At 38.6% G+C, this 72,089-nt stretch overlaps 2 protein-coding genes across 2 annotated transcripts; both read right to left on the reverse strand.

The window, feature by feature from the left end:
- Positions 1-15,810: 15,810 nt before the first annotated feature.
- LOC149799387 (uncharacterized) lies at positions 15,811-17,957 on the reverse strand. Its single transcript, XM_089958725.1, has 3 exons — positions 17,827-17,957; positions 17,044-17,178; positions 15,811-16,442 (listed from the first exon to the last, which is right to left on the reverse strand). The coding sequence occupies exons 1-3, from the start codon at positions 17,885-17,887 to the stop codon at positions 16,258-16,260; spliced, it is 381 nt and encodes a 126-aa protein (XP_089814851.1). The 5' UTR covers positions 17,888-17,957; the 3' UTR covers positions 15,811-16,257.
- An 8,672-nt stretch (positions 17,958-26,629) lies between these two features.
- On the reverse strand, positions 26,630-59,763 carry LOC149799388 (uncharacterized). The gene is made up of 5 exons (XM_089958726.1): positions 59,651-59,763; positions 48,007-48,361; positions 40,467-40,536; positions 35,485-35,790; positions 26,630-29,674 (listed from the first exon to the last, which is right to left on the reverse strand). The coding sequence occupies exons 2-5, from the start codon at positions 48,208-48,210 to the stop codon at positions 28,971-28,973; spliced, it is 1,284 nt and encodes a 427-aa protein (XP_089814852.1). The 5' UTR covers positions 48,211-48,361; positions 59,651-59,763; the 3' UTR covers positions 26,630-28,970.
- Between the last annotated feature and the right edge of the window lie 12,326 nt (positions 59,764-72,089).

Genomic DNA, 72,089 nt, shown 5'->3' on the forward strand with positions numbered 1-72,089 from the left:
GACAAATTGTAATGCTTAAACTCAAAAGGATTTTCGTTGTGGACTCCGTTGAAGGCTGTATTCTTGACGATACCAACAATCAAACGCTTGGGTAACTGTCCTTGGAACAGATGATCTTCGATCATGGATCGCTGTCCAGCAGGAATGGTGAACGTTTTCACTTCTACGCGTCGTATGGGATACTTGGCAGTTGTTCTGCTTAACGTTTGACTGATATCGTTTCCCACTTTAGGTAACACTTCTACGCGACGCACGTAGAGCTTGGCTTCTTGGATAACAGTTTTGTATTCATTGGCATGGGTCATCAAATGGAAAGCGGCACTGCTACGATTCAGTCTCAGGCGGATATCCACTCCGTTCAGCAAATACTTTTCTTGTAACCACATGTCCAAATGCAAACGATCCATCAGTTCTAAACTTCGCCCTTGCAGAATTTTAGTTCTACGTGTGTTAAACCCCACATTGTGAGGATTGTCATCTTCTGTCAGGACTGTGTCGCTAAACGTGTTCTCACCTGCCGTGTCAGGTTTCCATACCACGCAAGCATCCAGATGAGTGTTCTTGGCTTCTTTTCCGTACGTCAAGAGATTTTCCAAGTAGGCACGATATGGGTAAGTATCCATGCTGCTGCTGACCAGTTTGTTATTCAAGTACAAGTCCACTTCGCTGAACAAGGAATGCATGAAATTGTTGACGGGCGCTACCCTATCATTGGCTCCAGGATTGGTGTTGTCAGTTTTGATCACTTTGACTTTCAAATACAGGTAACTGCTATTCAGATCGATGTAATCTTCGGGCTGTCCTTTGATTTCAAACTCGATGGGAGCGGAATCGGTCAATGAGGAGACCGGGTGAAATTCCACCCACTGGGATTCTTGCATCGTCATCATGGTGGGGGGCATGGCAAACATATCCAGTTCCGTCTTGGAACAAGCACAAGACTCTCGGTGCATCATTTTTTTGTTCTTCCTCAATAATCGAAAACGTCTAAGTCTCGAACGGTTCTTCTTTTCTTGGCCTTTCTCGCTTGAAGTCTGGTGAAAGGGTGTTTTCTTCGTCGTCTCTTTCTGCCTTGTCCTTGCTGAATGCCTGACTCGGTAGCGTGCAGAGCATTTATAGGTGTGTCTCGTCGGCCCAAAATGTCTTTGCCCGTTTGCAGCAAGACATTTTTGCCTGCCCTCATGAAGGCTTCTTTAGGGTTTTGTTTGTCGATGATGACATTTTGGAGAAATTCTTTGCCTTGCGTCAGTGCCGCATCTTTCAAGGCGTGCAATCCGCGTGTCACCATCGGTTTCAAGACTGGGGCCACCGAACGAAAGGCCGATTTTAACATGTCTCCTAAGCCGTGTCCTCGCTGTCGAGCCACCCCTCGGTACACTGGATACATGACTTACGAGTCGTGAGAGAACCGTTTTCGAAAATGGAGTTTCACCGTGACTTTTCCTTTGGTGAATGGAATATTTTGTCCCAAATCTCCTTTTATAGTAATGTTGACTGTGTCCAAATACGGCTTGCTGACAGGCAAATAGTGAGGATGGACAAATTCGCGGTGGACGTGGTAAGTGTTTCCACCTTCCTCGTCAGCGTTTGCGGCAGAATCCACTTTGAAAGGAATGACACGCAGTAACGGTACGGAGGTGTGTCCCACCACGTTGTACTCCACCACATCGGAGTACACGAACATCAAATTCAGTCCTTGGTTCAGTTCTACCGGGGTACGAAAATACTTGGCAAAAGAATCGTTGTCAGAAATGACTGGTAATTCACCTTTTTCTTTTTCTACTTTCTTCCTCAGCTCCATGTCACCGCCTAACATGTCAAACAATTCAGGACAAAATAAGAAAGACATGATTTTAGGCCCCTCAGGAAATTTCATCAGGAAGCGACGAGCTGTTTTGTGGTACTCCAGGGTGACACTTTTTTTGACAGTTTCCAAAGCTTTCAGAAACACACCATTAAACCTGGTGGCTATGGTGTTGACCAAATGTTGACCACTAAAATAATAGCCTGGGGGAATGAACAAGTGATAGGTGGTCCACTTTGAATTTGGTGTACGGGTTTTCTTGTCATATTTGCTATATGTATCCATCCACTGTTGCATTTGCTCGTCATGAACTTCCACATCAAATTTATTTTGATTGGGAAGGACATTGAGGACTTGGGTCGGGTGAATCATTTCTACTAAAGCCACTTCCCAATGGGCTTCGTGATCTAAGGGGATGGCTTGAGGTAATTTGGCCGTGTAACAGCACAATGTGTTGTGGGGAAACACCTCCATGGAACTGTCACTGGGTAAGGTTAAGTAAAATTGGTTTTCGTGACTCATAATTCCAGAGTTCTGTGGCTGTCCGAGGGGTTAGTGGACGTCAGAGGCGTGTCTCCGCCCAAAATGGGGTTCTGATTGTGGTTGGACTGGTGACTGACACTGGCACTGGACACAACGTTCCCGTTCGAGGAGAATTTCAGGGAGGGATTGGGAAGCAGGTAACCGATGCAACTGCTCAATAAAATGGTCCACAATTGTTTGTCTCCTTGTTGCAAACTCAAATTGGCGATGGCTGCCCCGATGACACAATACACCACGAAGATTTGGCAGAAAAAGACGATTTGCGTTTTAGGCACACGTTCTCCACACCACACCCACAAGGGTTGTTTTTGTAAATCTTGCACAGAAGAACTAGGGGAAGAAGGAGTGGTCGACGTAGCTGCGTCTGCTGAGTGAAAGGGCATGATGGTCACTTCTTCTTTTTATAGTCGATGACTTGCGAAGCGTCGATCCAAGAATCGAAACTGGGTGGATATCCTTTCCAACGTACTTTGACTTCTTTGACACGTCGTTTGCCCACTTTACGGGTTCTGCGTTCGAGAATGCTTTCGATGTCGTACACGTCGTCTTCTTTTTTGGTGACACGTTGTAACTCGGGCAAATAAAACGTTCCTTTGAGTACTTCTCCGTTCATGTCTTCCAATTTATAGACGGCAGGATGACGGCCATGTACTCGTCCAGTGACGCGAAACAGTTCGGTCGTCCAGTTAGGTAAGTAACCTTTGTCGAAAGTGCGTTTGGTTTTGCCAATGCGCACCCAGTCTCCTACGGTCAACTCTCCACTTTTCTTGGGGACAGCCCTCGTCGGGGACGTACCGAACAGGCGCTCGAACACCAGCACTTCGTTGTCGGGAGTCACGTCTTGCGGGGCACGTCCGATGCTTCGATGGTAAGATTGGTTGTACGCTTGCACCAGGTGCGGTAAGATGTCGATGTACTTCAGAGTGTGGTGATGCGTAAAATATTTCCACATGCGTTCTTTCAAAGTGCGTTGAAAACGTTCCACGATGCTGGCTTTGGTTTCGGGATTCTCGGTGGTAAAAAAATGAATGTCACGTTTCTTTAATTCTTTTTGGAAAGCTTGGTTCAGAAATTCGGTGCCTTTGTCCGTTTGCCATCGAAGAGGGTGACGACCGCTTTGTTTCAACACCCGTTGCAGGGCTCGCACTAACTCGCTGCTCGATTTGGAAGTCAAGGGCACGACCCAGGCAAATTTGGAAAAGACGTCGATGACACAAAACAAATATTTGTAACCACGATTGTAGCTGGCCAAATGAGAGACATCGGCTAAATCGGCTTGCCATTGATGATCGATGCCTTCCACTCTGGTGCGACTTCTGGCAAACTTGCGTCGAATGGGTTTGTGTAAAGTGTAGGTAGCTTGTTCTTGTAACCATCGTTGCACTTGAGGTAAACGGAGACTTTTCAGCCGCGTTTTGGCAGCACGATACAATTTTTGAACTCCTGCGTAACCTGCAGGATGCGAGGGATCGTAGTAAATGCTGGCTAAGACTTTTTCCATTTTTTGTGTTGGTGTGTTAATAAGTCACCCACTCTTCGGTGATGCTACTTTGGGTGGGACGAAAGGGTGGTTTGGAAACGGATTTACGTGTCCGATGGGCTACGGGAGTAGAAGTCGAAGGTAGTGGTGGTGGAGGTGGAGGTGGCAATGGAATGACTTTGGTTTTCTTTTCTTTTTTCACTTCTGGTTTCCCTTCTTTCTTTTTCACTTCTGTCGAAGAAGGCGTGGACATCATCTTTTTAACCCAAGCTTTCATTTCTTCTCGTTGGGGTGTGGGGGACGGGGTCAACAAGGATCCTGCAATCTTACTCGAAATGGGAGCTGCTGACGGTGTTTGAAACACTTCGCGCATCTCTTCTTCCTCAGGTCTTTGTGGGGTAGCATCTCTGGTAACCCTTGGGGATGGTAGTGGTGGTGGTGGTGGTGGTGGTGGTAATGATGGTGCTGGACTTTTCATCAAGGTCTTAAAATCTTTTAGAGTGGGTAAAGCTGTTTCGTCTAAAGCTTTCTGGTGAAAGAGTTGCAGTCTTTGCAAGAGTTGACCATACTTTTGCGATTTTTCTGTTTCGGACAAATCTTGGCGATCCATCAAGGATTGCAATTCGTGTTGTAACTGGGACATCTCGCTCAAATTGGGATTGGGAGGTAAATGCGGGGTGCGTTGTTCTTGCCACCGATGGTATTCCATCCATCGTTTGTAAGGCACTAAAGCTAGTTTTCGTCCTTCCATGGGGTTGTCAGGGGTGAATTCTGAGATCTTGGGACTTCCGAAGGCCTTTTTATCTTGCTCCCATCAGTCCTCCCAACATGGTTCCCAAGACTCCTTTTAGTATGGGGCCTAACAAGAGAGGTAAAATGCCTCCACGTTGGACCAACATCTTCTTTTTTTGACGAATGGGAATTTTCTTTTGAACCATTTTCCGAAGAACGTGACGATGTTTGCCTAAGCATTGTTTCTGGTGTTTGGACAAAGGGATCGTGCCTTTCAAAACGTTCAAACAACATTCGCACACGGTATCGATGACCTCTTTGGAGGCCGTTTGAATGAGTTTTTTTCGTAGGGGTGGAGAAGCTTTGGACAGGACAGATAACATGTCCCCATGTTTGGCTAAACGTGGTGGCAGTCCTTTCCTTTTTTTTCCTTGGGGTTTTCTGGAGGGTGACATCTTTGAGTCTTCAGGAGCACCTAAAAACACTGATACCCGACTCGGTCACAGGCCTTTTTTATACTGGAACGCGTCGCCACTGATTGTCTTTACGGCGTATCAGTTTGAGGACAGGCATGACACGTCGTGCAGGGGTACGCAACGGACTAAATCGAGCCAGTTCTTGCTTGGACAAATCCAGTAAACTTTGTAACATGCCCGATCTTTCATGGACTTTGATTTTGGGAGAAGGTACTTTGTGAGCAGCAGCCACTGCCGCTAAATGGGAAGGTCCTGCCACTGGGGAAGTTCTTTTGGGGGTCATCAACGGAGATGTTCTTGGTGTGATCAACGTCTCCAAGTACTCTTCAGTTCTGGGTGTCATCAACGGAGAAGTGGACGAACGTGAGGATGCCGGAGACGCAGTCACTGCCGTGGCAGGTCGTGGTTTGCGAGTGTAAGGTTGCGTCCTGGCCGAAGTGCCTCTCTTGCGACTAGTTTTCTTCTGTGGACTTTTCTTTTTCTGGGGACTTTTTCTCTGTTTCTTTTTCTGGGGGCTTCTTTTCTTTTTCCGGGGTGATGGTGGTGGTGTCTGGTAAGAGGAGGGTCCTGCCACTGGAGAAGTTATTCTTCTTGGGGACCTGGTCTTTTTCTTTTTCTTCTTGGGGCTTCGTTGGACTTTTGTCTTGGGGATAACTTTGGGGGCATTAGGATCCCATCTTAAGAGTGAGCGAATGATGACCCCTCCTAGAGTACCGCTCCCTCCAGGTTTCAAAATGATTTGTTTTTTGGTTTGAGTGTCGATGCGGGGATCGGCCAGTTGGACCAAAGCGACTTTGTTTCGATCGAAAAAGCGTTGGGTTTGATGAGGAATCTGAATGATTCCTTGGAGTAATTGACGTGCCGTCACCGTGAACCATCGTAAGACTTCTTTGAGACTAGCTTCTAAGACACGGGCTCGTGTTTGTGGATCTTTTTCTCGACTGATGCCATACAAGGCACGAATCAATTTGACGGGAAGATGCGACTGAAGGGACGTCATGTTCACACTGTGTGAGACAGACGAAAAAGGGTCTGAGGTTTTTATAGATTTTTTTCATGGGGAATGAAATGAAGTCGAGGACGGAGACGTGTACAGGACAGGCCCTCCGTCTTGGCACCAGTGGTGAAACAAGTGGGTACGAAATCGCAAATCCTCGGGAGTCGTAGGTTTCAAATCGACGAGTAAATAGGCGTGTGGCGTTTGAGTGGCATCGTCGTACGCCTGAGTCAGCCAAGGCGTTCCTAACTGTTTGGCTAAGACTTGCACTTGCGATTTATCTCGAGGACTTTTAAACAAGACCACGTAATGCGCATTGAGACTGATGGTGCGATGGGCTTTACTTTGTTGAAACAAATTTTGGGTGATGTAAACGACACTGGCATTACGGTGATGCCCTTTGCGCGTGAAGCACAATTTAATTTCTTCTTCGTCTTCTCCTAACATGTCGTCGAAAATGACCAAATGGGTTTGACGGGAGTCAGAGACGATGCCGTCGTCTTCTTTAGGAATGCCTTCCACAAACACGATGGAATCGCCTTGACTTTCTCGCAAAAGGCTGTACGCCGATTGCCACTCTTTGTAACACCACACGATCCGTTGAGGGGGCCGATCGATCAAATGATGTTTATGCTCGATCAAACGTTTGACGAATTCGGTTTTGCCTGAACCGCTAGGTCCAGCAATGAGCATGTTAAAGGGATGACGAAGATACAAAGCCTCCCAACTGGCACGATCTAAGTGTTCGTCGATGACTTTGACAGTAGAGGAAGAGGGAGCAGAGACAGCAGAGGTAGCCATGGTGTGAGAAATGTCACTTGTGACACGAAAAACAAACAAGACAAGAGTTTATATACTTTTTTCAGAACACGTTTATTGAATGTTTTTTTTCAAATATGAACACGAAAGACAAAAATACATACAACCCAAATAGTGATGTACAGGAATATAAAACACAGCAAAGCGATCAAAGTGGAATATAAACAAGTGTCTGTACAACATGTTTTGGTTAACCAAGATGTCCTAGGGACAGTGTGTAATGTTCTTACAGTCTCTACATGAGGTATTGTCACACAAGTGTCCTCCCGGAATGACCTTTCAGGAATGTCCATGACAGTCCTGTCCTGAAGCGAGTGGTTGTTCTCGGTGACGGGTTCTTCTGGCACCGTCACTAACACAGGTTGAAAAGTAACTTTTTTCCTTGAACAACTCTTGTGCATACTGGGCCACTTCTTGGGTCCAAACCTCAAAACCCCCCTTTTTCCAGTCACGAACATCTGTCCAATGAGGGTGTAAGTCACAAGCTACACACACATCGTCATACACGTCTTGGGTAGCTAAAAGTTGACGAATCTTTTTTTCCTGTTGAGGTCGAGAAGTATCCAGATGAAACCGCAAGGCTTTGAGCAAAAGGAGTTTTTCGTGACCATTTAAGGCCATGGAGGTGGTAAGTACTGATCGTAAAGAGTCCACAAAGAATCGGCTGGTAAACGAAATCCCAGAAAACAAGTCACTAAGACACACACCACTTGTCGTCCCAAATTGAATGGATACAGTTCTTGCAATAATCGATGGTAATGATCCACGGTTTGAATATGGTCATTGAGTTCCTTCCACGGAATCTGTTGGATTACATACGACATAAGTCGTGGCATAGCTGTCTGTTTTTATAGTCTCTTTGTTTCGAAAAGAATACACGTACTTTCTAGCCAGTGATGTTCGTTTTCCAGTGGGTAATGTAAATCTTGCATACTGTAACCGAAACGTCAGAGTTCGATTAGAAGTTTCCTCTTCCGCTAAGTAGATTCCACGTAAAATATGTTGGTAATCCTTTACCTCGTCTTCCTCAATGGGTTGCTCTAGGTGAATCTCGAAGTAACCAAAATGATCAACACGTGAATCATCGGGGGCCTGGAAGTATTGAACAAGGTCTGACCACTGAAACAATTTCTGACGAATCAGTTCTCTTATACCCTTCAGGTACCAGTGGTTAAAGATCTGGTGACGTAACGGATGCAATTGTTCTTTACGTTTCACTTGTATTTTCACCAGCTCTCGGTAAATGCGTTCTCTCAACTCCACAGGCAAAGCACGAATGTTCTCTTGTAAAGTATCCATGAATAGGTCATACTAAATCCTCTTTGGTCTGACACAAGAAATGTACTCTTTGCACAAACATGGTTTCACTTCAGTGTCGAATTTAAATCGTTGAGTCACTAATCTACACATTACAATTCGTTCAGAAGTTTCCTCTTTCACCAAGTTGACATTGTGTTCAAGATGTTGGTAATTCGTTAACTCTTCCTCTGGAATTCGATGCAGTACGTTTACAATGTAGTAGATAAAATCGTCCATACCAAACCATTCCTTTTTATAACCAGGAGGTCGTTGATCAATGTCTGTCCAATGGAACACTTTCAATTGAATCAGTCCTTGTATAGCCTTCAGGTACCAGTGGTTCAAACACCGGTGACGTATCGGATGCAATTGTTCTTTACGTTTCACTTGTATTTTGACCAGTTCTCGATAAATGCGTTGTCTCAACTCCACAGGCAAAGCACGAATGTTCTCTTGTAAAGTATCCATGAACAGATGATTATGGTAAAAAGTTACTTCAATGTCTCGGTCCCACTAAAGGTAAGTAATGACAATTCGGTGACCATCGAGCATGTTCTACGTAGGCCGAATCTTGCGGTTCCCAGTGGTGAAGTGACACATCGCAACTGAAGCACTTGACTTTATCTCCTTCGCCCAAGTAGAAAAATCCGGCTCTGGCTAATTCTTCGGGGGTCGGTCCTCCCAGATACTTAGGCCATTTTCCTTTGAACGATTGAAGACGATTTTCAAAGTCGCAGTATTCCGACAAACGCACAGGAAACGAATATTCGTTTTTCACAGGTTCGTTTCGATGAGGGTTGAGTGAAATGGGCAGGAGTTTGCTCAGGGCTGGATGACATCCGTAGGGAGGTAAACGTGAAGGTCGACATTCCCCTTTAAAACGAAACCCAGTAAAATGTCCAAGAGGACGAGCAGCATCGCTTTCGCATCCCACAGGTTTGACACGCACAGCATCACTTTCCATGACAGGGGTAGTGAGAACAAAGTTCCCATGATGCTTTACGGCATCGCTCAGGTCACAAGGTAGAGCATCGTATCCATCGCAAGGCTCACAATCGCACTCGTCTGCAAACTCCGTTACGCAATTACAATGGTAACCACATGGACAATCGCAGTTTCCTTCCGGACATTTTCCGTCGCAATGCCTGGGTCTTATCCATCCAATATTAGTCACACTAGAGGAAGATACAACTTTTTTACAATCCCCAAACTGGAACGATGTCTCTTTCAAAGTATTCATCTTGTTTGCTCGGTCTTGGTAGTCACAATGAACTATCGATCTTGTCTAGGGTTCCTTTTTATATACAAACCAATACCGACGTGACCGTACGGTAAGGTGAAATGATTGGGAAGTCTCACTCGCTTCTGGTACACGATTTGATAGACTTTTTCCAGGGGTCGACTGACGATGTGGTGAGTGGGTAAACGTACAATCTTGTTCGGTTGATAGGTGGTCACTTTAAAGTTTCCATCCTCTCCCGATTGCAAGGCTTCTTTCAATACCCCAAAGTTGACCACTCGACTGGTACGATAATTCAGAGTCAGTCCTTTCACTTTGCACGTCGTGTGCACTTCTCCTTGTTTGTCCCGGTATTCGTAGCCGTAATTTTTGGGACCGCCACTGACGAAACTTAGAATCTTGTCGTCGGGATGCTCGTCTGTCCAGGCTCCTAAACGGTCTCCTTCGATGTTAGGGTGATGTTGAATCGGGTGATGGATGTAAATGCAGCTGTCCGTGTCAAAGTACAGGACGCGTTCCCCTAACAGTTCTAAAGCTTCGTACAATTTTAAGCGAGCATGGGCTGTCACGTAAGCCGCAATGATGACATTTCCAAAAGGGTCGTCTTGTACAAAGTCCAGATCTTCTTCGTAATTGACCAAGATCAAATTCTCTCGAACGACGTCCACGTGTTTCATGTATTTGGTTTTGTCGTGAATCATCTGGAAGTAGCGGGAAGGTTCTGTCAAATATTCCGTCTTGGGTAAACATGGTCGTTGTGCCATTTTACCCCACAAGCAATTTAACATCACTTTGGCAAACGATCGCCTGCCTTCGTTTTTCTCGATGTGGTCTAAAGTGATGCCTTCTTGTTCGTAGTATTTCTCTTTGAATTTTATTTGGTCTTCGGGAGTGTGACACCAGGAAGGATAGCCGCTGGCTTCTTGCTTCAGTTTCAAAAAGGCATCCACGTAGTCGGCGAAAATGCCTTTCTGAGTAGGGTCACCCTTGTGGTATTGTTGTGTCTTGGGAAAGTGGCAAATTTCGTACACTTCTAACAGTTGGTATCCCATGTCCAGAGCTTTGAACAATTCTACGCTGACCCAGGTTCCCGTCAAGGCACGTTCTTCCTGGGTGTGCTGACAAGGTTGGTCTTGGTTGCACGTTTCGGCACAAGTACGGCACAAGGGAAACATCAGTTTGCCTTGACAATGGTGAGGTAAGACGGGATGGTATAGGTTCGTGGGAGGCAAAACTTTGCACTTGATCAAGCCTTCGTATTGTCGAATGTTTTTCAGGTCGATGTGTTCCGTCAGCAATTGCGGGTGCCCTACAGGAAAGCGACAATATTTGCACACGTAGGGATACAGCGAACACACGTCCAAGTATTTGATTTCTTCTCCTTTCTCTTCGTCGGCTTGGTACAGCAAACAGGTGGCATTGGTCCTTCCTCCGTACAAACTATCCCTCGGGTTCAGCGGGTCCATGAACTGGTATCTTTCCACGAGGCGTTTAAACTCGGGATCGGTTTTCATACGGTGATCGTACTCGTGTTCCCACATTTCCACCACTTGGTATCCTTGCTGTTCTAACTTTAGGCGTCGCTGACAAGTGTCCTGGTACAAGTCTTCCATGGTTCGTTGCAAAAACTGATTTTTAGTGCCACGGTCAGGGTAGCAGACGGGACATCCGTGAAATAAGCAACCGTTAAACTCGTACACGATCTTGGGGTTTTCTAAGTCCCAGCCATCGACCGAATACGTTCCGATGGTCTTTTCGCCCCCTCCGTTGCGGGCATGCTGAATCCACTTGTCTTCCTTGTCGCACAAGTAATGTAACCAACGTAGGGCTTTGACCGAGTATTGACGTTTGACAAAGTGGGCCGTTTGAGGACTGATGACAGCCACGGTCTTTTCAGGCATGAATCGTTGTCGATACACTAAGGAACACGCTTTGGCAATGGTGCAAGCTTCTTTCAAAGGATCGACCCCTCCGTGTTCCATGAACAGTTCTCGAAATTTTCCACAGCAACGCCGTAAAATGTCCACGTCGGAACGACAATACTTTAGCATTTCTTCCTGAAAGTCGAAAGGGTCCGAGGCGTGAATCTGGTACCAAGCGTAGAAAGCTTCTCGTTGTTCGGTACGCATGTTGTCGGGGTCGTAATAGTGAGCCTCTGGTAAATGGGGTAGAACGGCATGTTGATTGGCTTCCGTATTGAAAAAGTGTGGAAAGTACCCTTTAGCCATTTCTGTCATTCCAAACGTTTTAGGCATTCGACTCAAAGGCATGGCCAAATAGCTCATCGAATCTTTAAACTGTACTTGTCCCACTTGCATGAAAATGATTTTGGCTCCGTTCAAAGTCACTTTAGGACGCTCGGTGCCTTGTTCCGTATAGTACCTCAAAAGAAACTGTCCATCGTATCCGGAGAAATTGTGAGCCATCACTGTGGCATGGCGATGACAATCTCGGTAACGTTCGATGTCCTCTTGGCTCCACGTCTTGTCGACGGGGTCTAAGACCCATTGGGCAAAATCGGCTAACGTGTTCGGTCCCCGAAAGATTTTTTCACGCCCTCCGGGTATCTTGCTGCAGTGAGGGCAATGACTGAAGATAGGTTCTTGAATGCACTTCTCGCACGCTCGATGAGCCACGCAGAAATTAGGAATGTGAATGCCGGTTTCTTGCATGCATTCGAAATCGAAAAAGATGAAATTGCCTTTCTTCTTGTGACCGTCCTCTTTCTCTGGTGGGGGTTGGTATTTTTGGACGTAACATTGGTGTTCCAAGTCCACGATGTGGTGACAAATGTGACATTTTTTCTTTCCTGAACATACGTGTGCCTTGGTATTATTGGTACGTATGACTTGTTCACACGTAGAGCACAATCTCAGCAGTTGACAAGCGCATTTCTTCTGTGAACCTTGCGTTTTCAGATGTTGTTGGTAACAGGTAGGGCTGACAAACGTGCGCAGACAAGTGGAACAAGGCACTGGTTCTTCGCTCAGACAGGGTGAAGAGGCCAAACATCCTGTGCATTTCGATCCACAATGCTTGTGTTGCTCTCGATTGTTATAACCATGGTCACATTTCTCACAGTAATAACCGTATTTCAGGAATCCGGTGATACTGGTAATGGTATCGAAATGTTCATCGTGATGATAGACATGAATGTATTTTCCGTCCTTAAAGTCTTGGCCTCGAAACAACAGAGGGCCGCGCACTTCTTGAGGGTGCACTTTCAAGGTGTAGCGTGGAGCTAGGGCATCTTGCAATTTTTGCATCTCAGGAATGCCACAGGGTGTGTCTTTGGAAAGGCCAGCTTGTTGCAACAGGAGTTCTGCTTCGTTTCGTTGCTTGGCTCGATGGGAACGTTGAATAGTGTTCCAGATTCTTTTCCATTCTACCGTGTCGTTCTTGTCGGCATAGGTTCGTCCCACCACGATGGCACGGGCTAAACACATCTGGTCATGAGAGTTGTTAATTAGGACGAGACTCTTTTTGGTGTTGCGAAGGTCGTCCACCAATAACATCTTTTTGCGTCCTGTCCCTTGAGGAGGAGAGACGTGGGTCATGTCCAGTGTGGCTTTACCATCGGTGATGTCAAACTGATCATTAGATTGTTGTACGTGTTGAATCTTGTCCATGACTTTGGAAGCAGTCAATTCTGCAGGGGTGCTAAACTCGATCCAAACAGGGGATTTCAAACCGTCGTGTTGTATGGAAAGTCTCAAACGATCGTCTTCTTTGGGTTGACATTGTCGCTTGAGTGCAGTGAGCAAAGAATCCCACACCTCAGTGATGAACACTTCTGCTTTCTCTAACGGTACTTCGGACTTGAAATCTTTAAACTTCACCGTGTATTTGTAAGCCGTGGTTCTAAATTTTCTAGAGGAGCGCTTTTCCGTCTCTCGAATGGAATAGTACTTTTCAGGGTTGACAAAGGGTGGTGAACTTGGTTTAGAGGGTTCGGATTCTGGTTCACTCATGTCCTCTTCAAAATCACTGGCATGAATTTGTGCCAAGATTTCAGCCCTGGTACGAGGCGATAGATCACGTTTCTGCCTCTTACTTTCTTCTTCTTTCTTCTCGAATGAATGGGATCGTTTCATCTTGAAAGCAAAAAGTCAAATGACTCAAGTTCAAACACCATAAACTACTTTATAGTCATAGCAGACCAGCGTATATAAAAGGGTGTGTGTCTTGTCCTTTCACTATTCATTTCACTCTCAAGCCGAGCACAACGATGGAAGAGACTGACCAGATGGAACGTTTCGTCAGAGCTTTGCGAGGGGTCATTAGAAAATTCTCTTCAGACCAGCCTACGGACTACTCTCCTTCCTTTAGAGATAAAAGTCAAGATACTTGCTATATCTGTCAGAAGAAAGGGCATTGGTCTTCAGAGTGTCCAGACCGTCAAAAAAGAAAAAAAACAGGGGATAAAAAAGACAAAAGTCAAGATACCTGTTATTATTGTAAAGAAAAAGGACATTGGTCTCCAGATTGCCCAAAAAAGAAACAAGAGGAGTCAGAAGAAAAGAGGAATTCTTCAGAAGAAGAGAGGGATTCTTCAGAGGAAGAGAGGGATTCTTCTGAGGAAGAAAGAAGACAGGTGAAGAAAAAGAAACAGGAGAAAAAAAGAAGAAGGGAAGAAAGCGAGGAGGAGGAAGAAGAGGAAAAGAGTGTGACGGTGAACAAATTCAAAAAACAGAGAGACTAAACAAGGAGAAAAGAAGAAATCAATGAACTTATTATTAAAGTGTTGTGTTGTGAATTGTGAATTGGATTGTAAAAAATGGAGAAAAGAATAAATGAATGATATAAGGTAAGAGTCTTTGAGTTTTGATTTTAAAATAAGAAGCTACACTCACGCACTCATACACAGACACGTACTATAAGGGTAACATGGGTGAGTTTTTTTGAGTTATTGGCAAATTGAAATTGTATTTCTTTTCGAGAAATGTGGGTGGCCCTGAAAAGGGCCTTTTTTCTTCATGGTGCAGGGGTGAGTTTAAGCAATCAATTTTAACTGCCTTAAGCCTTTGCCACGGCCAAGGCCTACTTCTGGACTGCGTAATGATGATAATGATTGGGTTGAAATCACTAAGGGTGGTACGGTAGGCTTAGTCACAGGGTTGACGTGTTTGGCTCGGGAAGGTCGTATTCTCTTCGGTCGTGATAAAGAAGTCTGATACATTTGTTTCAGACTTCTTAACTCCGCTAAAATGTCCAACAGTACCGTGACCGTTTGATTTTCACCCTCTTGTTTCTTTGCTGCTACTTCTTCTTGCTGTTGTTTTTTTCTTACCTCTTCTTCTTGCTGCTGTTGCTGTAGGAGAAAAGCCTGTTCCGCTTCCTTTTGTCGTTGTATAAATTTCTCCAATTCTTCTTTCTGTCTCTGTCTAAAATTCTCCACTTGCGGTAATGAAGAAGGTAACGAAGGTTCCGGAACAAATTCTTGCGAGGAGAGAAAATCCACAAAATCCCAATTCACCTCTTCTGAAAGTAAGTCCGGGTTCCCTTGGGCGGTCTCCCCTGCTGGTGCACCCCACTGGATCGTTTTCTGAGTTTCCGTCATGTTGAATCACTTTCGCATAGATTGACTGCACACAAGCGCTAGCGAATCTATATTGACTACGTGACGTCACAGACTGCTCTCTTCGGATTGGATGCGGGCTGACTGAATTCTGTAACGCGTGTTTGGATTGGTGAATGAACTCAATCCGTTTCAATCCTTTCTGTCCCTATAAATAAGCGCCGTTCACTGCATTGATTCACCTATTCTCGGAGCCTCAACATGTGGACAGACGTTGAATCTTCAACCCTTGTGTCAACGATGATGTTCAGGACGGACATGCTCATGTATGTCCGATCCAAGTGGACCGTTGTCCACAGGACCAACAGCAGCCTGTGGATAAGAAGAGTCTATATAGAGAGACAAGGTTGCCTCAAGAGGACTCTGATGTATGGCCCTGCTGTAAGACGAAGTTTGAGGAAAAGAAGATGTCGCAAATGCCCTCTATGTTAAGGGCATATTAACATAAACCCAAAGGCCCTTTTCAGGGCCAGCCATATTTCTCGAAAAGAGATAGTCTTTGAATTGCCTACCCCTTTTTTAAATTTAAATTTAAATTTAAATTTTAAAAAAACTTTTTTTTTAAATAAAAAAAATCCCATGTTAAATTCCCCTTGTACGTATAGTATCCCACGATTTATTCCCATGTTAATTCCCCTTGTACGTAGAGTGTCCCACGATTTATTCCCATGTTAATTCCCCTTGTACGTAGAGTGTCCCACGATTTATTCCCATGTTAATTCCCCTTGTACGTAAAGTGTCCCACGATTTTTCGCCATGTTAAATTTCCATTGTACGTAAAGTGTCCCAAGGGGGTCTGTAATGCTAATTCCCATTGTACGTAAAGTGTCCCCCTTCACTACTGTCGTGCTTTTATTGGCGGTTCATCATTCATTCGTTTATTTTTTCATTCATCAATGAATGATGGACACCCAATTAGGTCACGACAATAATATGATTGGCTGTGCTGTAAGGCATATTAAACTGCCTGACAGTAACTGTCAGGCGAAACCTAATAATTAACTGACCTCTTGTTAGTAAACCTTGTTATTATTAGATCGACCAGCATGTGTTTTATTATAACACCTTGCTGAACACGAATAGATATGTAAATCCAACCTATTGGACAAATCATAAATCAGATGCCGGATATGCAACCTACCCGATACTAACGACCGACCGGTTTCAAACATCGGTCTTTAACTACATAAGCAAGTTCTGTAAACAAATATGGTTCAAGGATTTCGATATAAAAAATTCTGAAGATGAATCATATGACGGGCAAAATGAAGCACATACAGTTAACTTCTTCAGTAGTGAAGGGCAATGTAGATAGTAATGGAAACAGCCATTAAGATGATCGAACTTCCCACCGGCATAGCGTAATTGCAGAGATTCCCGTTACATACACACACGGTACCAGTGATCCCATTATATGTATCTTCTGCACACGTATCTTTGTCACTAAGGGATGTATAACAACCTCTCACAGCAGCTGCAAAACAAAATTCAAATTTTATATCTTATCTTCTCATCTATTTAAATATGGACCGACCCTAACTTTATTGATTTCGGTCTGATTGTGGTGTTGTCTCGTTTGATGACGGTTTGTTGGCACTATAGCACTGATTAGTGTAATGATCTTATAATGTGAAACAAAGACCTTAGTCCTTTTAAATCAGTAATATGGTGGAATAGAACTGAATACTAATTATAACTTTCCCTCTTTGTATCTTCCTCTTTCTTCTACTTCCATTTATATTTTCTTCACAAAAAAAAATACCTAATTTAGTTATTCATAAAACCATTGTAACTATAATTGTATGGAATTACATTCGATTGTTACTTTCTGACTTCTTTTACTCTATTATCTATACATCGTGAGAGCAAATTAGTTTCATTCATTTAGACATCTTCATTATAATAAATAAACCTTTGGTGGACACGGAAGTAGTTCGTACATGTGGATAATCTAGATAAACGGTGTATGGATTTCCAAACGTGAACTCGTGTGTGTGTGTGTGTGTGTGTGTGTGTGTGTGTGTGTGTGTGTGTTTATATGTGTTAATGTAATAGATTGAAGAATGCCTACAAACCGTTTGCATTTGAACTCGAATCTTTGACCTTCAGCTTGTAACAAGACCCGGAGCAGGAAACTGTTCCAGATGTCTTAAAGGGATCGTTGCAGTTGTCATCAGTAACACCACAACTGTAGCAATCGATGGCATTCGCTGCAATTAATTAGGCGAACAATATTTTTTTCTTCTAAATGTCGTATAAACGTATACTTTATTAATATTGAGTATCATTATTCACTTTTAAATGTTGAATGTTAATTTGTACTTTCAAATGTTGTGTTAGCATATACTTTGAATGACTATTATTATAAACATTTGTATATACAGTAGTATCATGTACTTGTAACTGTCGAGTATATTCATACACTTTTGAATATTTAGGATTGTATATAAATTTAAATGTTGAGTATAATATTTAGGATTGTACATACATTTAAATGTTGAGTATTATTATAAATTTTTAAACCTCGAGTTTTTTTTTTTTTTGGTACTTTTAAAACCTCAGTACATACTCGCGATCGTTGAGATCACATAATATAATTGGAAAATAAAGAGATCATAATGATAAAAAGCTTTGAAACATGAACTAGAATTGAGAGAGAAAGAGAAAAAGAAGAAGTAGTAGAAGAAGAAATGAGAATTAAAATATTTTCATGGACAAATAGACCTGCTTGTTTTTCTCTAATATACATATGTTGTAATGACATTTATAAAATTGTTAATGGTTGTTTTTTTATAAAAAATTTGAATAAAAATATTGCTTATAAAATTTCTTTAAGTAAACCTTTCATTTGCACCTACCTTGATTTAACCAGATTACAATCCCCAGGAGAACAAGCAGCTTCTTATCCATGGGCCCCATCCTGACTATGAGCGCTTTGCTGAGGCGTTGACGTTAAATATGAAACAATCACGTGATATTCACGGTATCCGTGTTTCTATAGCCGTTGTCTATAACTATATTTAGTTGTATGCTCTCTGATTCAATAGAAGATATGCGTTGTATTGTTAAAAAACAATCAACAATGGACATGTCAGTCGATGTCTTAAAATGTTTGGCTGGGATCCAAATTGCACGAAATATGGATATAACACAGCGCTAAACCGAATACCATCATTCTCGTATTCAAAGTTTCATTGACATAATAAGAATATTAATCCATGATATTAAACCATTTTAAGAAAGCTATCAAACTAATTGCCCTTATTCGTTGCATAATTTCCTATTTATTGATTCCCAGCCCTATCAAGTCGCACTTACGACAGTGATAAAAGACTAATAATGCAATTAATGTAGCTGCTAATGTTCCAGTACAGTATGACCATAAACGTTCTTTTATCCCACAATACTGACCATAGCTTAAACACGTGCTTAAGTCGCTTTTACTTGGTCAGTGAAATATCGGGGCTAGGCAAAAACTCTTTCTGACAAGTGATTTGTTCATAGTCAAAATCGCAAGTGCTCCATTCAACAAAATTAAATTTTGATACATTGACTGATGAGTAAGGTTAGTAACTTTTATTACATGTGTTCTATACCATGTTCTGTTTTAACTTGCTGTATTACCCGCGTTCTATACCATGTTTTGTGCTAGCTTGCTGTATTACCCGCGTTCTATACCATGTTCTGCTTTAAGTTTCTGTATTACCCGCGTTCTATACCATGTTCTGTTTTAACTTGCTGTATTACCCGCGTTCTATACCATGTTTTGTGTTAGCTTGCTGTATTATCCGCGTTCTATACCATGTTTTGCGTTAACTTGCTGTATTACCCGCGTTCTATATCATGCTCTGTTTTAACTTGCTGTATTACCCGCGTTCTATACCATGTTCTGTTTTAACTTGCTGCATTACCCGCGTTCTTTAACATGTTTTGCGTTAGCTTGCTGTATTACCCGTGTTTTATACCATGTTGTGTGTTAGCCTGCTGTTTTACATGTGTTCTATACAATGTTCTGTTTTAACTTGCTGTATTATCCGCGTTCTATAGCATGTTTGTTAGTTTGCTGTTTTACCCGTATTCTATACCATGTTATGTGTCAAGTTGTGGTATTGCGCGTATTCTATTCCATGTTCTGTAATAAGCTACGGTATTAACCTTGTTCTATACCATGTTCTGTATAACCTTGCTGTATTACCAGTGTTCTATACCATGTTCTGTGGTAGATTGCCATATTATTAGCCGTCTCTACAAGAGCGCATGAAAGAGAATAAATAGTAATATCGACGTTGTGAGCAATGTGACTATTCATAATTTTAATATTATGAATGACATGTGAGTGGGAGTTTTAATGTATCGTGATGCAGGCTTAAAATTGTTTTGTTTTAGACTAATTATACTTTATATAGCTCACTCTTGGTCTTATTTGTTTATTTTACAATTACAGCAAAATTCCCTCGGTAAACACGTGAATATTCCAATACAGATTTCATATTCGTATTGATAGTATCTTCTGATTCGAGACTTTGTTTATATGTTATAGCTCAACGGTTTGCGCACCTTGAACTTGGCTGCCTATTGGGACGCTAGCCTTCACAAATAAGTATTGTTAAATTTATGTCTAATCTCCTCTATTGTCAGGGACGTACATACAAGTCCAGAACGCAATTAAATTATTAACCAGTAAAATAAAATGTACTGTGATATTGTAACAAAAAAAATGTATAGGCAAAACAACAGTGTGGCGTTACGTGAATTGATTACGGCTTCCGTAGTCTTCACTGCAAATCATCACGTTTTACAGCAAGTATTGGATATGTGTATATATTAAGCTCGCATAACGAATAAAAAAGAGATAAGGACAGCATGCTTGGTTTGTTTTGTTTTCCTCACGCCTACTACTTGCTACTCTTTTCCGCCCGTCACTCTTTGGGTTAAGATTTGCAATTATGCCAGTTTTAGAGCTTGTGATCCAAAACGTCTAGCATAGTTATATTGAGCGTACGTAACACCGGTATATACTAGTGCTGCTATTTTAGAAATGTGTCTTTTCTTTATGTGAGCTACATTCTTTTCTTTCAATGGCATGCTTTACGAAGCTAAAGTTACAGACTTGGCTTTCAACCGCTCCCGTGGCCTAATTGGTTAGAGCGTCCTCCTCGGATGCGGGAGGTCGCGTGTTCCAACTCCGGCCGAGCCATACAAAGACTTATAAAAATGTTACTAGCAGCTGCCTCGCTAGGCGCCAAGCATAAAGAAGTTTGTGTTAGTGCTGGTCGGCCTGGTGTCAGGATAACGTGACTGAGTGGGACATCATGCTACAATATCTGCGGCATGATGCACATGTGCAAGACATCACAATAAACCGCCATAATTAAGACATCATAGCAATATCACTGAAAAAGTATTAAAGCTATGTACAAATCTAAATCACACACACACACACAAACTTAGCTTATCACCACTGCTCAAGTTTCCATATGTATGCACAATGTGGAAGAGCTGTGGCGTATTATTTTGTCATTTATGCCGTAGAATATTTATTGAGGTTTGCATCATCCAGTCCAGCAGCCATTTCACGAACCAATTAAGCTTAAACCTTTAAGCTGCTCAAGCATATCATGTAACAATGGAAACGTATAAGTGGCTTTTATATAAAAAAGCGACGTTTATTGTTCAAAAGTGCACCTTCCAGTTATGCCAGATAAACACTTTCTTGTAAGACAAACGGTAAAGTGCGTGCATTTTGCTTCCACGAAGGATGTTTGTTTGGCTATATGACAGTGTAGGTTCACTTTTGAAAGATATGGACACTTTTTCGAGTTTGAATGTTTTGTGCTTTAGTTGCTTTTTTATTTCTAACGCAGCTTTAACACTATGATTAATATGGCTTCGATGTTTGCGTTGTGGCAGGTTATAGTGATTTCTCGCACTGGGGCATCATATTAGGGCATTAGTATTTAAAATGTAACATCTTAAATCACGCACTGAGAAAAGTTTCTTGAGGCGCGTCAATAACCGTTATTCGGGCTCTCAAGCTCCGCAACAACAGAGTCCTATCATTGAGGATTATAGTAATACAAATAGAATTTGCGCCGCCGGGGTCAATTCGGGCATTCATGTTTGTAACCAAGTCTAGATGCTCGATGTTCAATTAATAAATTGGGTACCACGTAAGAAAGTCTTACCGGGAAAACTGCAAGCCTGTGTCTCGGTCCAAGTATTTTAACAGTGCATGTTGTCAAAGTCTAGCAAAATCATTTCGGTGGGATCTTGGTGACCCTTTAACATTAGCGAGACATCATTAACACTTAGTGAGAAAAATATCATTAGACCTTCTACTTGGGTATTCAGATTGACTGCCATTTGAAATGCTATAAACGCGTGGCGTGGGGGGTTTATACCTAGTTGAGTACTTAATTGCCATGGGAACTCTCCTTGAGAGTTGTTTTGGTGCGAGTCTGTGGTCATCGTGAGAAATGAAATTATCTTCAAGCAGACGCCGTAAGTGATGCTGAACGTGCGTCTGTGGCCAGTGATGGACATATTGATGGCATCCAAATAGTGGATAATGCAACTTTATCCTCAGTGGGAATGTCGACACCATCACGGTGGATTGCATCAATGATGTTATCATTTCTGTTTAACGTGACTGAGTTTAGCCCCGTAAAAAAAAAAAAAAAAAAATTAAAAGTGTATACAAAAAACGAATATGAGTGACTGGGCTCGATGTTCGCAAATATGCAATGATAATTTGGATTGAGATGAGCTATGGCGAACGTTGCTGGATCTCCTGCTTTGTTACTTTGTCAGTAATATATTTTACAAGATCAGCACGGTCGCTTGTGTCCTTGATGAACATGAAGGACAGGCCAGCTAACTTATGTAATCATTAATGTAACAGGCGAGTTCAATAACTTGTCACAAGGTAGACGTTGTCCAGAATTTCTGCAATTTCCTTTCCGCGATGAGATAATGAAAAACAATTTCGACTTTGTCATTGGTGCCATATGCAGCATTGTTAGCTTAAAAAGCTTTCTTTTTATTTCCATAAATGCCTCGCAGGAAAGAAAATGAACATGAACGTCAGATTCAACTGAACCTTCCTTGTTTGGTTCCCTATCCTTGTACCAGTAATACTGATTTTTTGGCTTGCTTCGATCAAGCATCACACGCGAGTCCATGTCAAACGTGGGATCAGATGCACTTTAAATTTAGATGTTGTTTATACATTATGGTTTCGTCTAATACTTTTTTGGTAGGTTCCCATTGCCAGATATGCAATCAATCGATGAATCAGACAAACATTGCTGAGTTGCTTCATTGATTATTTTACTGACCGAAGCTAGCATTGCTGTCACTGATGGCAGTGTAATCGCCATTGCTTTAGTCTTTTGCTATCGAGTCACTAATTGTTGTAACCGATGTCCAATTGATTTAACCGCTTCCTATCCTAGATTTTTCAACTGGTCCGCAGCAAAGTTTTCAATGCTATCAACGATTGGCATTGCAACTTAATTAGCAATAGGCGCAGCGTACGAATAAAAGGCCATGGGCACCTTTGATGCATCTGAAACCAATCCTTATAGTACATCAGAATGTCCAATTCTGTAATATGCCACTAAAACGGGAATTCTCTGTCAACAACACGCACGAATAATACAGGCCTACGTATTATTACAGATCAGATCTATCAGGAATGTACAGTTGTATTGTCATGGTCTCTTCACGCGGGTCCATGATTCTCCCGTCATGATCTTCAAGGTAAAACTAAGGTTTAGCAACCGCGGATTGTTGCATGGAAGTTACAAGATCGTTGGATTAATGAATATCAGCTCTGCAGAGTCATTCGTATAGGCAAACCCAAACAATATATAGCTCATGTTGTCGTGGCTGATGCTAAAGCTGCCAACATTAGCGTCACAGTTTAGATTAACCAGTGGCATGGTAGTGAAACTGATAATGGCTCTCGCGATATTGTAGATGGTACCTTCAGGTCCTGCGCGCATATTTCGTTGATCCTCCGGAATGTTATTAACTGTTCTCAGTGATGACTGCGGGATGTCAACCACGTATGTTGGAGAGTCTATCAAGATTACAGTGTTGAGTGATGGATCATGAACATATATGCTGATTTTAGACACACACACATACCTCTGTCACCAAGGAAATCCTATGTTGGATCTCTTCGTTGATTAATTTAAAAACGTATGAGTCAGTGGGAAGAACAACATTCCACTTGATGCCACCGTTTGAGGAAAACAGAAGTGAGTTATTTGCGGGGAATCCGTGAAATTTTCGCTATCGATAATAGACCAACTGCGATAAACATGCAACGATGCTAGGACAGTATCAAGAGTGCAGCCTTGCTCCGCGGTGAGTGATGTAGAAACAGTGATATATTCGTTTCGCTGATCAGATCGTGATCATCGAAGTAACGGTTGGATTGTGTTTGCAATAACGCTCTGCATTGCAGAATTGTTTCATGTAAAACGGAACGTGCATCAGCGGGATAAATGAACCAAAATTATAAGGTTCGTAGGCCATGCATGCTGATTTACATTATAATTATAGAACTAATTTTGTATGAGCGATGGCCACACAAAAGGTTTCAGGTGGCCACAGTTGGGTTGTAGGAATGCAGTAGGACGACCCTGTACTTGAAAATTGTTCTTTGGAATATATAGTACGGCAACGGATTAGTTACTCGTTATATTTTAAGGAACGAATTATATATATATATATATATATATATATATGGTGTCGAATTCTGAATAGTATTGACCCTTAATTTGAATGCATTGAGCATTACAATTTTATCATATTTAAACAAGAAAGGTCTTTGTGAAGGGTCACTTCGACCTTCCTTCAGTGTTAAACTTGAAAGGCTAGCATCTATGACTCATTGAGATTTGACCAAGGAATTGCAACGCTGTCCTGAGAAAGCAATCATTTGAGCTTCCAACCTTACGCGCTTGATAGGAATCCATGTCAAACTCATTTTCAAAGGGAAATTTATAGACAACGTAGTTTAGAAATTATAGGCCGATGAGGATTTAAAGTGTTGGCCTTGGTTGAAACTCTTTAGTTCAAAATCCTAAAACGAATATTGCTTTTTTCGTTAAAAAGACCAGGTGGCTGTCTTGTAAGAAAATAGAACAGCATTAAAGGTACGCAATTTAATTTTTCACTTAATTTTCTATTTTTGATTTTTTGTTAATGTAAATGTGTTTGATAGGACAAGGATCTATATTATGTATCGTTTATTCGATTCATGGAAATCTGTTGATGCTAGAGTTGTTAGGCAATTTATTTCTTCAATTGTACAGTTACTAGTTCATTGATAGAATTGACGATTGCATTCTATACAATTTTTCATGTGTATGATTTCATAGGGTTATATGAAATAATTTACATTGTTAGGACGATACTAATTATTGTGAGTCAACAATAATCGCATATTTATATTTTATTTTGTAATGTTTAAATAATCTTGTAATTTAGGCATTTCTGTGAGCTAGAATTCTGTATAAATTTGCTCCATTTCCAACAATCCGCTAATTTTCTGCAAATTTTATTTGCAGCTGTATTTTGGATACCACAGTCTCCTTTTGTGAAGGCTTGGCTTTGTTTTGATGCTGTCATTGACGATGTCATTGGATAAGGATTTCATTATATGATTCAGACTAGTCATCAGTAGTAGCATTATATCTCAGTGCCCATCTTCTAGATTAGAAATGTAATGACTTGATCAGCTAAACAGTTATCACCACTGACTTAGCCAAGAAACAGTGGCCGTATTATACTGAAGTTAATATATAATATGATATAATAGTTTCATAAATAAACATTTTGTTTTTTTTTTCTTCTTTTTCCATTAATTATATGGATAACCTTACTAAGCTTTCATATTCATGTCAACATGATTTGCAATCTAGTCATGCACAATATTTTGTCTTCTTGTATGACAAAATGTAGGACAATTACATAAGAACAGGACAAATACCATTTTAGATTACTGGTCACTTCGGTTTGCAGGAACATTTGGCCAGTCCAAAAAATTAATTTAACATAAGATCAGAAAAATAGCCATGCTTTATTCCTTCAAGCACTTTTGCATCATCTTTATTCCTTCAAGCACTTTTGCATCATCCTGATATATATATATATATATATATATATATATATATATATATATATATATATATATATATATACATATTTATATCAATATAGCCAATGGTCTGCAAGCTTTCACAGCTCCAGATTCCAAGAAGTTTCAAAGGAAGAAAAAGGAATTGCAAGCTTACGCTTACAGCAAGATCTTTCACTGGGATCAATGATTTTGTGTGTGTATATAATATGTAACAAACAAAAATTCATAATATAATATTCTGGATGAATTCTAAACCAGAGAGGATATTAGTAGCACATAACCGTTCTTGCATATTCTGAAATGAAGCAATATTAGTGTTCCAACAGGACAATCAAAAAGTGTATCAATGATTCAGACTGTTCATTACAAAATGCACAAGGGCTGCACAAATTTTCATTTTGAACAATCCACTCCTTATTGAATGATTTTCAAGTGAGAACTCAGGACCTATATCATTTGCTACTCTTATAGGTAGTACATTTAACACTCTACAATCAAGATATTGGTAAGTCTGAATTAGTTCAATATTTCATTTAGTCTGGACCCCAACAATTATTTCTCTATTTCTCAGTGGACATCTTATAGAAAAGTTTCAGTACCATTCAATACAGATATTTTGATATTATAATCCATTAGAGCTTTAGCACTGGAGAGAAAGATCAAACAAAAGGCATTTATTTTTAACCCACCATCTTGACAATAATTTTGTTGGAATGTATAGCTTTACTTAATCACCTTTCTAAAGGATATTCAAAAAATATCCTGAATCAGATCCTTTATAGTGTTAGGTAATACTGTGTAGCAACAAAAGTGGAAAAATAAAGATTTTATCACTGTAACATTACCTACTAGATAAAAATTTATAAATGACCAATTTGCCAACAACTCCAAATATCCTTCTAATTTGCCTTGAAATTTTATACATGATAGTTTGTGAACTTAAATTAAGTGTAAATCAAGAACTTAAACAAGCCTTTATGATTCCATATAATACTGTTTTGGTTGATGTCCTTAATCCTTAACCACAAACTTTTTCCCAGCAAATATGTGCCTTATGTATTTTTTCAAACTTTGCTCTCAGTCTCAATCTGCCTCAGAAACCTACATCTAGATCAGTACAAAGATACCTCATCTGCATACAGAATTAATGAACATTCAGATTTATTAAAATCTCTTAAATTTATTTATGGACTATTTTTTTATGGCAGCATGTAAACAATTCATAAGCTGTAATAAATAAGAATGGTGAGATGGAGTCACCCTGTCTGAAACCCTGCACAGCGAGGGAGATTGTAAACAATGAACATGATTTAATACACAACATAATATGGCATGATACAAGGTTTTTAACTATTTAAGGATAGATTATTCGAGTCCAAAATATTTCTGCACATAATGGCCATTCTATAGAATCAAAATCTTTTTTCAAAGTTATGTGGGATAAACATTGCTGAAATATCTTCCTTTTCTATTTTTCTATCAAACTATATATAACACACTAACAATCCTAAATATATGTAATTTTTATTATAAGTAAAATAGTTTGCCTTATTATTTTAGGCAACAGATTTTAAATTCTGTTTCTAAGGCTGATGAGGCACTTTTGAGATCAACATTCAAAAGTGATATTGGTCTTCATTTCTGTTTTAAAAAAGAATTGATTTTCCTTCACTTGGAATACATGCAACAATTCCTTATTTTGTGTAGCTGAAAAACATTCATTTTCACCTGCATTAATGAGAGCTCTAACTACAAAAGGCCAAAAATCTGATAAAAATCAATTACAGAAATCTATAGTAAATCCATCTGAACCAGGTAATTTTCCATTTTCCATATCTTTCAATGCTGAGAGACAATATGGTAGCAAATGTGGACCTTCAAGTTAGTTCGCCTTCTGTATACACTGCTCCCTCGATAACTTGCGCACAATGGGTTCTTCATTTTAAAAAATATTTTCTTTAAAAAAAAACGGGATCCACGCCGGACACCGCATTATAAGCGGGTTCGCGAGTTATCAGGATGCGAGTTGTCGAGGGAGCGGTGTATTACTTAAATCTGAATCAAAGAGATTATCACCCATCCCATGATTTCTAGATGAATACAGATTTTTAAAGAAAGACATTTGCTCCCAGACTGATGCTGATGCTTTGATCAATTATACCCAATGTTAAAATGTATTTTAGGGTGAGATTATCTGCAATGCATCTTTTTCCAAGTTGCAAACAAATTTGCAGATTTTTTCATGTACTTTTCAAATAGCTTTTCTTCTCAATATAATACATTTGATACTGTTCCTTCATGAATTCCGTCTAATCTTGTGTCTAGAATAGTGATTTCACCATATTTATCATCATCTCTTATCTTTTTCTTAAGTATTTCCTCCATAATTTCCTTGAAAATTGACGTTTCTTTTAAAAGATAAATAACATATAGGTTTTTCCCAAGTATTATCATTTTAAGTTTCCCAGAATAATTTATTATCAACAGAGAAATATATGGTTTATAAAATTTCATATTCATCAAATTTATATTGATCATCTGCCTCAAGGATATAATGTTTAACCGTAATCATATATTCATGATCATTTAACAGACTGTTGTTTAATATCGAATAACACTTATGATCATCTCGGCTTTCTATTCGATCCAGCTTGGTACTTTGTTATGGAGCATGATTTTATCTACTTGGTTTTGGTGAAGGCGTCTACACACTGCAATGAATTCAACCTTTCCTGTTACTAATATTAACATTTTTTCTGGGGAATTTAGCTATCATACATTTTAGATGGTATCTTTGGATTATCTGATTGGTAGATATCTTTGATTTGATCACAATGGTTGTTAGAGGACCTTCAATTAATTCGAGGAAGAATACTGTCATACCATTAGATTAACATGTTATAAAGATGCATTCCAAGGGAAAATGGAGTAAATAATTTTCATTTTCTATGCCATATATATTCAATTTTGTTTGAATTACTTCTGTTTTGTGTGTAATATTGAGACTGAATATATCAAAAAGATATCTTTCTGGTGTTCAGGTCATTTAATTCAAGTTCCAGCCCTTTCACTTTACTTCTGATACCACATTGATTGGGTAATCATTTCTTGATTACAGGCAGTCATATGCAATAAGTTTTTCCAAGTTCAAGAAAACGGGCTATTTATTTTGCAAAGGAAAACAATTATTTTGCTACAATGGCATCAATACTGTTTGAGATTGCAAAATGGAGCTGAAACAGTCACCTTCACCTGCTGTTATCTGACCTGTACTTGGAACCCTGCCATAAATCTTTGTAAACGTCACGGAAATAGCAAACGTGACAAGTAAAAAATCTAATTTTGTATTACTGGAAGTTTGCAAAGCAATTGTGAAGTGTTTGCTATAGACAATAAATTGGTTTACATCGCAAAGAAGACCAAAAATGCAATGTTTGATTAATATTTTTCTGACACCATCAGATATGCCTTTTCATGAAGTAGTCTGCCTTTTCTTCAAACACTTTTGCTACCAATTATGTTAGCTGATGCAAATGATCCTTGCAAGCAGCTACATTTATTTTGTTCAACGATTCCACCCTGAATCTCATAACAGTAGATCATTAAATTAATTCATACATAAGTATGTTCTTGAGCCCTGTTCAAGTTTTTGTACATGAACTCCTTGCCTTTTATCCTCACTCATTTCAAACTTCTATTAAGGTTTAGACCTTTCAAATGGATAATAACTATGGCAAATTTGACTTAAGCATGAAGTTGCAGAATCACTGTACATCACCTCATGTCTGTCAAGTTACTTTTACTTACTTCTTTTCAAAAACTTCTTAATCTATTTCAACAAAATTTAGATTAGGTACTTTCCATAGAATTCATCTCCTCATCCAAATCAATGTAATTGAATATTTCCTGCCAAAGAGCTGGAGCTCTTTTCTGCATATCTTCAGAGACTGATGTCATAGAAACAGCCTGCTCAACAAGAAAGCTAGTAGGAATTCCAATCTTTTTTTCTTGTCTGCATTTGTCATCATAGTACCAGTCTGGATACCCACAGAGCAGCATCAGAACAGCATAAGCTTCACCATTATTTGGGCAGATCCAAAACCCTGGGGATCCTGATGCACCTTTGTCAAATGAGCAGTGCAGAAGAACTCGTTCTGGATCATCAATACCGACAAAACCATCCAGATTAACATGTTGAACACTCCATTTCTTGGCAGCTGTTATGTCGTGTGGTGCAAGTGCAACATAGTTGTATTTGTCTGTCCTTTTTATATCAGCTCTTGAATGACCAATTAAGTGTCCATGACTTGCATCTCTGGGCAACTTAGCAAATTTGGTCAAAGGTGGGGGGTAGATCTTGGTATCAGCTTTGAGCTTAATAACAGCTGTATCCAGATAATCACTAGCATATAATACCTCAGGTTCAAAGTGAAATGTGAGGTTCCCATCACTTGTTCGCGAATTCCTTTCATAGGAGAAATCTATAAACACATTGACCTTATTCAGCTGATGATTTGGAGAGACCTGTATCTGCTGTTGCAGTGGAACTGGGGCTGAAAAAGTATGATTACACCTGTTAGGTCAAGGCAGCAAACATTTTGGACTTCATAAAAACATTCAGGTCATCTACAGATGAATAAAAACAAGGATATCAATTGATGTTTGTTTTGTTTTAATCATGTAAACAAGGTTTTTGTGAAAGAACAGTACAAATGATGCAAAACAAAAATGTATCAACAAGGGTACTGTGAGTTGTACTACATTATACACATTATAGTCCCATGTTGGCAGTAACATGATGAAGTTGGCTCTGTATATTGTTCACTAATAGGTCTTAATGATGTTAACTTTTAGGGCAAAGCATGCAGCCCTGAACTAAATCAAGTGTGTAGAAACCATTATTTTCTTATCTGACTTTCAATGACCTTAATTTTTGGATGCCAAAATTTTTTTGTTTCTATCTCTCCCTAAGTTTTAGAGCCCCACAGTGAATGGTCCAGGAACCTGCTCTACAATAAAAGTTATTGTGCAAACTCCATTTTTCTTCGAGTCACAACTACACTGGTCTCTGCTCTTTTGACCCACAAACCATCACTTCTCTTAATTTAGGTACAAACTTGCCCCTAACCATGGTAAAGGTAAATGGTCTGGAACTAAAGTTATTATGTGAAAACTATTTCCTTTCAGTTACAGCAACCTCGACCTGTTGATGCCTGCATCAATAGGCTACATTATTACTCTGTGTGTAAGCCATCCTAACAATAGCTGAAAATGTGTTAGGAAAAAAAACATTAATGTAATGACCTGAAACTCTAATCATACCCACTGTACAAATACAAATATCACTGTCAAATTTATATTCTCTATCTTAAGTAGGTTTTGTAATACACTTTGATCTAAGCCAAAACATCGAGAAGCAATTTTGTAATACAATTTGATCTAAGCCAAAACACAGAGAAGTGATTTTGTAATACAATTTGATCTAAGCCAAAACACAGAGAAGTGATTTTGTAATACAATTTACACAAATAACAAGATAAACCAAGACGATAAAAAAATGTATAAACTTTAGGAAAGGTGAAATACTTGTTTAAATGTATATCTGCTCTTCCCCATAAAACTTTTATCAAATAATGGAGATGAGTGAATCGTTCCTACAAAATGAAGGTATAAGAAGTTATGAGGCCCTCTTTCGCAAGTTTAACCAGTGAAAAACCATTGTCCTTCCAATGCTTGACTTCTCAAAGTCTTTAAAACAGTCACTCTGCAGACTGCTGTATAGCTTGCTCGACAAATTCTTCATCACCAGCAGTTGTACTGAAGGATGGCTTTGTTATGAAGCACAGCCAGTGATGCTCCTGATATATGGGAATGACAGCTGGTACATCAATCAGGTTGTCTGCACATGACTGCCTTTTTTCATCATTCACTATGGTCAGCCATCTGACCAGATTCAACTATAAAAGGACCAAATGATAGACTGGTCCAATAGGTGACCTGTGAGATTAAAATGGCAATCAATGCTATCTCCTTAAAATAACCATCAGAGGTCATTTTTTGCAATATTGTAAAAGCAAGGATCCTTACACAGTCACCCATACCTGGAGACTGAGTTAACATTTGACCGGTCCCAGAGAACCCTGAATATATAAACAAGATTACTGTCAAACTGAAGGCCTATCTTCCTCCATAAACCCCTTGACCTAAGGCATACTGCTACCAAGGATGAGTTTTAGATCTATAATGTGTGCAAGATGACTGCCATTTTTGTTTGTTCTTCAATTCCAAAATATATATATATATATATATATATATATATATATATATATATATATATATATATATATATATATATATATATTACTGGGCTGATAATGTCGTAACTTCACTTTTTCATGTCATGCTGCAGGCTTGACTCTGAAAGACTTTCTTCTATATGATAAACTTAATTCACTTGCATAGACTTTACAAAATGCATAATATGATCCAACTCATAACTTTAAGAATATGGAAAACATAAAGGAATACTCTTCCATATAAAGCTAATTGTAACTCAACATATTTTATTCTCATTCAAATATGTTTCATAGGCCACCATTTTTCCACAAGATTGCACTACAGAGAAAAGTCAAGCCTGTAGGCCAATCTGTGATACTTACAATGTAACAAATGTCATAGAGAACCCTATATGTTATATTAACGACTGCCCACCTGCCATGATAAATATCTTTGGTTATAGTCTAAATTTTGAATAATCAAATGATAGCCTTAACATAATACAGAAATATAATCTTTCAAACTGACATGAGAAAAGTACTCAGAAATTCAAATGAGAAAAAATACCATGACAATGTTTATAAAATAACTTTACAAGCCATTGACACATTTAATATTTATTATAAATATTTTCCATATGAAAAGCTACAATTGGATGTCATTGATAAGCAAGCTACGAGAAAGCAAGTAATGTTCTCAAAAAAGTTCCACCTCCACACATAGAAAGTGAAGTTCAAAAGGCCATACAAATACAAATGTCTGGTAAATATGAAATATACACAAATAAAACAAACACTCAAAGAAACTTAAAATAGCGACATTTTGATACCAAACTCAGAAGATAATCTATTATATTTTAATTCTTTGGAAGGAGTAGTGGTGGTGGTAAATCTAAGGACCTTTGCCATACCATTAAACACTTTGTATCAACTAAAAGTTCTTTGATCTTGAAAGATGAGACTAGGATTAAGTACCCAGTAAATCTAGTGCATTTTTCTTTTATGAAGCATTAACATTTTAAGTATATGGAAAATGATTTTCTTGTCTGTGCTGTAAGACAAACAGGGCAATAAATCTAACAAGAATTACTGGAGTGTAGAAATAACCAACCTTCAAATCAACTTGCCCAACTCCAGAGACAAGCTCAAATTTGGTTTGGGCAAGCTCAAATTTCCAAGTAACTTGCCCAAGGGGAATTTTAAAAAAAAATTAAGTTTGTGTTCGACTGTTCCATTATTAATTGAAGCTAGTTTAGACAAACAAGGAATAAATATTGCTATTCTAACTTTATCAGCATCATTTCAATCATAATACCTGTATGTATATAGGGGATTAGCCATTGTTCAGGTCCCTAAACTAACCTTGGGCACTTTGATATCTGTATAAAGGTTGTTTTTATGCATGTTGCTGACTTTAGGCGAATAAGGTTTAACTGTTAATAATATGACTTGTGAGACTTCATTAAAAGGTGTGTTTGGAAATAAAAGGTACTCATCAATAATGATAACCACGAGGATTCAATTCAAAGCATGACCACTGAAACAATAATGTCACACTCACACACGGTGTTCATGGTATGTTGTTTATGTGGTAATTAGTAGGAGACCAGTAAGTAAATACTTCTTGATAAACAATTAAATGGATAAAAAAATATGTGTTCTCAATCTCAAAAGTTGGCTCGTCAAATATTTTCATGCATACCATTTCAATGTGACTAGATGATAAAATTAAGGCATATGGAGGTTTATATTGGAAGTTACAAATATACACCAGACAGAATGGACAGTGCTTTTCCTTGATCCTATAATATGAAGTTAAATAGTGCTAAATATCACCCATATATTGGCATGCATATTCAGTATTATGAGTAGTATACATGTACACTTACTTTAGTTTGTATAGTCTGTCACGTTTGCCTGCCCGCGATTACGTAAGTAGGGAACAAAGGAATGGGTTAGCGCCATGAGTATGTCGACCCTGCACTGTCATGGCGATTCGCGTTTGTACAAGAGCCGCTCTGTTAGGTGTCAAAACTAACATGTAGATGTTAGAAGCTTTGTGCTCGTATAAAGGACCCTCGATGCTGTTGTAAATCTCCCCGCTTTAACAGATGGCCTGAGGCTCGTCTGTTAATCTGAACCGACTGGGGTAGAATTGATATCCAATCGGAACTGAGGAAGGGTGGGGCCATCAATTCAAACCAGAATTTAACAGTCATTTGGGCTGGGAACGAATTAGTCATTGTGAAGCATCGTGCTGACAAGTTGTAGCAATAACTCCAGGAGCCAATCGTGATTTGGCGGGAAAACCCTTGGTACATTCAAGGACAGAAAGCTTCGTAAAGGTCAGTGAGTTATTTGCTTGACTGTTGCAGAATGTTACGGCATTGTAATTGTAATTATGTGCAGTATGTATATTTACTTACTAGAATCATTAGTACGTAGAATTACCTTTGTATTGTTTAATTTACATGCGTACTTGAGAAATGAGCTATGATTATGTAGATTGCTCGCTCATCAGAATTAATATTGTAATTCGCTATTTAGTTACTTCGTGGTAAACTAGTGTATTTATTTATGTGATATTCTAGATTTTGCAATTGTTGAATTAAATTGTAACTTTGGAAATGGTTGCAGTGTGTAAATTTAAATAATATGGATATTTGAATATTTGTGTACACTTGTGGGAGTTGTAATGTACAGAAATGCATCTGATTGTGGTGATATTGTTGAGAATAATGAGATTAAGAATATATATATATATATTGATGTGACGCAATTTAGTGATTTCTTTGTAATAAGTAGGATAACGCTCTTAATGCAACGTTGTTTCTATAAGAACGTGTGGATTTTTCGATGTGCATGAATGCGTGACCAAAGATGTAGATAACCATGATCTGATGACTGATTGATTGTTGATGTAGTGTGAGGCGAGATGGCTAACACAAAATGCTAACGTCCTTGTGTTTTTCGTAGGAAGCTTTTGGGGATAGAACTACCAGGTAGTCAAGTCCCGAGTCTCAGAGAGACAGGACAGAACAAGGCAGTAGGCCGAGAACAAGCCTAGTTGCTCGAGGAAGAGAGAGAGAGAAGGAGGAGGAGAAAGGAGACAAAAGGGGAAGAGCATAGGAAGAATCGGAATACGGAGAACACCGGAAGGAGGAAAGGAATTGGCAGAGTAAACACAGATGAGTAGAAACCAAGTAAAGGGGAAAGCCATCTCACACTATAATCACGTGATGAAATAGGTTGTCACATGGTCGAGAGGAAGAAGATTGGTTGAGAAATTAATATCGTTTAATTTGTATTAAATTGTTATTTTTTGAATTTCACCTTGGTGTTCTTAATAATTTAATTGTCGGTATTGCTGACTGGGGGCTCGGAGCTTTACCTCTCTCTATCACTAATTTCACTTCCTACAAAACAAGTCAGGGTGGGAATTCCACAGTAATTCAAATATATATTGGGAGCATCCCACCCCAATGCATAACAGTGGGTCACATAGAACTTCACATAGTCTAATCCCATAAATTGGCATGCATATTCAGTATTATGAGTAGTATACAAGTACACTTACTTTAGTTTGTATAGTCTAATTCCATCTATTTGACAAACTCGGATTCACTAAAGTCATCGGAGAAACAAACTGAACCGAAGGACAGTTACTTGTTTGAAGCTTCTGCATGCTTTCATAGTACTTGTAATGGTTTAATTAGGTGAAAGCTACCTTTGCATTGGGTGCATGGGTCAAATAGTTATTATTATAATCTTGAGGAATACCAATGCAAATCACCTGACAGCATACTGAACCAGGGATATTTAAACTTAAAAGAATGAATATATTATACATACATACATACATACATACATACATACACACACACAAATACACACATACACACATATATTTATACAATCTCACAAAGATCCAGTGCATTTGGAATGACCGAATTTTATTTGCTATATAATTTGCAACCTTTATATCATAATTGTTATAAGCTAAAATGAATACAAATTTCATAGGTGTTCCCTCAAGTATTGTCTTGCAAAACGCCTTCATTTACCTGCAAGTACTTAAAGACACTCACCTCCCATAAGAATCTGATCAACAACATGTTTTGCTGTCATAATGTAACTAGGTCCAACACGGAATCCTGTGCCACATGTACTGTGAGATCTGATAATGCCAACAGATTTTGCCCGTTTAACAAGCTCTTTATGAACAAACACTGCCTCAGTCTGATCAATGTCAGCTTTCATATCCCCTGCATGTCCAGGCAGTTTCTGAAGTGGCAAAAATGGCATATCGTGGACTTTATCCTTGGAAGCCAAATTGATTTCATCCTGTACCTCAATTGTATTGTTCTTTGTTGTTTGTGTATAAGATAACGATGCTGAAACAAAAAAATTGTGTTTAGATGTATGGTTTATATAACTGCTATATTAATGTCTATGTCCCCAAATTAAGCAATTCATTTCCTATCAATACAGGACATGAGATATAAGGCCCAATTAAACCTTGTTACCAGTTCTCCTAGTTAAAGACCAGATGTGCTTATGTGATGAACTGCATCTATTCCAGCATCTATTCATGAAACATGGAACACAATTCAACCTGACATGTGGATGGTTCTAAATGCAGCTGGTGCCTTTGTAACAGCCACTATGTCCATCACAGTGACAGAGTTGAAAATCTTGTTGCTACTCCTCCTTAACATACATATATATATACATACATACATACATCGATCCATCAATCCATACATATATACATATGTACATACATACATACATACATCCATGCATGCATGCATACATACATACATGTATGCATACGTACGTACGTACATACATACATACATACGTATATACATACATGCATACGTATATACATACATACATATATGGTCTCATTGATATGGCATTACCACTAATATACTTATTATGATACATAGTTTATTGTGTATTAACAGATAATAGCAATTTCTTTTCCAGCTTAGGCCACACACATTGTGGCCTTTTTGAAAATCTTGTTAATGACATTTCTCATGAATGGACAGTCATTTTGTTATGGGTTTTCAGTAAGAGACCCTATGGACAGTCATTTTGTTATGGGTTTTCAGTAAGAGACCCTATCACCATTTGTTTAGCATACATTAGCAATTATAATGTTACTGGTTAGAAATGTCATGAAACTTGGCACACAGTTTTATCTCCAAGTCTAGTTGATCGCTGCTAAAAATGGTGCCCATGAGACATAAAATATTGTTGCTACTTTTACCATCTTGAAATTGTGTGTCAAACATTAGAATACATGCAAAACATATGACACATGAATGACACAACACCAACCTATCTCCAAACATTAAAAACAAAAACCAGGGAGGATGTATTTACTTACTAAAATTCATGAAGGAACCAATTATTCCTGAAACTGCAATGATCCCACTGATAAAATGTCTGAATTCATTGATTTTCTCCTTTGGCCTTTTGAGAATAAATTGTGTTCATACATGATTCAACTGACTACCTTAACAAAACACAGAACACCAACCACTCCTCATTATAATGGATGTCTATTACGTATACACCAGCATCCCACATGAGAAAGTCAGGAATGAAGCATGGGATGGTCAACCTGACCCTTGCCCTCCATTAGGCTATTTGGTAAAGTTTTTAAACATGTTTTCAAGCTTATTTAACAGCAAACACTTCCTACAAATTAATGAAACCAACTTTTAGTGAAATATATTTATTTGATAATACTTACCCAATCATAATACCTTAAGAAAACTACTACTACCTCACAAATCCAGCTCTCCCAGGCTAAAACAATTTAGCTAAAAAGCTAAATTGTATTTGCCCACCTAGGCAGCAGTTAGAGTTATTACCCTCTGAGACAAGGACTGTAGCAAATCTTATGATATCTCCAGTTACTACTGAAGTGGAAGGCACGCTCTCTATATTGAAATAAACAGGAGAAGGCTGAGAGGGAGTAATGTATTAAGATTGGTTAAGTATTATCAAAGAAACACTTTACTAGAAAAAACTGGTTTCTTCTTCAAATATCTCAACCTAACATAATACCTTAGGGAACAGGTAAGAGGTGGAGGAAGATCTTATTACCCCATAGATAGAGACGGTCCATCTCCAGTTCTCTAAGGTATGTGAAACAATTGTCCCTACCACAAATTCAGCAGAAGCCATGAAGCTACATCTTTATGAGTCTGTTGAATGAACAGTAACCTTTTGCACCACAGATAAAGGTTCCTCCAGACTGAATTGAGCCCTTTAGGATGAAAGATCTCTGATAAAAACTTGATAAGAATCCTCAAGTCTCCATCCTGGGATACTAACAGCGAAGAGACAAACAGATAAGTCTTTTGTTTGTCTGATATCCTCACTTCTATGATAACATTGTGTGCCAGGAATCATAGAATAATAGGTTTAATTGTGATTGGTGTCGTTTCTGGTCAAAGGGCCTTTGGAAGTTTGGTATCGAGGTAGAAAGTGCCCTTGTGTGCTCCACTGAGAATATATTCTATTGCCTATTAAGGTAGATGGCCATCCCACTTAAGAGATTCTCCACCACTTGTTGTGACAACTGTTAGTTTTGAGTTTTCAAGAGTGTATTTTAAAAAGATTGAGACATCCAGGTTCAGTAACTCTGGATTGGGATTAAACACCTGCCATCATGGTTGCTCAATGCAGGTGAGGGAATAGCTTGATACCTGGCAATTCTGTTGCAAGACTGATGAGGTTGGTCCGAAATTTCCATTTGAGTGAAGTAATCTGAATGAGGAGATGCTACAATTTTTTGCTTCATGTATCACCTTCAGAACCTGAGAAATCTAAAGATTCTGAAACAGCACTGACTATCCAAGCCTTCTGGATCTAGGGCTGGAGAGAAATGTTGGGCTTTTGGCATTCCACTTTGCCGCCAAATAGGCCCATCAAAGATAGAAATGTTGGGCTTTTGGCATTCCACTTTGCCGCCAAATAGGCCCATCAAAGATCAATCCCACTGAGCATATATTGTGTGAAAACGGAGGGATGAAGAGACTGTACTGTTTGTATTAGTTCATTCTTGTGGTACATTGAGTTCCCAAATACATTAGAATATATCTAATTTATACATATATTCTTTGTTGAGGACATCACTTTAAAAAATATCAAAGAAGAATAAAAAGGTATAGGGATCTGGTTTTGCTTGTCTGTTTGAGGTAAGTCAAACCAATGAAGTTGTTGGACAGAATAACTCCATTCACAGGTAGGTTCTCCAGCCACCAACAAAAAACTTCCAAAATGGTTTTCATCTCAGGAATGGTGTAATGTAAATAATGATCCTGAGAGGGTCCATACTCTTATGGCAATCCAAAATGGTAGGAGATTTGCTTTCCCAGTCAACTGTGTCCATATCCAAACTGATTGCGATTCCTGGAGGAATTACTTTACGAGGCATCCCCAACACGAGTCCTGAGTGGTTTCACTTCCTTCGAGATGCAGCGTCATATTGTGCTGACTGGGAAAGTTGGTTCAATGATCACAGATTTCTCCTCCATTTAGACTATAGAATCACTCTGATGGGAGCTCAAAAATGTAAACTACGGCTAAGATGACTGCTGCTGCTTTGAGCAAACCACACAGAAGGAATTCTCAAACAGATGGATTGCTCCAAGTATACAAGGAATCTATCATTGGATAAACTCAATTCTCGCTCCTGGGGAAACATATTTGTTTTACTTGAATACGGATTTCAGACCTTATTGACCGAAACCTTGAAAAGGTATGAGGACAAAGATGTCCTTTTTGATAAGGAGATTGAGAATGAGAATGTGGGTAACATGTGAAATCTTGCTCGAAAATATAACTAGCCTATTGTTCTTTATTGACAAAGGCACATCTACACCTCTAGTCTCATACAGGAAACGTACACAATGGTAATTGATGGACAGACTAATGGACCAAAGAATAATGTACAAATATTGAAATGAGCAATTAAGGCTTGGATTTGGATTTTTTAAACATAGCCTTAAGAATTTTTCAGTCATATTGCTACAGTGTCTGCAGTGTGGCAGTTTATAGCTATATCTAGCACTGGGATATCATGCCGCTTACATGTAGCATGATGTCCCACCCAGGCACATTATCCTGACACCAGGCTGACCAGTCTTAACAATAACCTCTTAATACTTAGCTACAAGCGAGTTAATTGTAAGCAACATTTTAAAATAATGCATCAGCAAGGGTTTGAGCCCATGACCTCCCGTATATGAAGCAGATGCTCTTAACTACTTAGATCACTGGAGTCATATGAACAATTTAGAAAGCAAAAAGCAGAGCTGTATCACTAGCATATATATACCAAGTTTCGCAGAGATAAACTGAGGTATGCTCTGGAAATAAAAGTATGAATGATGGACAACTGATGAAAAGAAAAATGGATGAAAAATGTTGTATCCAAAAAACTGTGGAATGCCTGAAAAGGCACATCTAGTCTACTTGTCTAATAGATGTACCAAATTTCAAAGAGATATCTTAAACAGTTTTTGCACCAGAAAAGAGAGTGTAGACAATGAATGGATTGACTGAAAAACTAAAGGATCAAACATCAGAAGTACTGAAACAAGCAAAAAAACAAAAAAAAGGCAATGTATAAAAATAATCCACAGTAAACTTATGTTGCAAAAACCAATGTTAGAAGGTAGGACAATCAGGGTGCAACTCCTCTAAAGTATGACCCAGAAATCTGAAAAACATTCAAGGTCTCTTTAACATAAAGTGATTATAGTTCTATACTATGAGGACTCCAATGTCTTAGACAATTCGGGCCATAATGGCAAATAAGTGATTTACTATCATGATCAAATGATAAAACTTCATGAAATTTATTCATTATTTCAGTCTCTGTTACTACTAAGCCACATAAATCGAAGATGTGGCTTATATAGTATGCTTTAATAAAATGGGTTTGGTTATTTCTGATTATGTTCCCATAAATTCATTCATGCTGGACCTCTATGCATCACTAGTCAACTCAGAAGACCAATTAGAAGTAGAAATGACACACCATGGAACTGTCTATCCACCATCTCCTTGATCTCAGAAAGCTCCTTCTCTCTTTCTGCGCCACACACACTCTGCAAATAAAAGATGGGTTTAAAAACACCAAGTAAACAAGAGGCCTAAGTGGTCCTGATATTATTTAATGACTTTCATGGCTAATAACAGCTGACAATAACACTTGGCTGGTTTATGTAGTACTGCAAGAACTCAGCCTTTGTGAACTATATAGTATTGCAAGAACTCAGCCTTTGTGAACTATACACCAAGCTTTATATAATGTTGGTTTACCTACCATAGTTATTCTAATAGGGGTGTAGGTGTCAACGGGCACCAGGGTAATCAGGTACCCGCCCTTTTATAATTACCCGGGTAATAAAATTAGCTACAGGGTATCTATTCAGTTCATGTGAAAACAAACAACAAAAAAATGTTTCCAAGTTCAGCTCAAAGATTATATCTGAAGATGTCAGGAGCGAGCAAGACACAGAATAACAAGTACAGTTCAAGGCTAGTGTCATGTGACACTGATTCACCGTAGACCTCTGTCTACTGATCATATATTTTCAATGTGTGCAACCATTTGGCTATGTACATCAGAGTTTCCTTATTTTATATTTATAGTAACTTTAAAATGACATGTTTCTAAGAAAACAGATGGGTTTCTTGAATTTGAAACAATGTGTCACAGATTCATTATAGTTTGATACACACTTAAGTAGCAGTCTGTATTGAATAAAACATGGCACCAAAAATTAAGTGAATCAGGCTTTATCAATGTGACTTGCGGATGTTATATGACCAAAAGTTGTTAGAGGAGAGGGATTTTGTTAACACATTAACCCCTGGAGGTTTTTGTCATTTTCGCCTGAAATTCGAGTAGGACACACATTCTGAAAGCTATTTCTAAATGCATCTGAAAACACCCAATCCCAGGTGATCTTTTAATAATGTACTGCCTAGTTGTGTTAGAAACATCATTTTTCATTGGCTATTTGGCTCACGCATGAGCAGAAGGGTAAAAGTTGGAGTTCTTTTTTTTTCTTCCTTTTTTTTTGCTAAACGGACCCATTATTTTTGTATCGAGACCACTCTCTATTCCAAATGACAATCTTATCCTATTTTTTTGCAAAGGTTCATCTGTCTATTTGTGGTTCATACCAGTCTGTCTTAGATCTGAGACCAAAAAGTCTAAAATATGGACACAACATCGGATTCTGATCATGGACCAATTCCAAGAGATTTCCAAGGATACTGACCCAAAAGAAAAAGGGTCAGGTGAGAAAGCATGTTGTATAATGAACTGTCTTAACTTCATAATGTGTGTGTGTGATTTGGATTTTTAACATAGCTTTAACAATTTTTCAGTCAGATCGCTATGATGTCTGCAGTGTGACAGTTTATAGTGATGTCTAGTACTGGGGCATCATGCCGCAGACATGTAGCATGATGTCCCACCAGTCACATTATCCTGAGACCAGGCCGACCAGTACTAACACTAACCTCTTAATACTGAGCGCCAAGCGAGGCAGCTGTTAGTACCATTTTTTATAAATCTTTGATATGACTCGGCCAGGGATCGAACCCATGACCTCCCGTATCCAAGGCGGACGCTCTAACCACTAAGCCACTGGAGTGGTAGCTTCATATCTAACTTGTCCACCATCAAAATTGTACAGACATGTGTCAAATAAATTATCTATAAAATGCCAAAATCAAACACTGGGAATATTGTTAAGCCATAAAAACTCAGATACATTCGTTTGACTGAAATCCCTAAACAGTTACTAACCTCATCTGATAAGATGTATATTGCAATAGGTGTGGAATGACCACATGGCATCATTCTATAAACCATATAATGCAACTTTTAATCAACCCAGGTACAAGGAAACAACATGTATAAGGCCTCTGCCTCAACCATGTTTGGGAATAGACCATTCAAGTTCATGCAAAAGAGGGATACCCAGCATCGAGTGTAATCATTTTAAACAGGAATCAAGATTATATAGTGAAATAATCCCTGCACAAATACAAATATATGCTGAAAGCTGATTCTGTACTAATGAAGAGCAAAAACAGAAAGTAATTAGCTTTGTTATAGAGCACTCCTCAACTCCTGCATAAAAGTTCATTTCAAAAGACAATGCACTGTGATGATACAGTTAAACCTGTCTTGACAGATCACTGCTATGAGACCACCTGTCTTGAAAGACTAGGTTCTCCATGTACAGATTTAATGATTATATAGTGCTATGACCTGTTATGAGAGACCACCTGTCATGAGACAATTATGTTGTGGCAGAAGGGGTGGTCTTTGAATCAAGAAAGGGTTCCACTGTATTGGTGTTAAGAAAATGAAAACAACCATGTCAGATTTTAAGCATGCTGGGTAATGACCTTAGAACTTGAATAGAAGACCAAACCTGGAAGAAATGATAGCAAATACGGTTTATACTAGTTTTTGGAAAATATAGTCAAAAAAGCATGATCTGATATGAAATTATAGTGTTTAACCTGAAACTGCTCTTACCACAAAGAGAAAGGTTCATCATAACTGTTACTATAGATTCATAATTTGGGAGACCACAATTTATAGCTAATGAACAATTGTCAAATCTTGCATACTGACTGACCAATGAGGTAAAGTTATTCATTGCCAAGTTGAAAGCACTAGTGGATCAGACAGTTACATGCAAAAGTGTGCGATTCTTTTCGCAATTTAACAGCAATTGAGTCTTCATGCTTTCAACTTTTCCATACCAAAAACATTAAAAATGTTTGAAATCTCTCTTAACTAGGTGCTACAAGAACATCACTAATTTGACTTATTCGAATCTTTCCATAAAGGTTACAATTTTAACACAGATGAGGTCTAGATCACCGACACTGCACTGTACACACCAAAAATATAATTCTTCCATAAATGAATTTCTTGTTATAAATGTTTCACTTGTGCATCTCATGCATTGGGAAAGCAAAACAATCTATTATCTTTCTCATAAATTTCTGCGACGGCTCTGGTGGCCTAGTGGTTAAAGCATCCACATTGTATGCAGGTCACGGTTTCAAACCCTGGCCGAGTGATACCAAAGACTTATAAAAATGATACTAACAACTGCCCCACTAGGTGCTCAGCATTAAGAGGTTAGTGTTAGGACTGGTTGGCCTGGTGTCAGGATAACATGACTGGGTCAGAAATCATGCTATATGTCTGCAGCATGATGCCCCAGTGCTAGACATCACTATAAACTCCCATACTACAGACATCGTAGTGATTATGACTGAAAAATTGTTAAAGCTATGTTAAAATTAAAAAAACACAAACACACAAATTTTTGTTGTGTATTCCATCTCCTAAATGTCACAACAGACAAGCACAAATGTTATACAAAGATGTAGTCCTACAATCATGTAAGACATTTGTCTTTATAGTTTTATACTGTATGATAAGGGTGAAACGATACACCTGTGCTGCGAATAGAAAAGATTCATGATGTACAGCCTACAATATGATACAGTGTCAAATGATGGCTTTTCCATCTTCAGAGTGTGTGCATGCCTAGCAAGGTAGCTGTTAGTACCATTTTTATAAGTCTTTGGTAGGACTCGACCATGATTCAAACCAGCGACCTCCCACATCCGAGACAGATGCTCTAACCATTAGGCCACCGAAATGGCTCCATCTTTAGGTCAGTAGAAGGTGGTGCGTGTTGACATACTGACTGCATTTTCAGTACATAGACTACAGACAGACACATGCTTAGCATTTATTTATACACCATTCTCATCAATGACAAGATAACAAGATTACTTTCAAACTGAATACAATCTGTCAGTGAGTTGTATTCAACGTTTTTGGCAATTAAGGCAGGCTCCATTTGATCAGATGCAGGATGTTTTGTACTGCAAGAATGCTTTAAAAACTTTTTATTACCATTTTCAGGTGTTACTTAAACTTGGAGGACATTACAATGTTATCTTAAAAACAAAGAAATAATGGAGTCTCCTCATGCAAAGAAAGCTGGCTCATCTAGAACAAGTCTGGGCAGGGGAGTGGAGATGAATACCAACAAAATTTATCACAATGTACTTCCTGCAGATGCAAAAAGACAATGCCACATCTACATGTATTTATTTTTGTTAGTGAAGAAAGAAAAATACTGACAACCGAACTCACATTCTATCATAAAAGAATAAAAATGTATGCAAGGTAACAAAGTTGAGCAGTCTGAAATCTACCCCATCGCCAATTCTGTGCTAATTTTAATTATCCTGTCTGCATGTCAAGTCACTGATCAAATGTCTCTGCATAAAAGAGCAATTACAAATTTGCTCCCAATGTACAATTATTGCAGAGATGCTGCCAGGATTTTGTCTAATTGGGCAGCTACCCCCTTGTCACTAAAATAAATGGGGAGTAGGAAAAAAGGAGGGGGAGAACAGACACACTTCAACATTCACCCAAGACTTCAATATCTATCCTCTTTCTTCCTGTTCCACTCTGTTAAAGTTCTATTAAAATCAATATCTGTAAAGATGCCACCTCTAGTTGTATAAGTATTATGTTCTTCCTGAACATACTCTGTTAGGGCCCCAAGTGTCCAAGTGGTCTAAAGTGCTCACTGTTCCGGATCACTGCTATCTCACCTCTCTGCATGGGTTTGAGTCTCAGGCTCGGCTAATGTGGGTATGTGAGAAAGCCTGCAAGTAGCTTCTCATGGGGCAGTGCTTCTTCCCGGGGTTGTCCAGGGTTCATCCTCCAGTTATACTGGCTGCGATGTGTAGCCTATTATGTGCTGAAAAATGGCATTAAACTCTACAACAACAACAACATACTCTGTTCCTTATCTATCTATGAAATCAATATTGTTCTGTTCTTCTGTCTGAAGAGGGCACATACAGTACATAGCTAGCTTAGTCGGCTTGAATAAGTTGGGAAACTGTTCTTTATGATTACTATGTACAATTTTCCACAGCTCACATGTATTATTTTTTGGATACTTCTACTCCAAAATAAGAGTTTTCTCTAATATAAGCCCCACCAAAGTTTCACTTTCATGAATCACTGACTACTACAACAGATTTGTTATCTGTCTGATTATGCTTTATAAGGGTTTAAAGTCCATTGGTGCCACAGTCTGCTTGTTCAGACTGAGGTATTTTGATCAAGTAAAATTTAATATATTCTTAATTTTTGGTTTCATTCTTATTTATTTAGATTATCCTGATAGGGATATATAGTTTTCCAGCATTTTATCCCACAGGGCTCAATTGTTTGCGAAAAGAAATGAAAACTGCAGTCTACTTTTGGATTGTCTGTATTTTAAGGCTTAATATTCTACCTTTTCTACATTTAATTTCGAAATACAACTGATGGTGGAATTGACTGGAACGCCGCCTATGTACATTAGACTTTCGAGCAGAAAATCACTCAGTGGTATCTCCATTAACACTTTCACAACTCCAATAATCTATTTCAAAACTTATTATATTAAATTATAGTCACTGTTACTATCATCAGCCAGCATTTGCAGAATGAAATTGTTATCTCAAGATAAACAATGGTGGAAACCCAGATTTTAAAAACACATCTGTAAAAATGCCTTGATACAAGGTTCAAACTGAACCATATTGCTTGTTCCAGGGCCCCATGTGCCAATCATATTTAGCTGAACAATTGTTTATGTCAAGTGTAACGCATTAGTGTTGTAGCTTTCAAACCCAACCAAAGTAAATCGGATGCAAAATGAAATAGAAATTTTGCATAAAATTGGTTATTATTCAAATAATCAAGCACTTCATTACACATGTGGAACACATTTTGAATGTATCCTTTTTGCTGAACATGCTGTTGGGATAAGATAATTAGCAATGAATGGGGGGGGTGCAGATTACAAATGTCACTTTGTGTTCATTTGTTTAAGTCAAGGGATTGTTTTCAATAGTCTTTGTTGTTTTTATTAACAAAAATGAGTGCCAACTGTGCCTGCAGCAATTGTCTCTGATGTATTCCCAATTTAAAGGAAAAAAAGGCAAATGACCAATAATTATTCATGACTAATAAAGATTTAAAAAAGTTGCATATGGCAAATAATGTATGTATCAATTCTCAACCTCTTGTGTCAATATCTGTGTCAGTAAAGCAAAAGCATCGATGCAAGGATGTATCAATAAATTGTTTTACCCTTACTGAAGGACTACAGTACAGATCATGTGTATTTTCGGAACCCCATGCATGACGGTGGGGGGTGGAAAGAGAGATGATTAAGAAAGAAAAAAACTCAGCCATTGCACCACGCGTCCAGACGGAGTTGCCACAGTAGCTGGTGGAGAATTGCTCAGCACACCATGCTTTTTCACAGATTTGTCAAGGATGACAACTGTGGAGTGGACATGTTCTCTATCAAACGTGACTCAGGCATGCTCTTCAGAGGTTCATGGAGAGTATAAAGATAATGTAATAGTTATAATGCCAAATCACATGTTAGATCATATTGACAGTCACAATGCCTTGAAAACTGAACTATTACTGCTGAATATTTTTCATTTAGGAAAGGCTGCTCAATGTCATTTTCAATAACTTGACGTTTTTACTGTATTCTATGAATTTAAATCTGAACAAACTTGCACACTGACTTGACAAGACCTTGCTGAGCTTCTTTTAACAGTGTAAATTTACCCTACTGTTTAAACATAAGTTATCCTTAGAGGTACGGACAATTAAATTCCAGATGACTGTTGATCGCATCTAAGTGTAAAGTCAGTGTTATCTATTTTGTTGTTTGTGTTTTTAAACAAAAGCTACTGTTATCTGGATTTTACTTTGGAGGATAACTTTTCATTAAAAAAAAACGGTATGACAAATTTATTATGTTTAAGAGAAGCTCAACAAGGGCTTTATGTCATCAAGTAAGTGCACATTTCTTTTTCTTCTCAGATTTGTTTGAATAATCTAAAAGCCTTATCCTAATGCAAAAAATGTCAATCGACATTTTCTCAATGTACTGAATATACAAGACTGGAAATTAATTTTTCTGTCCATATATATGATCAAAATAAAGATCAATGATTCCTGAAATGGAATCTTATTGTAAATCGTTATGACATCTCAGCCTTTCCATGGGTGGTCTTCATTCATGTTGGCTGTTCAAATATCAATTAGTTATTAGTAGTCCAGCCCCTCGAAGGTAGAGATGCCACTGGAATGCCAGCTGAGGCACAATGGTGATTTGTAGGTATTTCTTGCTGTCATGGAGAGAAAATGGAGGGGATTAATTGCCCCACTACGATGTGTGGGATTCCAAAAATACATGTGAGTTTTACTGTTTGTGGATATGGAGCTCCATCCTTTCAAACCACTTCGATTAAAATTTTTGTTCAACCATTTGATTAGATCATCATCTGAAAATGTTTACTAAATGTGGCACAAAAGAGCCCATATTCTTCAGCACTGCCTAACAAATACTCAAAGTTCAATCAATTGCATGCCTGATATTTGAACTCTGTGTTGTATTTATCAGTTTATCAATCCCACTGTCACTTACATTTTGCTGAAATCCTAATTGCCTCTCATTATCGGACTTGATCTGTTCATCCAAACGTGAATCATCAGTGTACTCTGAGAATCTGTCAATGTTTTCTAAAGAATCTTCATCTGGATCATCTATTTCATCAGTACACCGTAGACTATTTTCGATTTCATCGAGAGCCTGGCACAGAAGTTCATCTTCGCTATCAGTGCCCCACATGTTGTAACAATTGACAACACTCAAACAAGTATCATCTAAGTTTCTCACTCAATGGCTTAAATATCTCTGCATCATTTTCATCATGTGACAAAAACACCCACAGATGCTCTAACCACTAGGCCAATGGAGCGGTTCCCTTGCCCGTCTCTTGCTAAATAAAGAAATTCAAACACATATCATATAGACAGTTGTAGATTAATTTCTGGAATTCAGCTTTCCAGCATTGTAATATAACCATTCCCATCTAGAATTATTTGAGACAGTTGAATACATTCCTTCCTCCCTACACATACAGGGAATCAATTCAGTATTGTATACATTAATATTTTATCTTGTCTTACTTATATTATCTACCAATGATTGACTATCTGCTCTTAATTGGCACCAAACTAATCAAAAATAGTGACATATCTCTGTCAAACAATAAAACTGATCCTGTACAAAATGTTACCAAGCTCACTAGGTAAACAAATGTGTACTCCAGTAACAATATTCTATTCAAATATTTGCAAAAAAGTATTTTCATTTAAATGTTTGCTTCTTCGCTTCAGCTTTAGGAAATATATGCCAATTTCAGCCAAAACCCTTAAACTGTTGATGATGCTGATTCTGACAACCAAAACTGCTGCTGGCATTGGAAATGTGACCAATATGGCTTGCTTCCAATTACAAAGATGTGTGGAATAAAAGAGCTTATTATATATGTATGTATGTATGTATGTATATATATATATATATATATATATATATATATATATATATATATATATATATATACACACACACACACACTGTATATAATGCCTCAAGATATTTTATATTTTCAAACAATATAATGGATATTATTTGGGGCAGGGGTATAAAAAAAACAGCAAGATTTTTGGGTGGGTTGGAGGTTGAAATTTGTTCAAATAAATTCCCGCAGCCCAACCCTCCTTGAAAATTGAATGATATATCACTAATGCCAAATGATAAACTCATGAGCCATGTTAACTTTCTGGCAATGATCAGAGCATTACAAAACCACAATCACCCAATGAACAGACACCAAATGCAAATAATATTATTAGCATGGAATTGGGGGCCTGCAGATTATGAACCATGTCACTTTTGCGTTAATTTGTAGAAGTCAAGGGATTGTTCTCAATAGTCTGTCATTTTTACTAACAATGATGAATGCCAACTGTGCATGCAACAACTGTCTCTGATGTATTTTCAATTTAAAGAGTAAAAGGCAAATTACCAATAATTATTCATGACTGCTGAAAATTAAAATAATCTGCATATGGTAAGTAATGTTTGTATAGATTCTCTACCTCCAGTATCGATATTCTCTACCTCCAGTATCGATATTCTCTACCTCTTGTATGGATATTCTCTACCTCTTGTTAGGATATTATCTACCTCTTGTATGGATATTCTCTACCTCTTGCACGGATATTCTTGACCTCTTGTATCGATATCTGTATCAGTACAGCAAAAGCTATGATGCATTGATATACAGATGTAATGCCAAATCACATTTTTGATAATATAAATATAGTCACAATGCCTCAAAACCTGAACTAATACTACTGAATAGTTTTTATTTAGGAAAGGCTGCTCAACATCATTTTCATTTACTTGATGCTTTTACTTTATTCTATGAAATCTGAACAAACTGAGCAAATATTTTTTCAAAATAATCATGCTTTATTTAGGCACCATTCATTAGATGAAACTATTGCATTGTCTACCTTTTCAAGAATACAAAGCCACAACTACTAGCTATAAAATTAAAACATCCAATTTGCATGGAATGTTCTAAACTTCTAGTACAAAAGGAATACTGTCCCAATCTGCCTTTTACATTACAGACCCATATGAAAGCCTCTTCCTCTTTGACTTGGCCCAGAGTATTATAGTCAGGCCAGGGCAAGTCTTTATACCACTGGCAATTATTACAAAAATAAAATCAGTCTACCCCCAAACTAAACCATAAAAAATTAATACATATTAGTAAGAGTAGTAATATACTGTCAGACATTGCTGCATAGCTGAATTTACCAGTTCAGCGGGAAGTTCATGAAAAATGGAATATAAAGTGTTTTCACCCTTACTGTATGCATAGCTGCCAACCTTCCAGGCTCACAATTAGTGAAAATAGGGATAAAAAGTCGTGAATTTGGACACAAATTCGTGAAAAAATACCATGACAATAACTCCATCCACTCTGACTACTCCGACCATCAATACTACGCTATATCAAGTTCGCAAAATAAAAATAAAACACTACATATATGCAGAAATATTTATTTATTAAGACATGATACTGTGGCAGACTTGAACTTCCTCAACTGCTTGATCGTAAATTTGTTTTCTAAACAGTTCCGACTTCTTGCCTGCTGGTAGATCTTGGGGACTAAAATTGTTGACAAATTTTCTGCTGCTAAGGAGGTCCTAAAGTCTGTCTTGTTTTTTTCCTCACTAAAGAAAATAATCTTTCGCTATCACTGTTGCTGTGAGGAATGCACAGGAGCTGCAGCATTTTTGGTTCTTCCACAGGAAAATTTGGAAGCGATTTTCGAGTCCGGGAACATATGTCAGAACAAATGTTTAGCATGGTCTCCAGCTGATAAAGGTAGATTGTGTTCGACACAAGAAAACTCACAAATAATGCTTAAGCGTTGGTAGCCTGCGGGTCTTCCGCCAATGGTTTAAAATATTCCAGAGCTGAAATCTGCGAATTCTTAATTTCCCCCAACTTCTACGTGTTTTTTGCAACCGACATTCTTCCTCACATCGTCTCTGCGATGGCACACTGAGTGCAAAAAGCATGAATGAATATCAATGTTTAATGGCAGAATGCACGGCCAATTTTTGATATATTCCAAATTAAACTTCACTTTTTGAGTAATACATTTCTTTTTCCATGGTGGTGAAGACATTTTCAAAATCTTACATGCGATGCTGAACGGTAACTCGAATCAGTGTTTTGACGCATGCGCGGAGCAAATTTCCGGTTAGGCCCTAGTTTCTCTCAAAAGCACTTGTAAAACTACTCTTATACATACAGATTAAAATAGGCTAAAATGCTTGCGACCGGGCCAACTGTACTAATCGGCTGTAGATCTACTAATATCGTGACCAGTGGTACCGGACCGTTTCGGCAACTGCGAATATCACGACTAGCGCTTAACGGAAAATCGGTTATTTTATTAAAGATTTAAAATAATTGAGGATCGGAAAATTCGTGAATTTTTGTCTTACGGCGTGAATCCGTGAATCGCTAAAAAAGTCGTGAAATTCACACCAAATTCGTGAGGGTTGGCAGCTATGCTGTACGAGTGTTCATTACTGTAAGCACACGGTTGGACCACATTTTGTACTGATACTACTGGACCCAACAAAACAAAATGTTTTCACTCTGGTGCAGCACCAAAAACCAATGGTAAAAGTAGAAGGTAGCGCGAGACCAGTAAATGATAGCTCTCATGACATCCACCAGTGACGAGTGATTTAGATAGGCCCAAGAAGTAGCGATAGCCCACACTTTATGGGATTTAATTCTCATGATCGAACAGTCTCTCTTGGTGAGGGACTGATAAGCCCTCGTGAGAGTGAGAAAAATCCACCCAAGAATGGTGGATGCCAAATTATATGCAAAGCCCTGGTTAGCTAACAAGACGTCACACCAACCCTTTAACACCAACCCTTTTTTAGCCCTTTTCGTGGCAGCCAAATAGAACCATAAAGTCTCATCTAGGTGGTCCTCAGCCAAAACACAGGTGACAAAGAGGAGAAAACAAGTCACAATTACCATCAAACCTTAAACTAACCCTTTTCCACAGGCATGTCAGGAAATTCACTCCTTCTCACAGATGTAAACAAGAGTAAGAAAAGTCTTAAGTGTCAGGGTCTTGAAGGACGATCACTTAGTAGTTCATAAAGTGGTTCTGACAATGCCCACAAAGTGCATGATAGATTGCATCTAGCACTAGTGAGCAAGATATTGGCCTGTTAAGCTCAAGATGACTAACAAGATCTGAAAGATGAGGATCTGACCCAACTGAAGGACCCTACAGAACTGGAGTGTGTTTGATATGGCTGCCATATTACCATTAATGGCGGAACTAAAACTTTTCTCCCTTCAACAAGGAAGTGAAGAAAATCTGGCACTGCCCTCAGGGATGACAGCTGCTGTTGTTGGCTTGACTTTGCTTGCAAAGATTTAGGAAGGGGGATGTCCTTGTCTATTGCATGCACACTGTTAGCTGATGAGCCCAATACGGGACAGGCACATTCGTCTAGAGAGGCTGCAGGGGAATGTCTAGTAAAATGTATTAAATGCCTTACAAGTTGACACAAAGGAAATAAGATGGGATATAATGCAGGTGCAGCAGACAAAATAGTATGGTACCTAAATACATGTATCTTGAGACTGCAGAACTGAACTGTTGTCAAGAATTCACACACATACACTCTAGATCCTCATACTCAAATATTGCCAATCAAATGAAGCTTTCAGTTTGTTATATTTGTTGTCTTATTTTGCTGATACAAAGCTCAGGTCTACATGAGACCTCAGATGGTCATATTTGTCCCTGCAAATCAGGGACTGCAAGCATCAAAATCGACCTACAAGAAAATACCCAAATGTCAGACCAAACTCAAAGTTCACATCTCAACAACCATTAAAATATTTATGTGAATGTAGATGACTGCTGATTATTTGATCTATTGCTGTATATTTTATTTTAATTTTGCATCTTGAAAAAAATGTGACTCTGTAATACCGTGACCCAGAGTGTGAAAACTGCCAAAATATCCTGCATGCCCACTGGACCAGTGACCTGAAAATATTAATGGTTCTGTCCATAACCTGCTGGTCCAAAATTTCACAGTACAAGACAAAATGGAGTCAATGTCTTAATGGTAAACTCAGGTAGACATGAATATCAGCCTTTGGTAAGGTCATTTATATAATGAAATTTGGAACATAAAGAGAAGTACAAAATGAAATATTTTGAGCATGTGTCAAATTTATTACATTTTATTACATTCAGCATAATATGGCCACTATTTACTGAACAGGACGATCACGCTTATTGTCCAGCTGATCTGGTTCCGTACATAACTTCTGTTCAGTCTGGACCCATAATCTAACCAATGATGACTAGTCTGACTAAAGTTTGAATATGAATTGGGATTCTCATCTATTACATTGTCATCAATGGCAGTGTCAGAACTAGTAGCAACCTGAGCCAAAGATGAGAATGTAGTATCCAGCTCATGAAATTAGGCCTGCGGAAAGGTGAGTTCCAGCAGTGGACTGCTATAACTGGAACTGAATCAAATGCAAAATGCAGCTAACAGTTATAGTTCATTCAACTCAGTTCATGAATGATACCCATGTCTGTAGCTCAGTGAATATTCACAAAGCATCATTAAAAGGAGATAGATTTACCTAATTCAAACAGCATCTAATTAACTTTTCTTCTTCACACGTTTGTGATATAATTTGTCTAATTAGTAGACCACGTGGTATGTGATGGCTCCAACAGCTGTTTAGTCAGGTATAATAAATGAGCTCTCATGGGCCAATATGGTTGATTACAAAGACCATTCTTTTTCAGGATATATTTAATGTTGCTCTGTATGTTGATACAAAAACATTTTTGAAATATTCATGCAATTAATTTTGTAACTCTGGTTACATTATGAGTGGCTCACATGAAAATTCACAGTTACAGTCTCAGATATCATTCATGACACTGAGGTGAACAAATTACAACAGCATTGTGGTCTTAGCATGCATCTTGTTTCCATATTCCAAGCAAATTCTGAAACCCAACTATCATTTTCATTTGATAGCAGTGAGTTCTTTTTGAATAGTTAATTTTTTTATTTCTGTGTTTGGTCTTTTATCTCCCCCCTGACATCCAGGCCTCCAAATACCTCCACATGTTAATGTTGGGAATCGGAGGTTAGCATGTGTTATCAGACCACATAGAATCAATAGAGTCTTTATTTCAATTATCTAGAGAACGCATATTACACACAATTTATGTATATTCTCACATCACCCAGATTCACAAGAAATCAGAAACAATTCACAATTACATATATGTCACCTAAATTTTACTATTTCTTTTAATAAAGATAACACTGTACATTAAACTGCTCAATATGCATAAAAATCTAACTGGCCAAATGGACTGGCTGCTCATTTTTTGCCCCAGTCTGCCATGAAACTGGCTGGCATCAGACTGGCGGAAATTTTGCACCTTGCTGTGATCCAGTTCATTGCATAAGGTGTCTTTAACAAGTAAAGTGGCAGTGGTGTCAGGGGTTGTTGAATTAGAAGGTACCAAATATATAGACAACGTCATGGTCAAAACCGCTGCATCTTTTATGGTGTCGGAAGAGGGATCCAGCTTTAGTGTTCTCAGGCAATTACTGAGGTCACAACTCAGATCCAGTGATTGAACTTACATCTGCTCTTTTCTGAAGAGTTTGCAAAGCTTAAAAGAGAAATAGGGAGTTACAAATTACTGAAAACCATGGGAAAGAAAAGGAACAATAAATCTAGACTTGCAAATATTGACATATTTGATGAAGAGAGCCCATTGTTTTCAGGGAATGCTAGTGATAATTTTACAGGCAGATACATGTAGGTCACATTCAAATGGTAGTACATTAATTAGAAAACAAGTATCAAGTAAACTTGGTGCAGAGGAACAAATATCTGATTTTATTCCTGACAGAGAAGAAATGTCATGTGAACAAGAAGGGTGTTACAACATGTAACAAACTTGCACACAGACTGCAAGAGTCCAAATTCTAAGGATAGAGTTCAAGAAAAAGCAGAGGGTCCAACTGGAGATTGGGGCAACTAACAGGAAACAGGAAGTCAGTTTAATACTGCTCTGCTTGAGGCTGTAACTGTTGCTTCAATTCAACAGTCAAACAGATCTATCAATGAGAGTATTAGAGAATTAGCGCATGCTGTTGTAAACAGAAATGCAAGGAAATGTACAACTTAGCCATAGCTGAGCAATTTGGGATGTGGGAAGACAAGAGTAAAGGACTTAACAGTACAGATCCTCAAATGACTATGTCCAGTTTCGAGTCAGGCAGCAATGAAAATTTGCAACATATTTCAGAGTAATAATTCAACTATTAGAAGCTGTAGACATACATATATCAAACATGAAAGTGCAATGTTACCTTCTTTTAATGGTACAAAGCAGTGGAAAGAGTGGTTTAATGGGTTCAATGAGGGTGCAGATTGCAAGGGATAGGCAAATGAAGTTCGACTAGATGAAATGCTGCCACGGTTAGTAGTTCATGCTTTTGTAGCAGGTCTGTTGCCTTGGCTGGCACAGTCAGATTATGCAACACTTATCTCAGAAAGTAAGAAGGTTTAGAATTATGGAGATGAGGAAAATATATGGGACGCAATTCAGTCAGATAAATCAGTAAGCAAATTAGACATTAGAAGAATATGAGGCCTAGTTAAAACATGTATGTGACAAAGCTTATGCAAATCATGTTGAAAAAAGACAAGACCTTTTGTGCTGATTTTTGGATGGTCTCCATGATGGAGCAAGATTTCATGCTGAGTTTGTGAAAGAACCAAAAGAACATACATAAGGCTATATTTCAGGTAGTCCTGGCCAAGACGGGCATAAGGATCATAAACCATGGAGACCAACCAGATTTGTTAACTGTAAAGAGTTCTGAGACAGCAGCAAGAAGTCAAACAAATCAGACTGTTATGACCTTATGGTCTTGACTCTAACAACTATTAGAGCTGCAATAGTGGCTTACTGTTCTGCCTAGCTACTACAGCTAATACTGCCAACTATACCACTGTTAAAATTTATTTTTAGCATTATACGAAATGCCTTGTCTTTTAAATAAGTGATTTTGTCACATAATTCATTAAGCATAATCTGATATTCTACTGAATTTACATTTCCTTTTACTAAGTGGGAGAAGACAAAAAGGTCATCAAACCATATTTTACGACATGCAGATTAGTTTTGAGCAATAGCTCATCATGGCCACAAAAACTGACCGCACTATAAGCAAGGGCGCGAGTTACTGAGGGATCTCCAAAAATTGAAAAAATCTGCTTAAACATCGAGAAAACCACAAAGAAGGGGGTAGGGGACGGGGCTGTTTAATGACTGAATCCTAGTTTTACAATCACATCTATAATAAGCGTTAATAATGCGCTTTTTCTAATGAAGTTGTTCGTTATTCTGCATAAATAACATTTATTTTCAGAAGGTCCAACATGTGAAAGATCGTTCCAGCTGGTTTCAACAACCATCATGTGTATGCGAAATCGTGTATTACTTCACTACTTTTTGTTTTGTTGATTAGACTGGTTCCCAGAGTGGTATTTAATAGTATACTGCCAAATCGGGGGTCTAGTAGCAGGGAACTAGACTAACTGTTGATACACCACCAAACAAGATTCATTTTTTTAAAAAATAAGCGACATTTATTTCGTGAGACAATCGTCTCCGTCAAAACTCAAGTTATGATTTGTTCAGTTAGTACGCTATTGATGTTGTGATTTCATTGGAAGTAATAGTGAAACTTCTAATCACTCTTGAGGATATGTCTTAGTACCAGTTCAGGAATTCTCTAAAACTTGCTTGCCCACAATGGTCTGTATCTGTGAAACCAAACTCTTTAGTTTACGAAGTATTCTTTTAGCTTGGTTGCCTTGCTATCTTTGATCACGGTTATTAATTAGTCAGTTAATTTAAGGTAGTTTATGCTACATACACTGTACCAATAATATTTTTAACGGTGTTCAATTGATCCATGAAGTGAGTTCACCTGACATATGAATGGGGACGCTAGATATTAAGTTTGTAGGATTTGCATGCCTTTTAACTTTTCTTTTAATCCACCTCCTTTATTTGATTCAAAAGACATAATTAATGTGATAATACAAAGGAGACCAGCTTTTAATTCAGTGCAATACTACAACAAATATTTCTGCAAGTCAGTTATTAAAACACTGTCGGCACTTAATTAGGTTCTCAGACATAGCTGTTACGGTAGATTGACACATTTTACATTTAAATACACATTGCATTTATGATGACTGCACTTATGAGGAACTAAAAGATAGAATTAAAACACAAATTTCACTTTAAAAAAATTATTTAATTGGTATTTATTAATAAGTATTAATGTACTGCCTACACTAGGTGTAAGTGACATTTTCATTGAACGAAATTTCCTTGAATATCTTTAATTGCAGTGTGCTAAGAATGTCGTTTGGAAAGAAAATGTAACCACTTATATGATTTCTTATTAAAAGTTGATAATTTCAAAATGTTGATTAAAATACTGAGGTCCTATCTGCCGTTTTCAACTATAAAACAAGCGATATATCAAAGTTTCAGTTACCAATTTTGATTGCAATTTTCTTCAAGTTTTAAGAACTAGGGATAATTTTTTGTATTTTCTGGTTTTAAAAAATGGGATCCATGCCTGACCCCGCATTATAAGCAGGTTCACGAGTTATCAGGGTGCGAATTATCGAGGGGTGGTGTATGTGATACCAAAAAGGGTATCATACTTTTGGACTAGCTTGTGTACATCAATACTGCATTTCTCAGGTCTTGCTATTGCAATCTTGACCATTATCACAAGAAATTATCAGAGTGTCAAAACCTGACTATGTGGATCACATGGTAGTAAGGCTAGGATTACTCCATGTATTACAAATTTGGTTCTTTATTGGCATTTTGAAAACAATGTGCCTGATCTTGCGGGATAAATCTGTCAATTTTGCAATAATATGCTGGCCACTGGTCACATTAGAGGGTTGGCCATTCTCAAGAGGTATTTTTTAACACAAACTCGTCAGTGCAATTCTGGCTGTAATAAGCATTTGGACGTTGGTCGGGGGGGATGGACATTCAAAAGAAGGACCACTGAATATTTTAGGATTTATAGGGGGGTAAGAAACATGTATGTGTAATAATGAGACACCTGGTAAATTCAATGAAGTTAATACTGCTCTTTAAAAACACACATTTCAAAAAACCTTGAGCATAGCTAGACTAACTACAAATTACCCTAGATAGGACCACAGGAGCTCATATCGTTGCTTACAATTTAACTCCTTTCTCGCACTTTAAATTCCAGCAACTCAATATGCAAGTCAAATCCTGTTGAATGGAACTGTCCTCTCATTGGTTAAAAGAAAATGATACCCTCAGTTTATTTATAACTTATTTTCAGTTGGCCAATGAGAAGGCAGTATTCCATTCAGTATTATTTTATCCTATATGTATGACTAATAGTTAATTTGTAAGCAACGATACAAGCCCCTGTGGATAGGACAAACATGGGGATGCATTTAGTTTAAGGTACTATAAAAAATGTTTAGAATTCTGACATACTTACACAGTTCTACAAAAAGTGTTTCAAATTTTACCTGTTTGCGCGTTCCACTTTGTTGACAAGAAAACTGCTATCTCCAAACATTGTAATTTTTTACATGCTATTTTTAGATTTCCACTTTTTATCAGCTCATAACATCTTAGGGTTTATGGGGGAAACATCATAAATATGTAATGAATTGATGAGACCCCAGTAAATCCACCAACGTTAATATTACTCCTTAAAATACATATTTCAAAATACCTTCAGCATTGCTACTCTTAATATCTTCTTGTTGTCCAAAGACTTATAAAAATAGTACCAACATCTGCATAGCAAGGTACTCAGCATTAAAAAGTTCGTGTTATGACTGGTCAGCCTGCTGCCAGTATATGACTGGGTGGAACATCATGCTACATCATGTCGGCAAGATAAAGATATCCCACAGCTAGACATCACTATAAACTGCCACACTGCAGGCATAATAGCGATATGACTGAAAAAACTGTGAAAGCAACCTTAAATATACAAGACACACACACACATACACATTCTTGTAATGTAACGAACCACCCACCCCCACCCCCGCCCCTAGTCCTAAGAGGGTCGAGGGCTTACATTGTAGGTCTACCCCGCCCGGTGAATGCACAGGTGCTCGATGCTAGCTTGATGTTAAGAAAAAAAAAACAATCATCTAAAGGAAAAAAAATCATACAGAGTGACAAAAATTCCTTTGATTACCCCAATGACCCGTTCTGACATAGGACCCTATCATAATATATATTATATAAGTATATATTAAGATAGAGAGGGTCCTATGTCAGAACGGGTCATCGGGGTAATCTAAGGTATTTTTGTCACTCTGTATGATTTTTTTTTTTTTCCTTTCGATTGTTTTTTTTTTCTTAACATCAAGCTCGCGTCGAGCACCTGTGGGTGAATGTACCAGTGACCTGACAATTTCTGGACGCATTTGCAAATTTAACATCATAAAACTAAGTTTTATAGATTGGAGGCGATTGCAGTGATAATGTTTGGTTACCAGAGATGATATTTAATTGCTGTCATCGCTTCTTAGATAAAATATTGGGCTTCAGTTTGATCTATGACTGCATTTAGAACTTGTAATTCGCAAACCATTGCTGTTTATATCTCACTGAGCATGCGCAGGTGAAGCCGCTTCAAGTCTGGTTTCCTGCTTCTCATGCTCCATGCTTTGCGCTCCAATATTTAAATGAGGGCGCTCACCAGTTATTACGTACTTTTGAGAGAGTGACGTATGTAAGCATATGAAACGTGCACAGTGGTGTGAATGTTGTCATACCTCTATGCTACTTTGATGTGATGTGGCTGACATTTCTTTGGACATTGTACTTGTGGAAATTGTTCATGATCTAAGTACAAAGCTAACTAAAATTACTGCTCCCTTGTGCTAAAAAAACAAACAAACAAAAAAAACAAAAAAACAATCAGCCTGATTTAGTCTAAAGTACACTATCTTTGGCAGTTATTAAAATAGGGAAAATGAATTTTGCAAAACTAGACAGTACCAGCTCCTGAAAGAGCAATGAATGAATTAACACATATATAAAATGTAAAAAGAAAAAGTTATCGGCTCTTTTTCAACAATTTACCTCCGAAGTCCAGGAAGTGAAAATGACCAAGTGGAGCTAGTCGTTTCTGAAAGATTCACATCTGGAGTAAGGCCAAGCTGTATACTCTACAAACCATATTACACCCATCAATCGTACACCAAAATAAAGGGAATTAAAGGTTCTTTGAAAAATACCTAAGATCTACAAGGCATTTTCAAAAAGTTTGTATAACCAGTGAGGAAACCCGGAGAAATTCTTTTTCTTAAATTCTAACCCTTATGCAAAATACGAAACTATAGAGCGCCACTTATACGAAGCATGGAACCAGATTAAGCCGCTTTGGGAAGCGATATCATGACGTAATAGCGATACATCCTGTGTCAGTACCAAATAGCATACATGTATTGCTGTTGCATAAAACACCAAACCATACCTTGATCTATGGGCACACCAACATCGCAAACCTGGGTTTACTGTAAAATCTAGAAAATAAGCATATATTGCAAATAGATGCATATTGAGCCCTTGGAACTGTTGTAGCAACAATTGCCGTGCTCTCATAATTTTCTTTAGCATTAATTCCCTTTCTTGTAGCTTAATGCACTCTGAAATAGTCTCGCGAGTACAAGCTGCCCCACAATTAACAATGCATTGCCATGAAAGTTGGAAAATTTTATGGTCATCAACTGAAGATGCACAACTAGATGAACCTCTTTGCCACAGCAATTGGGTTATTGCTCTTGCAGTTTAATGTAATGGATTACCCTAAAACTTAGTATATATTATATTTTGGATCAGAAGACATGCATGTTGAACAATCCTTTACTCGCAATAGTTTCACAAGATCCTTTCTGCACTATACAATTATCCTCATCATGGGCTAATGGAGAGATGTGGTATAGACGTTGATATATTTATGTGAGAAAATTGCTCTCCTATCTTTCAGTGTTTCTGTGGTGTATTACCAATCCTTATTGTTAACTGTGACTGTCAAAGCTTTAATTAAGTTACTATAACATGAGACAGTCCTATATCGATAAGCATACATCAGTAAAGAGTGACTATTATGTCCATATAAAAAATAACAACATAAATTTGTTATTTAGATTTTACAGAATGCCGTTTTTTTCTTCTGTTTGATGAGGTTACACTTGGTTAAATACGGTAATACCCTTATATTCAACATTGGTTGATATAATTTTCCCAACAAGAGCCATGCTTATAAATGAGGTGATCTTGCATCTGATTGGCTGAGCTTGTTATCACACTGAAGTCTATAGTTCTGATCAAATTTCGAGCAAACTTCTAAAGTATGCTTCACATTAAGACTGTGGCATGACGGGTTATTATGCCGCCACTGTGGTAGGTGTATTATGTTTGGGATGGGGTGCTCCCATTATTTTATTTAGATTATTACAGAAGTCCCACCCATGCTCGATTTTGGTAGGAAGTTAAATTAGTGAAGATAGATGTAAAGCTCCGAGCCCCCAGTCAGCAATGCCGACGGTTAAATGATTGAATATACAAAACAGTGAATTCAACGAATAACAATTTAATAACGATTCAATAGTCAAGTGCTTCAAATTTCTCAAGTACCCTCCTTCCGCTCGACCCTGTGATAGCCTATTGCTTCATTTGATTAGTAATGCGAGATAGATTTCCACCTGTCCTTGTATTCTACTCATCTGTGTATTCTTCTCTCCTATTTCTCCAATTCCTTCTCCTCTTCCTCCCGACTTTCTCCGAATTCCTTTTCCTCCTCGACTTCTCTATACTCCTCCTCCTTCTCCACTTTCTCCTCATCGACTCCTTTCCTCCTCCTCCTCGACTCTCTCCACCGACTAGACTTTGTCGACTCCGACTGCTCTGCTAGTCTCACTTCCGTCTCCCCTCTTAGAGACTCGGGACTTAACTGAACCGGAAGTTCTATCCCCCAAAAAGCTGGCTGTGAAAACACAAGAACGGTACAATATTTTCCTTTGCCCTCCCACCTCCCACCACACCCAGCCTATCATCAGATAACGGCTATTAAATTTCTTCGGTCACGCATTCATTCACATCGAAATACTCATAGGTTCTTGTATGGTAAAACAACGTCGTAACAAAAGCACGGTACAAATTACTTCTCATACATACATCAATAAATTGCGTCCCATAAGTACATATTCCTAACCCCATTATACTAAACAATATCACAGCAATCAGACGCATTTCTTTACATTACAACTCATACAAAGTATACAAATATTCAAATATCCGTGCTCTGATCTATCAATATATCCATATTAACTAATCTTACACACTTCAGCCATTTTCCAAATTCACAATTCAAGCATGTGCAAATTCTAACATATCACAAGAATAAATGCACTAGTTTACTACGAAAAAACCTAATAGCGAATTACAAAATTAATTCTGACCACAAGCTAACAATCTACATAATTCTCTACATAATACTCAAGCTCTCAAATGCGCATGTAAATTAAACACTACAAAGGTAATTCTACTTACAAAACGATCCTAGTAATTAAGTATACATACTACACATAATTACAATCACAATGCCGTAATATTCTGCAAAAATCGAGCAAATAACTTAATGACCTTTACGAAGCTTTTTCTTTCCTTAGAATCTCATCTCTAAGTTTTACCGCCAAATTACGAGTAGCTTCCTCGGAGTAACCCTATATTGCTCAGCAATCTTCCTAGGCGAGACTAAATTTTCGCTTGCTAGTTAGAAGTTATAATTCGGATCGCAATTGTTATCACAATTCCAATTGGGTGTCGCTGACCCGATCCAATCAAACTTAGCGGACAATGTCCTTCTCGCTGTCTGTCCACATGGGGACGGATTTAGAACATGCCCCGTTTCCCTCGCGGGTTCCTCTGATCTTAGGACTAAGCTGTAACACATAGGTGGGAAGTGGCTCTATCTATCGCCTGTGCCGATCCAAGATGCTGGGTCTTCTCTCTTGTCACGGTAATCTTGCGTAAGAGATTAACTCTAGCCTGCGGCAATGTTCAGACATCAAACCATGGCTTGTAATAATACCTTTGTTTATACACGATTTACGAACTGGGGCTGAGCAAACGTGACAAAAACCTTAGTCAAATGCATTAGTCGGTGGCATGCACGCATATTAATGAGGCGATCCTCATCTAATTGTCTTAGTTACCACTCTGAAAGCCATATTTCTGATCTAATTGTGTTCAAAATTGAAATGTTAGCATATATCATTACGAACCTAAATTGATTTGCTAATGAGCTGGATCCAAGCATTTTAAAGAGGTAATCTCAAATCGTATTGGCCGAGTTTATACCAATCTGGAAGCCACATTGTACATCTATTTTGATCAGTCTTTGAATATAGGCTTATAGGATCATAATTTTGCATGAGTTCGATAATGAAGGGATCCAATCATAATAATGAGGTGATTTTACATGTGACTATCCGGGCTTGTTTCCACTCTATAACATGTATTAAAGAAATGCATTTGATTACATTCTGTCTACAGCCAAGATCCTATTGGATGAGTGTTGGATGATTATAATGATTTTAAATCTATTTACTTTAGTAATTCTGTTTCTCCTTCGAATACGTTCCTTGATCACATTAATTACATATGGGGATATTAGCTTGCCACCCCTTTCCCTATCCATATCAATAGACAAGGGGCAATAGCTCTTGCCCACTGCCTCCGCAAGACACCACCAGGTGTCGCTAGTTTGTAGCTTCGTACAATTTATCCTCCGACAGTCCAGCCCTTTTTGTGTTCCTATGGGCCCAACCAACTTTCATTTTGGATTTATTGTACGGATTTATCGATCCTCTACAGGTTTTATGCTTTATTTTACAATTTCTGTCAATTTTTGAGCAATGTGTCACTTCGTAATTCGTCTTGTATGACCATCGTCCCACCACGATATCGTTGACCTTATACAAGGTCAATATGAGTTAGCATACCTTTGGCTGTGTTCGCTTACTCCGTCCGTTACGGAGATCTTATTAGCGGAATTCTGAAATGCTGCTTGATAATTTCGCTTAGTTTATTCATATTTCGGGCAGTTTTGATAGAATTATGGTTTAATTATTAACTTAGCTTGTGCATAAGTTTGTAACAGGGCCATAGGTTTCCGATACGACACTTTCGTTGATTTGTTAGTTACGACAGTGTTTTAGCGACCAAGTAATTTCAACACATTACTAGTTTCTGCTTAAGTTTGTGTTTTTGTGTGTGTCTTTCAGCAGAATGTCAGTCTAAATGACCTATATACAACTTAAGAGCGTGGAAGTCTACCACGACTCCTGTTTTGTTTTTACTATGTATACACTGTTTCTGATTTGCAGGGTCTCTTAATACGTAGTCAGTGGAAATCTGGGCATACCTTTTAGGTAATCAGTCATATACAGATTGGCAATTTACGCTATTAGCTAGTTAGTTACATACTATTTGTCTAATCTATGATTTGTTTTCTCTTCTTGTGTTGTTTGAGGAGGAATATGTATTGTACGTATGACATGCACGTTCACAGCGATCGTCCTTTCTGCATTGAACGGAAGGAAAGACGGAATAAATCAAGGAAGACAACATACGGTTCGTTGTTGGTGATACCGACCAATTAGGGAGTATTCACCAATTTTAGGCAGCCCACTAGGCATCGGTCCCTCTGCATGTCCGAGCATGGCCTTAGGGCCTGTAACTCCGGACGGATGGGGTTGATGCCGGTGTAGTGTTAAATTTTGACTCTCGTTGAATTCTGACCCGTCGGGTCATTTGTCCTGATTCCTATTTATGTTGTTTATTATTATGATGTTTTTATTTTTAGGTATTAATATGTGTTTTCCCTATTTGTGGTTAATTGGTCAGATTACTTTTAGTCCCAGATAGTTATCCTTGTCGATTACTCGAACCTTCTAAGATGGATCAAGGACATCTGATCTGTTGGTCCCTATTGCTTTTTCTTTATTTTATTTTGTATTGTTATGTCAATGGATATGAATAGTTATTAATTTTTTATATAGTATTTTTATAGTATTTTTGTATGATAAAATTGTTTTTTTTTATTTAAAAAAAAAAGGTTTTGATATATAGTTTAATTGTGCCCTATGGGAAGTTAACTGATCAGAATTATTTTAGTCCCAGATAGATATCCTTGTCGATTAATCGAACCTTCTAAGAGGGTTCAAGGACATCTAATCTGGTTGGTCCCTATTGAGTTTTCCTTATTTTACTGATATTGATATATCGATGATTGGCTATTATATTTTATTTATCTAAACCTGTTTTACGTAAGTAGGCTATTATATTTGCATAGGTACTATTCAGGTTAGGGTTGGATTTGTTTAGGATTTCTGGGAAGGTAACTGGGGATCCTATTTTATTTTGATCTGTTTTGCATATCTCCTTTTTTTTTAAATTTAAGGCATACATTGAATATGTGCGGTAGGTCCTCAGGCACCCGGCAATAATAGCAATTAGGATTGTGTGGGAATGGTCCTATGTGCTTGTCATAACTGGTAGCCAGTTTGGTTTGACCTGTATCTATTCTGTTAGCTATCTTTTGATCTTTACTTTGGAGTACGGGTGGTTTACTGTTTCTTTTGACTTCATTAATGATGTTGTAAAGTTTCCTACCTTGGGTACTGTCATTCCATTTTTTTGCTGATATTTTTTTTTTGTCATTAATGATGTTGTTAGGCTGTATATTTCGCTAACACTGTAGTCTAATTGGACGTGGCTAGGTTCGTTAAGTTTTTGTTTAGCTATTGAATCTGCTAGGTCATTGCCTGGTATATTTATATGGACTGGAATCCATAGGAATTCTATGTGCTGTTTATTGTTGTTTAAGCTTTTTAGCGTTAAGTTGGTTTGTTTCAGAACATTTTCTCCGTATCTGGTATTGTTGTTAAGTATTGAGGAGATGACGCTAAGTGAGTCGCTTATAATTACTGTCATCGGAGTGTTGTTAGTCTCGACCCATTTAAGTGCTTCTTTTATGGCCCAGAATTCTGCCGTATATATTGAGCAGTGGTCGGGTAGTCTATGTCCTACTTTGATGTTTAATTCAGGGATGACAAATGCGGCTGCCGTTTTGTCTGGTCCTTTAGGTTTTGATCCATCAGTGTATATCTTAAGGAAATTTGCGTAGGTGGTGTTAATTTCTTCTGTTGCCATGGTGTGTAATTGATGTTCTTGATCCTTTTTATTGTCATATTTGGTGAGGGAGATATTGATTTTTGGCTCTTTGTTGGTCCAAGGTTCGGTTCCGAAGTGCTTGTTTGTTTTATGTTTGAGGTTTCCAATGTAGAGTTGTTCTATAAGTTCGTTCACTAATTTCCCTGTAGGGGTTAGGTGTTGCATTTTATTGAAAAATGGTTTGTCACATTGTTCTGTCGCTATTCTAGTGGGGTGGGAATTTGGGTGGGATGTTAATCTGGCTGCGTATCTTAGAATCAGTTCTTGTCGTCGGAGACAGAGCGGGAGTTCTCCGGTTAGTACTAGGAGTTCTGCTAGAGATGTTGATGGTAGCGCGCCAGTGATTGTAATGAGGGCTTTTCTTTGTATATTGTCTAGTTTTTTAAGATGCTGTTTAGGTGCTGAGTTGTATATTTGGCATCCGTAGTCTAGTTTGGATCTAATCAGTGCCCTGTATAGGGTTAGCAGTGTTTCTTGATTGGATCCCCTTTCGGTCCCTTTAAGGTTTTTGAGGAGGTTGAGGTCCCTATTACATCTTTTAATTAATTCTTTGATGTGGTGTCCCCAGCTTAAGTGCTCATCGTAATACATTCCCAGGAATCGTGCAAATTTTTCGTACTTAATTTCATGATTTTGTATTGTCAGTGTAGGGAGATGTTTGTTTATTTTACGTTTTAGGGTAAATATTACGGCTATAGTTTTTCGTGTACTAGTTTGAAACACCGTTTGTCAGCCCACTTTCCTATGTTGTTTAAGCTATCTTGTAAGTCTTTAATTATATTGTGGTTGGAGAGGTTTCCCGCTCTCCATATTCCACTATCGTCCGCAAATTGCGATATTTCAGTTAGGTCAGATGCCAAGTTCTTATCTAGGTCATTGATCATGAGGTTGAACAGAGTGGAATTGAGTACACTCCCTTGTGGAGTTCCGTTTTCTAAGGGTTATAAATCAGAGTGAGTGTCACCGACTCTGGTTATTATCTTGCGGTTCGTTAGGAAGTATTCGATGAAGTTGTACATTCGTCCTGTTATGGCGTGGTGATTTAATTTCGCTAATAAGCATTTAGTCCACACTAGGTCGAATGCCTTTTCAATATCTATGAATACCGCTATGAGGTTCCTGTCTGATTTCCTTTTGGAATGTTGAATAAGTAATTATTAGTAGAAAAAAACTGAGTGTTTCTTTTAGGTCCGAGCGTTTTTTTTTTTTTTTTTTTTTTTTTTTTTTTTTTTTTTTTTTGTAATCATATAGGTAATGTAAGATTTGGGTCTTAGGGTATGTTTTCCTTCACGTCCGTGCTTCAAGTATATACGGAAACACTCGTCAGTCTGGCTACCCATTGTCGACGAGACATCAGTGGAGAATGAGTAGCAGAATAAGCAAACTGTTGGAACTCCAGATGCACCTGTAATATGCCAGGCGCCTCCTGAATGAGCTGGCAGCGGAGGCCATTGTAGAACAAGGAAGAATGAAAGAGGATGAGGAGCAGAGAAGAAAGAAAGAAGAGGAGGAAAAGAAGAGAGGGATCAGGTCTCACCTTATGATGAGACCTAAGTGTGAGGTGAAACCTGAGGCGAGGACGCCTCCACAAACAACAGTAACAGTACCACAACGTCAACCACAGCCACAGACTCTTCCACCAGTAGTACAATTACCTGTGGTTCGTTCATCTGAAAGCTTGGAAGAAGAAATAAGGAGGCCACAACATCCTAGACTGCGACATAGAAGAAGAGAGAGGGAAGTTTATATTATCCCAGAGACAGAAGATTATGATGCTGAGGCTAATCATCAAGCCTCTGCACTCCCATCTACTACAGTCAACTTGGATAATTACTGGAGCAGAAGATGTGTTTGTGGAGCAGGACCTGGAAAGTACCATTACTAACAGGTGTTTGTGGAGTTCCAAAAGACAGCCCTTTTCAGGGCTAACCAAAAACTCTAGAAAAAAAAAACATTATTCAATTTGCCAATGTGAGAATGTGGAGTAGTGTTTATATAAGCACTCCCTCCTTTCCTGGTGTAATTGTGTGTGTGTGTGTGTGTGTTTGTAAGCGCTCACGTACGTTTGTGTGGATGATATATTATTGGGTCTTGTAAGCGCTGAAGTACGTTTGTGTAGATAGTAGAGAGTATGGTTTTTTAAACCTTCACGTGTATGGATAGTATGTTAAGGTTATGTTTTTAGCTTCTCCCGTGTGTGGATGGTAGATTTTGGGGTTTGATTTGGCATCTCTGCGTGGTAGTAAATGGTGGGTTTGTTTCTGCTTCTTGACGTGTGTGAATGGTAAATTTTGGGTCTGATTTGGCTTCTTCTCGTGTGTGGATAGTATATTGTGATTATGTTTTGGCTTCTCAGCATGTGTGGATAGTATATTATGGTTATGTTTCTGCTTCTCCGTGTGTGGATAGTAGATAGTGGTTATGTTTTTAGCTTCTCCCGTGTGTGGATGGTATATTTTGGGGTTTGATTTGGCATCTCTGCGTGTGTGGATAGTAAATGGTGGGTTTGTTTCTGCTTCTTGGCGTGTGTGGATGGTAGATATTGGGGTTTGATTTGGCATCTCTACGTGTGTGGATAGTATATAATGTGGTTAGGTTTTGTCTTATTACCTTTGAGTGAATAGTAGATAATATGAGAAGACAAAAGTAGGGAATGTTTTCCTTCACCGTCGTGCTTTAGATATAAATGTAAAAAAAGGCTCGTCATTCGCGCCATTCTACGGAATAAGCGAAAAGAAGATGGTAGCAGTATCTGACTTGTTTAACCAGTTGAAGGAGAGTTGGTATTGGATGATAGATCCAGAGTATATAGTGGAAAGACCTGAAAGAGAATGGAAGTTCCCAGGCAGCTTGGACTTTGCAAACAATCTGAAAATAGCCAGGGAGAACATGGAAGGGATGATAGAAGAAGAGGTAAAGAAGATGAGAGGTTTCATCTCGCCTGAATGTGTAAGAGTCGGAACATTGAAGCAGTCTCTTGAAATTGTTATCAAAGTCAGGTGTTTTTTGGTTGATATCTTCAATTTGACAGAGTGGGCTTTTGTCAAAAGGGGACGGGACCAAGTCCATAAAGCAGAAGAAATGATGAAAAGGGTCTTGGAAGAAGAAGTCAAGAACGTTAAAGACACATGGACAAAAGATAGGAAAGAACAAGAGAACAGAAAGAAGAAAGAAGCATTTGAGAGAATGAACAAAAACTGGATGAATGTCCAGGAGAAATGTAGAGCGATAAGTCATCCAGACTGGATTCCTGTGTCGGAACAGAAAAAGAAAGGAATACTGGGAAAATTTAGGAGATGGGTAAAGAAATGGAGAAAGTAGAAGAAGAAAAAGCAGAAGAACCAAATGACTTTCATGCCTAACCCTCCCAAAAAATTATTTTTTAAATGTGGTATCAGTGTTTATAATCCACGATATATTCCCATGTTTATTTCCCCTTGACGCTAGGCAGGCCCATGATATATTCCTATGTTAATTTTCCCTTGACGCTATACAGGCCCAGGCTGTACTTCAAAGTACTTGTCGCAATATCGTCTCACGGGACCTTGTAATGGTAATTCCCATTGTCGCTATAACTCTTGTCGCCATATCGTCCCAGGGTGGTTTGTAATGCTAATTCCCATTATCGCCATATCGTCCCACTATACTACTCTGATGTCTTTCTTTAAATGTTGGTCTACATCTGAAAGTGTTCTACAGGCGTAGGCAATAATCATTCCATTATTAGTTAATAATGTGCCTAGACCGACAGGAATTGCATGTACAAGTAATTGCGTTTCCTTATTAGGATCGAATTACGCTATTATTGCGTTATTTTATTAAATTCTGTTTGAGATTTTCAAACGCTTTATCGTTTTTCACTCCATTCTCATGGTTGATTTTGTTTTGTTAAGGCTCGAAGAGGGTCATTGATTGTTTGATGGAACGCAGCAGGCGAAGTACAAACAAAATTAAATTATATCCATTTCAAATATGGAAGATAACTATATTCATAATTTCATTGCTACATGTACTGCATTACATTGCCTTTGTTGATTTTATACATACTAAGCATTTCCTTATTGACGATTCATAAACCCATGTATGAAATAACTTAAAACAATATCCGTTAAAAAATGACCCGGAAATCTGATCAAAATTCAACGCTGCGATCAGTTTTCAACGACTGTGAAAATCAAAATTCAACGTTAAGAACTGACCCTGGGTCAACTTTCAACGTTAAAAGCAGACCCGGAGGGTCAGAATTCAACGAGGGTCAAAATTTAACACTACACCGGATCCAACTCTTAATACTGCGGTACCATTACCAGCCAGCAGTTACTGGCCATTCCGACATCGCCAACCGTTCAGCCGATACCACCAGTCCAGCAAAACTGGCAATCTAGCCGCTCCGGTGGCCTAGTGGTTAAAGCGTCCGCCTCGGATGCGGCAGGTCGTGGGTTAGATCCCCGGCTGAGTCATACCAAAGATTTACAAAAATGGTACTAACAGCTACCTCGCTTGGCGCTCAGCATTAAGAGGTTAGTGTTAGGACTGGTCGGCCTCGTGTCAGGATAATGTGACGGGGTGGGACATCATGCTACATGCATGCGGCGTGATGCCCCAGTCCTAGACATCACTGTAAACTGCCACACTGCAGACATCGTAGCGATATGACTGAAAAATTGTTAAAGCTACGTTAAAAATCCAAGTCACACACACACACACACACACACACCGTCCCAGCATTGGAAATGTTTCGTTGAAATGGTTCCAGCCAAATAGTTCGTACGGGGATCTTAGTGATAGATCCGTCCGTCTACCCAGCCCCGTTGACATCTTATCATTCCTTTATCTTATCATTCCTTTACCGGAAGATTTCAATGAGAAATCTGTCCGTTCAACTAGGCCTTTGGTGCGGCCAGTACTGGTGATTACCAGACCGTTTGTATACAGCCAAAATACGGGCCTACAGCACCGTTCACATCCCATGTATATTAAAACCACACAGTCGCCAACCGTCCATCCATTCCTACATGGGGTCCACCCAACTATGATTTAAGGGGATCTTAGTGACAGATTCGTCCGTCCAACGTACTGTCGGCGACATGCCATTTTTTATGACGGAGATTTCAGTGAGAAATCTGTCTGCCCAGCCAGGCCGTTGGAGCGGCCGGTACCAGTGATAGCCCGACAGCCATCTATACCGCCAGCTTCCAGGCCAATCATTCGCCGGGCAAATCAGCTGAAATTGTCGGACTTCCGTATGTTCACTGCTTGTCCACAAGAGAGAGCTAGTGAAGTTTTACTGAGGATATAATTGAGTCTTCATACCACCTGGTATGTCTTCTCTAAAGCTGCAAGTAGACCCAGTTAGGCCTCGACGAACAATTGTCAGGAATGTAGTAGCGGTTCATACGTACGCTCGAAGCGTGACTGTCGCAACGCTCGAATTGCGTCAATAAGTTGTCTATGATTTCGTCCTTGTCGTTGAACATGGACATGGTGATCTGTATTGATCGTCTGTTTTCAGATCGCCTACTTGTGGGTCCTGAACGTACATTTCAGCTCTTCACCCCTTCTGGACTCTGCTTCAATCCTCAGCCTCTCCATGGCTAACATATGTTCAGGTTCTCTAGATTTTTCTTCGGCCTGCAATCTGGCTAGTATGAGCTCTCGTTCGCGCTCAGCTACCTGTCTGTCTCTGTC

The sequence above is a fragment of the Sinohyriopsis cumingii genome, chromosome 5 (genome assembly GCF_028554795.1).
Source record: "Sinohyriopsis cumingii isolate HCF-2022 chromosome 5, ASM2855479v2, whole genome shotgun sequence".
NCBI classification, from domain to species: Eukaryota; Metazoa; Mollusca; class Bivalvia; order Unionida; family Unionidae; genus Sinohyriopsis; species Sinohyriopsis cumingii.

What these genes read in the sequence shown, in the direction of transcription:
- LOC149799387 (XM_089958725.1), bottom strand. Translation starts at nt 17,887, where the DNA reads ATGGGGCCCATGGATAAGAAGCTGCTTGTTCTCCTGGGGATTGTAATC. An exon ending in TGTAATCTGGTTAAATCAAG is followed by an intron (nt 17,179 to 17,826) that starts GTAGGTGCAAAT and finishes AATTAATTGCAG; the next exon opens with CGAATGCCATCGATTGCTAC. An exon ending in TTCGAGTTCAAATGCAAACG is followed by an intron (nt 16,443 to 17,043) that starts GTTTGTAGGCAT and finishes TTTGTTTTGCAG; the next exon opens with CTGCTGTGAGAGGTTGTTAT.
- LOC149799388 (XM_089958726.1), bottom strand. Translation starts at nt 48,210, where the DNA reads ATGTGGGGCACTGATAGCGAAGATGAACTTCTGTGCCAGGCTCTCGAT. An exon ending in AATTAGGATTTCAGCAAAAT is followed by an intron (nt 40,537 to 48,006) that starts GTAAGTGACAGT and finishes TTTTATTTGCAG; the next exon opens with AGTGTGTGTGGCGCAGAAAG. An exon ending in GGTGGATAGACAGTTCCATG is followed by an intron (nt 35,791 to 40,466) that starts GTGTGTCATTTC and finishes TTTTTGTTTCAG; the next exon opens with CATCGTTATCTTATACACAA.